Source organism: Lolium perenne, chromosome 5, assembly GCF_019359855.2.
Source record: "Lolium perenne isolate Kyuss_39 chromosome 5, Kyuss_2.0, whole genome shotgun sequence".
Classification (NCBI taxonomy): Eukaryota; Viridiplantae; Streptophyta; class Magnoliopsida; order Poales; family Poaceae; genus Lolium; species Lolium perenne.
In genome coordinates, this window is record NC_067248.2 from 205,712,713 (window position 1) to 205,784,801 (window position 72,089).

Here is a 72,089-nt window from a genome sequence, read left to right on the forward strand (position 1 = left end):
ACAGCTTCCCATACCAGATCACCAACCTGGAACTCCTTTGGCTTCACCTTCTTATTATATGCGCGAGCCACCTTAGCTTTATTCTCCTTGATTTTCTCAAGTGACCATAGTCTGAGTTCCGTTGCATCCTCAATGATGTCGCTCATTAGGGCTGCATATTCTTCAGCAGTTAAATCATTCTAAAATGTTATCCGTCTCGACCCAGCCTTGATTTCCCAGGGCAACACAGCTTCTTGTCCATAGACCAGCTGGTATGGCGAGGTTTTTATTGCTCCATGACACGACATGCGATAAGCCCACAAAGCTTCTGACAATACCTCATGCCATCGTCTAGGGTGCTCGTCGATTTTCCTCTTAATCAGCTTGATCAGGCTTTTGTTGGACGCTTCGGCCTGCCCATTTGCTTGAGCATAGTATGGAGACGATTGGATCAGCTTGATTCCCATATCCTCGCAGAATTTTCTAAACTCCTTGGAAACGAAGACCGAACCTCCATCGGCTGTGATAGTCTGGGGAATCCCGAATCTATGAATGACATGTTCCAACACGAAACTGATAACATCTTTCGATGCTACTGACTTCATAGGGACGGCCTCCACCCATTTAGTGAAATAATCTGTAATGGCCAGAACCCATTCATGGCCTTTGCTCGATGCAGGATGAATTTTGCCGATCATATCCATGCCCCAACCTCGGAATGGCCAAGGTTTGATGATAGGATTCATTGCTGATGCGGGTACCATCTGAATGCTCCCAAACTTCTGACATGCTTGACACCCTTTATAATACTGGAAACAATCTTCAAGCATGGTGGGCCAATAAAATCCCGATCGCCTGATCAGCCACTTCATCTTATGAGCCGATTGGTGAGTTCCACAGGCACCTTCATGCACCTCATGCAAGAGCCGATTGGACTCGGCTGGTCCCAAACATTTGAGAAGTAATCCTTCCAATGTCCTGTAGAACATGTCATCGCCAATCAGTACATACTTCATGGCCCTATATCTTATCCGTTTAGGTGCCCCCCGAGCCGAATCTTTCAAGTAATTGAAGATATCGGCTCTCCAATCATCTGGTTCCATGAATCGCACACGGAAATCGGCTCCATCGGCTACGTCCTTGTATCCTGACGCCGTTTGTGCGAGATCGTTCGCCTCGGTATTTTGCGACCTTGGGATCCAATGGAAGTTTATATATCTGAACCGCGTCATCAGCTCACGGCATTGTATCCATAATGGAAAGAGCGACTCGCTCTCACACTTGTACTCTTCCGTGAGTTGAGAAATCACCAATTTGGAGTCTCCAAAAATCTCAACCGCTTCCGCCCCAGCGTCCAATAGCAACTCCATTCCCTTGCACATCGCTTCATACTCAGCAACATTGTTGGTGCAAGGGGTAGCTATCCTGATGGAGAAGGAAAATGTTGCCCCCCGAGGCGACACGAGTAGCACGCCGATGCCGCAACCATCCTCACAGACCGATCCATCGAAGAACATGGCCCATGCACGCACAGATAGTGCGGCTACGTCCGTGTTTATTCGTTCAACGATAAGATCGGCCAACGCTTGTCCCTTGACTGCTTTCGCAGGTTGATACCGGATATCAAATTCCGATAACGCAAACATCCATTTGCCGAGTCGGCCTTTCAGTACAGGAGCCGACAGCATGTGCTTGATGACATCCGATTTGCATATGACGATGATTTCTGCTGACAGCAAGATGTGCTGGATCTTGGTGCAGGTGAAAAATAGACAGAGGCACAACTTCTCAATTTCAGGGTACCTTGTTTCTGCATCCAACATCCTTCTGCTGAGGTAGAAAACCACTTTTTCCAGACCATCATAAACCTGCACCACCACTGATGCGATGGAGGTGTCAGCCACTGATAAGTAAATGTAGAACGGCCTATCTTGCTGTGGCGGAACTAACACAGGTGGCTTCGTTAGGTACTCCTTAATATCGTCAAATGCATGTTGTTGCTCTGCCCCCCAGCGAAACTCCTCATCAGACTTGATTTTAACCAATCCCATGAACGGCTCGATTCGTCCTGACAAGTTGGAGATAAACCTTCTGACGAAATTAATTTTGCCGATGAGATATTGAAGTTCCTTCTTCGTGGTGGGTGGCTTCATCGTTCGCACTGCCTCTTGACTTTTTAGGCCGATCTCAATTCCACGTTCATGAACCAAGAAACCCAGGAACTGACCGGCCGTCACACCAAAGGCACACTTCTTTGGATTCATTCTTAGTCCGAACTTCCTAGTTCGGTCTAGGACGTGTCGCAAATCCTCCAAGTGTCCATCCGTCGAAACAGACTTGACCACCACGTCATCGATGTAAATTTCCACCAATTTGCCGATTAAATCATGAAAGATGTAATTCATAGCTCTTTGGTATGTTGCGCCAGCATTCTTCAGTCCAAAAGTCATGACTACATATTCAAACAAGCCCACCGAGCCTGGCACTCTGAATGCAGTCTTGTGTATATCTTCTGGAGCCATAAAAATTTGGTTGTAGCCGGCATTGCGATCCATGAAACTTAAAATTTTATGACCAGCAGCTGCATTGATTAATGTCTCTGCTACTGGCATTGGATATTCATCCTTTGGAGTGGCACTGTTGAGGTTCCGAAAATCTATGGCGACGCGCCATCGGCCATCCTTTTTCTCCACAGGTACGACTGATGACCCACAAGTATAGGGGATCGCAACAGTCTTCGAGGGAAGTAAAACCCAATTTATTGATTCGACACAAGGGGAGACAAAGAACACTTGGAAGCCTTAACAGCGGAGTTGTCAATTCAGCTGCACCTGGAAACAGACTTGCTCGCAAGGGTTTATCAGTAGTAACAGTTTTATAGCGATAGCAGAGTGAAATAACAGCGCGAGTAACGAGAGACAGCAGTAGTGATTTTAGTAAACAGCAGGATTAAAATACTGTAGGCACGGGGACGGATGACGGGCGTTGCATGGATGAGAGAAACTCATGTAACAATCATAGCAGGGCATTTGCAGATAATAATAAAACGGTGTCCTAGTACAAAGCAATCAATAGGCATGTGTTCCATATATAGTCGTGCGTGCTCGCAATGAGAAACTTGCACAACATCTTTTGTCCTACCAGCCGGTGGCAGCCGGGCCTCAAGGGAAACTACTGGATATTAAGGTACTCCTTTTAATAGAGTACCGGAGCAAAGCATTAACACTCCGTGAACACATGTGATCCTCACATCGCTACCATTCCCTCCGGTTGTCCCGATTTCTGTCACTTCGGGGCCATCGGTTCCGGACAGCGACATGTGTATACAACTTATAGGTAAGACCATAAACAATGAATATCTTGATGAAACAATAACATGTTTAGATCTGAGATCATGGCACTCGGGCCCTAGTGACAAGCATTAAGCATAACAAGTTGCAACAATATCATCAAAGTACCAATTACGGACACTACGCACTATGCCCTAACAATCTTATGCTATTACATGACCAATCTCATCCAATCCCTACCATCCCCTTCAGCCTACAGCGGGGGAATTACTCACACATGGATGGGGGAAACATGGCTGGTTGATGTAGAGGCGTTGGCGGTGATGGCGGCGATGATCTCCTCCAATTCCCCGTCCCGGCGGAGTGCCAGAACGGAGACTTCTGGCTCCTGCGACGGAGTTTCGCGATGTGGCGGCGTTCTGGAGGGTTTCTGGCGACTTCGACTTCCCCCCGTGCGTTTTTAGGTCGAGGCGAATAAGTAGTCCAAAGGAGGGCGTCGGAGGCCGGCCGAGGGGGCCACACCACAGGGCCGCGCGGGCCCCCTTGGGCCGCGCCGCCCTATGGTGTGGGGCCCTCGGGCCTCCACCTGACTTGTCCTTCTGGCTCCGTCAGTTTTCTGGGAAAATAGGGCCTTCTGCATAAATTCCGAGGATTTTCCCGAAAGTTGGATTTCTGCACAAAAACGAGACACTGTATCAGCTTCTGAAAACAGCGTTAGTCCGTGTTAGTTGCATCCAAAATACACAAATTAGAGGCAAAACAATAGCAAAAGTGTTCGGGAAAGTAGATACGTTTTGGACGTATCAACTCCCCCCAAGCTTAGCTTATTGCTTGTCCTCAAGCAATTCAGTTAACAACTGAGCGATAAAAGAACTTTCACGAACACATTTGCTCATATGATGTATATATTCTCATGCTATGGCTAATACTTAAGCAGTTCATAATGAAATACATGCAAATAAGATCATCTAACAGCTATGCCAAACATGGAGAGGTACCAACAATTAATAATAAGCATCATGAATCATGTATATAAGCAGGATTGCAATGTTCATAAGAGAGTATGATAAAGTGGTATCTCGCTTGCCTGTATTTGATTGGCAAAACATAAATGCCCGGGCACCTCTAGAGTTCATAGAAAGACTAGAAGTAGTGATTGTCAAAAGATAAATGCATCAAAGTTATACCACAATCAATCATATTTTGAGACAAGCATATTATACTAAGAATGACAGTTGTGCTCTCAAGATAGTGCTCAAAGAAATAATGGAGACACAACATAAAAGTAAAAGATTGACCCTTCGCAGAGGGAAGCAGGGATTAACATGCGCTAGAGCTTTTCATTTTTATGAAGACAGGAATAAAATTATTTTGAGAGGTGTTTGTTGTTGTCAACGAATGGTAATGGGTACACTAACTACCTCGCCAACCGGACTTTCAAGAGCGGCTCCCATGAATTATTGCATATTTATTTGGCACTCCTTCCAACCCTTCTTGCACAAACCATGGCTAACCGAATCCTCGGGTGCCTGCCAACAATCTCATACCATGAAGGAGTGCCTTTTTATTTTATTTTTATTATGATGATGACACTCCCCCCAACCTTTGCTTACACAAGCCATGGCTAACCGAATCCTTCGGGTGCCGTCCAACAATCACAAACCATGGAGGAGTGTCTATTAAGTTAATTAATTCGGGACTGGGAATCCCATTGCCAGCTCTTTTTGCAAAATTATTGGATAAGCGGATGTGCCACTAGTCCATATGAGAGTCCGTCAAAAGTAAATGACAAGGTTGAAAGCTAAACACCACATACTTCCTCATGAGCTATGAAACATAAATACAAATTGAGAAGCATTTTGAAGGTTTTAAAGGTAGCGCACGAGAATTTACTTGGAATGGTTTGAAATGCCATGCATAGGTATTTATGGTGGACACTTTTGGAACAACTTGGTTTTCAGGTGTTTGGAAGCACGAGCAGCGTTCCCGCTCAGTACAAGTGAAGGCTAGCAATAGACTAGGGAGCGACAAATCAAGAGAGCAAAGAATTGTCATAATCATGCTTGCGGCAAAATAAATTAACGGAGGCATAAAAGTGATACAAGAACTCTGAAGCAATATAGATCATCGAGGCTTAATTGACTTTTTGTTCAGTCATATGCATGCGTGAGCATGTGCCAAGTCGATATAAATGAATTATTCAGAGGAGGATACCACAATGCCATACTTACTTATGAATAAAACAATGCAAGCAAACATCCATGACATGCTACTCATATTAATAGATTGGTGCTAAACATGAGAGATCATGAACTACTAGACTTTCTCAAATAACATACACCTCACATGAACCAACTAAGCATGCTCACATGGATGAGTATATGTACAAAAATGAAAACAAATAGAGTTCATACCAGCCTCTCACCACAATCAGATTATCGTAGATCGTCATTATTGCCTTTTCACTTGTGCAGCTTGGATAATATGAAATGAAAACCACGCTCCAGCCACCGAAGATCATTGAACTCATAAAGAACTTTACAAACCAAAGAAGAACAGCAAATATTTTTGGTGTTTTCGAATTAGAAACAAGAACAAGAGGAAACAAACAAACAAAGCAAAATCTTTTTGGGTTTTCTTATAGCAAACTAGCAATAGCAAATAAAGTGAAACAAATGCAAGAAACCAAAGCAAACAAATGGTGAAGAGAAACAACAGAAATATTTTTGGTCTTTTTGTGTTTTAGGGAAGAAACAAAACAAAAACAAGAAATAGCAAACTAGAAGAAACGCAGAAAAGCGAGATGGCAGAAATCTGCCAAAACCTGACAGCAGTACAGAAATCGATTTTTACATAAATCTTACGTTGCTCAGATCGAAAAGTGTTCAACTAATGAAAGTTAGATAACAACCTGGGGAACCTGCACAAAAATTGGCAGCTCAAAATAACGCTCTGGCTGTGCGTACGAATTTTTCTAGTAACAGTCCAGAATCTGTTTTCAGGCAGCACTTCCCCAAATATCATCTTCCTCTCATTAGAAAACCACTCAAACGAACAAAACAAGTATGTACAAGTTTCCAGCAACCATAATATGCAAAGAATGAGTGATCCCGGTATACCTCCCCCCAAGCTTAGGCTTTTGGCCTAAGTGGAGTTCAATCCCATCGATCCCATGAGGTAGTGTCTCCGTAGTATGACGAAGATGGATCGTATTCCGGGTATGTGCTAGAAGAAGCACCCGGATACGTGACGGTGTGGTCGTAGGAGGCCCCGGCGTCCTCGGAGTCATGTTGCTGGTGGAAGTCTTTTATCTTCAAATGTTCATCCACTTCCTCCTTAGTGCACGACCATGATTGCCTGTCAATACTGAACAAACCTGGTTGGGGAAGAGGAATTTCCTTCTCATCCCCGTCAGAAAACAACATTCTATAGACCATATTATCTAAAGTAGAATCAGCGGTAACAAAATGATGAATCTTCATAGCAGCAATATCAAGTTTCTTAGGGGCCAATGGCATATCATTAGGATCAATAGGAAGATTTAGATATGTTAAAACACGCAGTGCAATAGTTCCTCCAAAAATAGGCCCCCTGTTAGTCAGGCGGCGAGCAATAAGAGCACCAAGGTGATAAGATGTCTGACCAGTAAGTGCAATATTCAAGAAAGCAAGATGGTAACTAGAAATGTTGCTAGTGTTCTCCCTACCAAGAATGCTAGTAGCAATGTAGTATGCAAAATATTTAATGGCGGGGAGTTGAATGTTCCTTATCTTGCCCCGCTGAATGGTGCGGCAATCATCATCGGTGATCCCTCGATAGAGCGCCAACAAGTCCCGGGGGTTGTCATCAATCCTGCTTGCTGTACCTACAGGGACAATATCCAATGCATGACAAAAATCCTCCAATTTCATAGTAACAGGATTACCATAGATCCTGAATGCAACCGTCGGCTCATATTGTTTGTTGTCGAACTTGAAACTCTCGACGAAGATTTTGGTGAGCATGTAGTATTGCTCCCTTTCATCTCCCACATAGGTGGTTAACCCTGCCCTGTTGACAAGGGTGAAGAAATCCTCCAATATCCCTGCATTCCTAAGAAAATCATAGCATGGAAAAGACGAAGCATTAGGAGCCCCGTTGTCCTCTTCGGGCGCGAAGCTAGGCGCGATGATGTCTTCATTGTATGATCGCCTAATCCGGGTGGCGGCCCTAGAAGGCCTCCCGGTGCTGGTTGTCCCTTTCTTGAACAACTCTCCAAAGTTGAACATCTTCATAGCTTCTCTCAAATTTTTAACAAATGATATAAAATTTGATTTGGTGACATATAATTGAGGGAAACTACCATAGGAACTTGCTAGAGTACTAATCATGCATCAAAACAAGTTTATATATCTTAGAACAAGCATGCAAGCTCACTAAACATGTTACCTACAGCAGCAAAATATTCAAGATATACTCAACCAAACAAAATTCTACTTGGATGGGTGGAGGAGTCACATACCGAAGAGCAAATGTGCCAAATTTCAGACAGAAATCTGAGCTGAGCAAAGAGATCGAGAAATCTGGAGCTCTGGAGCAAAAACGCGAGAGAGAGGAACTTGGTACGAGTTTTTTCGGGAGAGAGAAGGTGCTGGGAGAAAGAGATGACAAAGTGGGGCAAAGAGGGGCCCACACCACATGGTGGCGCGGCCACCTCCTTGGCCGCTCCGGCCTGTGGTTTGGCGCCCTCTGGTGCCCCACAGGTCATCCTCTGGTGCTCCCAGGTGCCTCGTCGAAAAATAGGACCAACGGTATAATTTTTGTGAATTTTTGAAAACTTTGAAAAATGCACATTTCTGGGTATTTAGTTTATTATTACTGGCCAGGAAAATTTTTGAAATCTTCAATTAGCTAAGGAACTTTGCAAATTAAAAGTGCTACAGCAACTAGAGCAAGTGGAGGAAGAAAGAGATGTTGTTTACCTCCTCTATGCATATAAAAGGTATTTGTTAACAAGGTTGATCAAGTCTTGCCACCAAATAAATTTTACATAGCATAAGAAGAAATAAACCTCAAATCAATCATGTTACCTTGAATTGTATTGATATGGATCCAATCACGAGAGTTTGATATTCTTCTTTAGGCTCATATATAGGACAATCAATAGTTCCCACTTTAATACTTCTCACATTAGTAATAGTATTGACTCCACATACTTTATCAATCTTCTTGGGGAAATAGACGGTATGCTCCTTATCATCAACATTAAAAGTAACCTTTCCTTTATTGCAATCAATAACAGCCCCTGCGGTGTTAAGAAAAGGTCTCCCAAGAATAATAGACATATTATCATCTTCAGGCATTTCCAACACAACAAAATCAGTTAATATCAAGCAGTTAGTAGTAACTTGAACAGGAACATCCTCACATATACCAATAGGAATAGCAGTAGATTTATCAGCCATTTGCAAAGATATATCAGTAGGTATCAACTTATCTAAGTAAAGTCTCTTATAAAGAGAAAAAAACATAACACTAACACCGGCTCCCAAGTCACATAGAGCAGTTTTAACATAATTATTCTTAATAGAACAAGGAATAGTAGGTATACCTGGGTCGCCCAACTTCTTTGGAATTTTGCCATTGAAAGAGTAATTAGCAAGCATAGTGGAAATTTCCTCATTGGGGATTTTCCTTTTGTTAGTAACAATATCTTTCATGTACTTTGAATAAGGAGGCAATTTAATAGCATCAGTCAAAGGGATTTGCAAGAATAAAGGTTTCATCCAATCGCAAAATTTATTATAGTGTTTTTCTTCCTTTGATTTTAGTTTCTTAGCAGGAAAAGGCATTTGCTTTTGCACCCAAGGTTCTCTTTCATTACCATGTTTCTCAGCAATAAAATCTTCTTTAGTGTACTTTTTATTTTTAGCATGCTTTTCAGGTTCTTCTTCAACCTCTTCTTTATCAGGAGTATTATTCTTATCATTATCATTATCATGTTCATTACCACTTTCAGTTTCAGCATCAGAAATAGAAATACTATTAGGATCATTAACAGGTTCAGAGGATTCTACAACATTTTTATGTTTCTTCTTCTTTTTCTTCTTAGAATGAGCACTAGGTTCAATGCGTTGAGAATCTTGTTCAATTCTTTTGGGATGCCCTTCAGGATATAGAGAATCCTGGGTAGAGACACCACCTCTAGTTGTTACTTCATAAGCATGTTTCTCTTTAGAATTATTCCCTAACAAGTCATTTTGCACTTTAGTGAGTTGATCAATTTGAGTTTGAATCATATGAAAATGTTTAACAAGCATCTTAACATCATTGGAGGTTCTCTCCACAATACCATGCAATTCACTAATAGCTCGAGAATTTTCCATTAAATGATTCTCTACTCTCATATTAAAATTTTCTTGCTTAACAATATAATTATCAAACTCATCTAAGCATTGTGCAGGAGGCTTCGAATACGGAATATCTTCCCTAGTAAAGCGCTGAAGGGAGTTTACCTCAATCATGGATGAAGGGGGAATTATCTCACATATATCTTCTATGGGAGGAAGGTTCTTCACATCTTCAGATTTAATACCTTTCTCCTTGAGAGACTTCTTGGCTTCCCTCATATCTTCATCATTTAATTTAATCATACCCCTCTTCTTCAATATTGGCGTTGGAGTTGGTTCAGGCGTAGTCCAATCATCATGATTCCGGCTTATTTTAGCCAATAATTCTTCAAATCGTCCTGGAGTTCTTTTCCTGAAAACACAACCAGCACAACTATCCAGGTATGCCCTAGACTCAATGGTTAGTCCACTATAAAATATATCAAGTAAATCATGCTTTTCCAAATCATGGTCAGGCTGAGCTCTAATAAGAGAGCAAAATCTCGCCCAAGCCTCAGGCAATTTCTCTTCATCTCCCTGGTCAAAATTATAAATTCTCTGCAAAGCAATATGTTGAGCACTAGTAGGAAAGTATTTGCGGAAGAAAACATCAAGCAATTCTTTTGGACTTCTAATAGAATTAGGTGGCAAATTATTATACCAAGTTTTAGCGTCATCCTTTAATGAGAATGGAAAGATTTTGGCAACAAAGTAAGTACGCATCTTGATATCATCAGAAAACAAGCTACTTAGAGTAGATAACTCAGTCATGTGTTCAACAGCACTTTCTTTTTCAGTACCACAAAAGGGTGTTTTCTCAACAATAGCTATATGAGATAGATCAAGAGAAAAATCATAATCTTTATCCCTAATGTTTATAGGAGATGTGGCAAATTTAGGATCGGAGACGGTTTATATCTAACAAAGCATGTTCTCGCAAGCAACTTTTAAATTTTTCTTGCATCGGTAGTAGCATTGCATTTTTTAATAAAATCATCATAAAGCTCCACATCATCTTCCTCAGGAACATCACGAAAATAATCAAGTTCGTGTGAATTAACAGGTGTAGTAGCATTAGGAGTTTCGGTATTTTCAATTTGTCTAGACCTAGCAATTGTAGCATCTAGAAAGGATCCCAATGAACCACTATCATCAAGCACAGCAGAAATATTATCAATATTATGAGAGTTTTCAGATTCATAGAAGTACCCGCATTTGAAGCATGCGGCGGTGAAACAAGTTTATCAATCACGAGATGGCGAATCAAGAGCAAAGCAGAGGTATTCAGAATTGTACCTTTTCTTGTAGTGGATGGTAATATGGCGATCTTAGTATCGCGAGGTTTACCCATGATGGAGAATTTGCAGCGAACAATATTAATCCAAGTGAACTTCCAAATAAAGCTATGCTCCCGGCAACGGCGCCTTTAAAAATAGTCTTGATGACCCACAAGTATAGGGGATCGCATAGCAGTCTTCGAGGGAAGTAAAACCCAATTTATTGATTCGACACAAGGGGAGACAAAGAACACTTGGAAGCCTTAACAGCGGAGTTGTCAATTCAGCTGCACTGGAAACAGAGACTTGCTCGCAAGGGTTTATCGATAGTAATGCTTTATAGCAAGAGTGATAGTGAAATAACAGCGAGTAGAGAGACAGCAGTAGTGATTTTAGTAAACAGCAGGATTAAAATATCGTAGGCACGGGGACGGATGACGGGCGTTGCATGGATGAGAGAAACTCATGTAACAATCATAGCAGGGCATTTGCGAGATAATAATAAAACGGTGTCCTAGTACAAAGCAATCAATAGGCATGTGTTCCATATATAGTCGTGCGTGCTCGCAATGAGAAACTTGCACAACATCTTTTGTCCTACCACCGGTGGCAGCCGGGCCTCAAGGGAAACTATCGGATATTAAGGTACTCCTTTTAATAGAGTACCGGAGCAAAGCATTAACACTCCGTGAACACATGTGATCCTCACATCGCTACCATTCCCTCCGGTTGTCCCGATTTCTGTCACTTCGGGGCCATCGGTTCCGGACAGCGACATGTGTATACAACTTATAGGTAAGACCATAAACAATGAATATCTTGATGAAACAATAACATGTTCAGATCTGAGATCATGGCACTCGGGCCCTAGTGACAAGCATTAAGCATAACAAGTTGCAACAATATCATCAAAGTACCAATTACGGACACTAGGCACTATGCCCTAACAATCTTATGCTATTACATGACCAATCTCATCCAATCCCTACCATCCCCTTCAGCCTACAGCGGGGGAATTACTCACACATGGATGGGGGAAACATGGCTGGTTGATGTAGAGGCGTTGGCGGTGATGGCGGCGATGATCTCCTCCAATTCCCCATCCCGGCGGAGTGCCAGAACGGAGACTTCTGGCTCCTGCGACGGAGTTTCGCGATGTGGCGGCGTTCTGGAGGGTTTCTGGCGACTTCGACTTCCCCCCGTGCGTTTTTAGGTCGAGGCGAATAAGTAGTCCGAAGGAGGGCGTCGGAGGCCGGCCGAGGGGGCCACACCACAGGGCCGCGCGGGCCCCCCCTGGGCCGCGCCGCCCTATGGTGTGGGGCCCTCGGGCCTCCACCTGACTTGTCCTTCTGGCTCCGTCAGTTTTCTGGGAAAATAGGGCCTTCTGCATAAATTCCGAGGATTTTCCCGAAAGTTGGATTTCTGCACAAAAACGAGACACCAGAACAGTTCTGCTGAAAACAGCGTTAGTCCGTGTTAGTTGCATCCAAAATACACAAATTAGAGGCAAAACAATAGCAAAAGTGTTCGGGAAAGTAGATACGTTTTGGACGTATCAATGACATTGGAAATCCATTCAGCGTACCTGCATGCCCTAATGAACCCGGCGTCCAACATCTTCTGGATCTCCTTCTTGACTTCCACCAAGATTTCGGCCTTCATCTGTCGTGCTCGCTGCTGGAACGGCCGAAATCCTTTTTTCAGGGGAAGCCGATGCTCAATGATGCTCCTGTCTAACCCAGGCATCTCCGTATAATCCCATGCAAAACAATCTGGGTACTCTTTTAACAAGGCTATCATCAGGCCCCTGAGATGTGGATCTAACTTTTTGCTGATAAATGTTGGTCGTGGCTTATCCCCAGGACCAATGTCAATCTCTTCCAGCTCATCAGCTGACGAAAACCCATACCCCAGCTTTCCATCGCCTGCTAGATCAATGCTGAACACAGGTAAAATGCATGTTGAGGATAATTTTGGCCGATTGCTAGAATCGGCCTCCTTTTTCATTGCAATGCTCAATGAGGGTTTACAACTTCTTGGTGCTTCACTATGGCTACGTGACGCGCTTGAGATAAGATTACTACTTTTTATTTTTTGGGGCCGATCGCATGGATCGGCCTTGCCACGTACACCTACTGATTTAGATCTTGCTACTCTGTCAGGCCGGTGGATAAGACCAGCCTCACCCCGTTTTTTGAAGCTTCGATGCGTTCACAACCGTCCAAACTGATTCCAGAGAGCGGCTCTTGGTCGTTCGCATCCCAAATATTCATGGCAGCTAGTGAGATCTCGATTGAGTCATCTGCCTGAACAACCTCCACTTCATCTCCATCCCACTGTATGATGCATTGGTGCATTGTGGATGGGATGCAACAGTTAGCGTGAATCCAATCCCTTCCTAACAGGACAGCGTAATTGCTTTTGCTGTCGACGATGAAGAACGAGGTAGGTATGGTTTTTCGGCCTACGGTCAGATCTACATTCAGAACACCTTTTGCTTCTGATGCTTGGCCGTTGAAATCGCTTAACGTGACGTTGGTCTTGATCAGATTGTCATTGGAGTGTCCCAAACGTCGTAGCATGGAATACGGCATTATGTTGACTGCCGCCCCCGTGTCAACCAACATTTTGCTGACAGACTGCCCATCGATATAACCTTTTAGGTATAGAGCTTTCAAATGCCTGTAGCTCCTCTCTCGTGGCTTCTCAAAGATCACTGGCCGTGGACCGCAGTCGAATTGAGCCACCGATACTTCCTCGTCCTTTGGAGCACAAAATTCCGACGGGAGTATGAACACCATGTTTGTATCAGCCGATGCCTCTGCATCGGCTTTTGTCCGTTTAGGGCGCCACACTTTCTTTGGCGGGCGCATTTCTGTCTCCAGCGTTTGCTGAATTTTCACGGCCAGATCGGGCCGTGCCTTCCTCAACGTGTACAGGTACTGTGCTTCGGCTTCCTCCAGGTTTCGTAGCCGCTGCACCCTACGCTTCTGCGAATGGCTGAGTCCATCAGGGCACCACCTTGGCCGGTGGTACCTATCCTCTTCTTCATCTGACTCCTAGAAGTCTTCATCTTGAGACGACTCAGCTCATTTGTCCTGAGGTGGGAGAGGCCCGAGACGCTTGAACACTGAAACTTCATTTGTTCCCTTCTTCTGCGGTCTACATTCTGGGCAGTTCTCGATTGTAGGCAATCGGCTCATTCCTGAGTCCCAGCAGTGTTTAAAGAAAGGACAGTTCCAATGCCTATCCATGTCTTCTTGCTCTCTTGACTTCCCTCTAGCGTGACGCTCGTACCCTTCATCGTCTCTATCATATCGACGATACCTCCTGTCATCTGCATCAGACCGACGATATCTTTCGTCATCCACGTCGTAGCGCCGACGTCGGTCATACTGCTGCTCATATTTGTTAAGGAGATGCGCGGAGAGTGGTCGTTGATACCGCACGCTTCTCACTTCTTTTTCACGTGTACCGTCTGTTATCATGTTGGGGCCGGTCGCGTGGATCGGCCTCCTCTTTCTCCTTGCCACGGGAGCGATCGTCGCTTTATCTTCGCCATGGCGGGTCCCAAGCCCTGCCATGTTGACATCAAAAGAGAAACCTGGCTCGCATCTCAGGGAGTGACTGAGATCCACCATGTTGACGCCAGGAAACGGATGTGTGTCTACTTTCATGGCAAACTGTCCGAAGATTAATCGGCCTGACTATCGCCATTTGAATCTGTGCGCGCAACACCTTGCAGTCGTTGGTGGCGTGGGTGAACGTGTGATGCCATTTGCAGTATGGCCTACCGTTCATCTCTTCTGACGTAGGAATTTTGTGGCCTTCGGGTAACTTCAGCTGTTTCTCCTTCAGCAGCAAATCAAAAATCTGCTCAGTTTTGCTTAAATCAAAGTCAAACCCTTTTGGAGGCCCTGGTTGTTTCACCCATTTGCAGGACACGGGAACTGCCGTCCGAGTCCATTCAGCCACGGCGACTTCCTGATCTTCCGCAAGGTCTTCCTCCTCAGCGTCGACCAGTCCTATCGTGCGCTTGAACTTGTCTTGGTACAATTCTAGGTGGCGCTGTTCATACGAAGTTAGTCTCTGGACCATGTGCGCCAACGAATTGTACTCCACTTGGAACGTCAGATCCTTGAGTGGCGCTGCGAGGCCTGCCACGGCCAGCTCGACTGCTTCTTTCTCAGATAAATGAACCAAATAACATCGGTTCTTGACAGTTCTGAAACATTGAATGTATTCAGACACCGTCTCTCCTCGCCTTTGCCGAACCTGCGACAGATCGGCAATGCCCACTTCGGTAGCTTCTGAATGATATTGTATGTGAAACTGCTCTTCCAGCTGCTTCCATGTCCGAACTGAATCTGGGGGCAGCGAGGTGTACCACCCAAAGGCTGGACCCGTGAGAGATTGGGCAAAGAACCTCACACGTAGCGGTTCTGATGCTGAAATCATGCCCAGCTGTGCCAAGTATCGGCTCACGTGCTCGATGGAGCTAGATCCTTCTGATCCACTGAATTTTGTGAAGTCAGGGAGCCGGTACTTAGGTGGCAGCGGGATCAGGTCATACTCATTGGGATACGGCTTGGAATAGCCGATTGTTTTCTTCTTCGGCAGGATACCGAACTGGTCTCTCAAGATTGCGCTGATCTGATCCACCGTAGGGGCTGTAGGGGTTGAGCTTTCATGACTCGTTGCAGTGGCATATTTAGTTAGCCACGCCTGTTTCTCAGCATCTGCTCCAAAACTCCCTGCTGTTCCAGCAATCCCTCCTGCCGTAACAATCGCTCCTGCTCCGGCAATTCTTCCTGCTGAAGTTTGGATCGCGCGTCCAGTTGTTGCAGTCCGGCACGTATGTGCACACGTATCTATGTGGGATCTCCTTGGGCGGCTCATACAAGAATTGGTGGTCGCTAGGATCACCTCCAACCTTGTAGAGAACGTATGCCGGTGAACCTTGTTGCTGTGGAGCTGCCATCGCGAATGGCAGTGGTGGCCTGGAGTGGAATGGTATCTCTCCCTGGTGAGTCCCTAAAGCAGGTCCTGACGGAGAATACTGATGTTTCATGATTTCTTGCACCACACGAAGCGCAACTCGTTCAAGCGTATTCACCAGGCTCTCAGAATGCCGATGTAGAGAATGAGCCACAGGATAGTTAATTTCTTGGCGCAGGGCTCTGGTACGTTCCTCTGAAGGGAGAGACAGATCTAATCCCTCGAACGCGCATTCGGGTGTGAATCCTTTGAACCTGATGCCGTGCGAATGGGTCTTCTCAAAAGAGCCGATGAGATCGGCTTCAAAGATGGCCTTCAGCTCATCGTATTTCTTCTTATGCTCTGCAGGTAGATCCTCATACTTGATCAGTTCGTCCGACATCTTGGCTGCCGATGTTGACGTGGTTGTTGTAGAAAGTGTCCCACCGGGCGTGCCAGAATGTGTTGCCTGCCAAAACCCACCGGCGAGCAGTGGTTAAGCAACACGAAGAGCCAGGAGACTCCCAAGACTGCTAAGTGGGCCCTGGTGCCTCGCGTCGTCCCGCAAAGTCCCAGCACACGTCCTGGCGGTTGCAAGGGCGTGGCACCTGACCTATACCTGATCAGGAAGGTGTTGGATTGCTTCAACTAGTTTCCTGCATGGTAGACACGTAAACATTAAATACGAGCCCGATCGGCTCTCAGGTTGCCCTGTGGATCGGCTCAAAGAGCCGATCGCCCCATGGTTCACGTTGGATTTACGATGACATGGGGATCCTGCTTGATCAAAACAAAGCTAAACCAATATACGACAGTTTAGGGGTTTCACCGCATAATCGGAACATCCTACGCGTAGTTGGGCCTAGCAGATACGAAAGATGATGGAAACTATCCCTAAAAGAGGCCTAAAAACCAACGTTAAGTCAATTCCCGGAACATCCCTTATAGGAACGGTAAAACAACACCTCACGCACTCCCGGATCATCCAACCCCAAAGATAAGGCCTAATCATGCAGATATTAAACTAATCCTTGAAACAAGGAGCAACTATAACAGATTGGATCTACTAAGTAACGAACAAGCAAGGTGCTGCCCTTACACCTGAATAGGTGTAAGGACAGCTAGATATCGAGGGACGGCATTGCTAAGCAAATATGCATAAGAAAAGCATCAATGCAAGCCCCAAAACATCTACGATAAATAGTGCTACTCGCCATCAACAACGCTTCAGCACGAGTAACACAAGGTAACGAATAAACGTATACTGCCTAGATCGCAAGATGCGATCTAGGCAGCATGATGCTTACCCGGAAGAAACCCTCGAAATAAGGGGTGGCGATGCGCCTGGTTTGTGTTTGTTGTGAACGTGATTGTCCTCCTTTCTCAATAACCCTAGATACATATTTATAGTCCGTAGACTTTCTAACGTGGGAGTAATCCCAACCGTGCACGAGCCAAATTCTATCTAACCGACACGTATCCTACTACATTTACAGATACACGGGCAAACTAGCCCAAACTTTGTATACAAGGCCGATTCATGTAATTCTTCCAGGTATATTCTTCAAGCCCATCTTAATCGCGGCCCACCTCTGATCCGGTCAAATTCTGGTGATAACAGAAAAATAAGGAGAAAATAATACAACATATAAAGATTATTGTCTCTTGAGAACTCATATGAGCAAAACCTTCATAAGGAAAAATCTCATTAGTGAGTTTATAGATCAATAAATATGCCTTGTATACTTCCTTTAAAAACCCCAGTGGGGAAAATAGGAGGTACGACGTATAAATATTGGAAAGAGTGCAATATGATGTGCCACCGAAAACTCCTTTAAAACCAAATAGGGAAAAAATAAGGAGAAAGCATTATGACATATCTAGACACTTGTATTTATATCGTCTCATTAAAAACCTTTTATGAGAAACCATTAGGGAAAACTCATTAAGGGAAAAAGAGTACAATATATATGATCTAATGATCATCATCGGGTTATATTTTGTGAGTTTTACTCCCCCTGAACTTTGCAAATCTAAAATTTGTCTCACACCAATCCATGAACATAAATTCATGAGTATGGAAATCTGTAAGACACTGTGAATAAATCTATTAGATTTTCACATGATATGTTTGCAAAGTGTTTATCTCCCTAGTTTGAAAAATATTTATATTAGCCCTTATGCATTTGAGCAATACAAGTGGTATTATCTGATAGATAATGGTGGTTAATTCTGTTGAATCTTAACCACATGATCTTGAATGTGCTCAATCATTATATGAAGCCGTTAGAGTCTATTTTGTATTCTTATTTTAGAAGGCTCTTTCATTGAATTCAGTCTATGATATGGCATTTTTGGGATCGGGTAATTATAGCCAACGTAGATAACATGATGGTCAAATCTTGATATTCCTAAGAGAATTAATCAAGATTATTTGTGCCTTAAATATATCGGAGGATATTTACTTACACCAACTTAGTTGGGGTTTGCACTTAAAAGAAGTTGACAACAAAATATTCGCATTCGTGATGTAGTTTGTATTGAGATATGGAACAGGAGGTCCAATATCACTTTATCACTACAACAATGTATGAATGAATTTGTATCCCTGATAGGGATATTGTGACCATATGTATCTTTGATTTTATTTATCCATATTTAATTTCTCCAAAAATTTATGGACATGTAAAGACTGACAGATATGTATTCCGAAGGAATATACTCAAGTTATAAACTTGTTTAATACTTGGTTCAATCCAAATCTCCGTCTTGATAAGATTGCAAAGACCTTTCATGTATATTATAGACTTTGATGATAAAAGCATTCGATATATACAAAGGTCATGTAGAATCCAATTAGGGATTTTGTTTATGAATGCATATAAGCAATCATTATTGTACGAGTAATCCTTTATAAGAAGGAGCTCTTATAGTCAATCGTACCACACAATTTGTGTTTGACTATTTTAAGTCATAGAGTGACTTTTGTATTATTACACATATGTTGCGATTTAATTTTGGATTTGGATTTATAAGTCTTAAGGACTTTAATATATATATCCAAATTGAGTGACCCATATGATTATGTAATCACTACATCCATCAGCTGCATGGATAGTTTATTTATAACTGCCAATAATATTAGTATCGAAACGTAATTCCACTTATACCAATAGGGTATGTTACATCATATATAATTGATGTCGGGTCTCTGCGTGAACCCTTGTGCTACAAGCCTCGCTTTTTCACCACCTCATTGTTTTTTTTTTGTTGTTAACAAAAGTTATTTGTCTTCGAGAGGGAAGATGCTTATGAGGAGTAGGTATTTCGATGGTAAATATCTATCTTGTTGAGCGAGTGCTATTCTTATTCAATCACATCCTTCTAGTTGAACCAACATATGAGTGCATTAGGCACTCTACCATGGACTTTGGTTCAGGGCCCTAAAGGTTTTAGCAATTTTAAGAATAAATATTTGTCGACAAAATGTAGTCTTTGTTGTATGATTCTGTTGAACCGATAAGATTTGTGGAAATATGATTAAAATATTTTAACTCCTCATGATTTCCCATAACAATGGAGTCAAGGTGTTTCGATGTCCCAACACTTAAGAAATTTGTGCACATTTGTGCTGGGTTTGAATGATGAGCATCCACTATGTGTTATTCAACTTGAGGTTGAACTACATTTACTTGTAGAGGATATAATTTCCTCTGTTCCGCGGAAGCATGTGAGAATTTCTATCTCATGTGGCCAATTTTCTCCCCCTTTTGCTCTCATTTCGGAGGAAAGTGGTTACATTAGGTACCTTCACTCTTTTGGCACATTGGTTGCATGCATAATATGATTTTGTGACATTTTTGTCACGAGTAAATGTATGTGGTAGATTTGCAATGTGTTGCAAATTTATGACTGAACTTATCGTTCAGATTTTCAAGTACGTGAATGTAAGGACTGAAAGTCTATGATATTTATTATTTATTTATCGGCATTCTTTGTGGTACTAATCTCCCCCTAATGCCGAAAATATTCTTATTGCAAATGCAATCAGCGTACGGGCTATCAATAACTCCCTTGTTAGGGTTTTAAGGTATTTGACGGATATTAGAAAATTATACCTTAGTTATTTATCACATAGATCCCAAATTGATGTAAGGGCCCATGATGTACGTTGGGGTGGTGATATCGGTATATAACCAAATTATCACAGATGGGAAATGCTTGTTTGATTTCCACGTACTTACTGCAAGGGGAAGCAGTATGATAAGCAACTGTTGTGATCTGGATTAGATCTACGGCGTGTAATACCGTATGTGTCCAACAAGATGTTGGCATGTTAAAAATTTGTCAAAGTGGTCATTAGTTAGTTTGATTCCTTTGATAAAGAATTTAGATACACCATTTTGGGTATGTACAAGAGGTACTTAGTAAAATCACAAATGCTCATGAAAACAATATTAGTATTGGTTTAACCAATATGTTATAATATTTTGATCTTAATTTGATAATTTGAGCAATTAATTTAGTAAAATCATGGATTTGTGGAGATTAAAGACCCACGTAAGACCATCCATCAGATGTGTCTATCAATACCATGAAATACTTATATGACCCAGATAATTGTTGAATAGTCAACAAGTATCTTCTTGAAAAAGTTCAAGAAATTTGAGTGGAGTGTGAGAGACTTAAAAAAAAAATTCTCATGGCACATTAGGTGCTCATAAAATCTGATGATTTAAGAATTTTTCAACTTGTAAATTGTGACCAACAAAATTTCACTAATTTTTCGCATTATCTCTATAATGGGTGATTAAGGCGATTATGAAAAATCTTAAATTCATGAAGATCCAAAATATTAGTTTCTACACAACAAAGTTTAGTATGAATTTAGTTCATACATTGAAATGTCATTTATGAGAAACATGATATTAATGGACAACATACCACATATGGTAGCATAAATATGGGCTTATGGGGAAAGGTATGAGACTAAACAAGGTCTCCAAAATGTCTTGGGAATTTCATTCCACAAGAAAACTATTGTTGCAAAGGAGTGTATCTCCAACCGGGCTAGGCTTATGTTTTCTTCATGATGAAGATTATAAGTACAATCCGTGACAAGATTATAGTACGGTGTTTCTTGAAGTGAGCTTCAAAATTACCCCATTTAACTCGAAGATAATCAAATTGTGAAATAAACCTACCAAAAATCTTGGGAATTGGGATTTCATATGTGTAATGATTCATACAATAACAACTTTGATAAACTTGAGAGTTATCTTATCCCTTTGGTAGATCCACTATGTTTCTGCTTGTCATTTTACCTCCACTTTACATTGATTTCTCGTAGTTCTTTTCAATACCATTGAGATTCTTAGTATTATGAGTAATACTTGAATTTCAGGTAGTGCTATATATCACCCGTAGGGTGTATCTAATGATTCTATATAAGAAGACATCATATAGCCTGAAATAAAGACGATAATGTTTTTATATTACCATCAAAGTAGGATGTAAAGTTCATTGAGGTATTTGAATCAGGCTTATATTTGAAAACTACCTAATCACAAAATATAAACTTGGAGCTGATTTTATAGACAACAGAACTTAATAACTACAATGGATTAGAAATCCTCAAAAGTGAATGAGAACCTATTGGCATTGTGTTTATACAACAAATATCTTGTTGGTGGAGATTTAAAGAGGAGTATATATTTATCCAATTCGTCTCATCTAATTGAGTTAAGTGAATTCCTTTGATGGAGATTCTAGCCCCGCATGAGATGATCATGCAACTCATTCTTTATGATAGTAAATAAGTTTATGAAAATGCTTCGATTGAGCATATTTATGGTCGAGGTAGTTCCTTAATGACCATGGAGTAGACATTCAATATTGAGATATTAAATGATACTTCTATCAATGCTTTGGAGTTCTTACCCAAAGTGATGGGAGATGTTAAATTAATTGACAAAGCATAGATATGTATTTTCACATTGGTTATTTATGGTGAATATAATTATCACCGTATAATGGGGAACCTACAGTAGTTTTGTGAGAAACTCAATTAGTGTCATGTATGATGGATTTTGTTTTGATAGAAATATGACACGATAATAGTTCTATGATGTAGGTTCCATAATTTTATGTAATACCAATGTAAAATGAAGCATATAGTGATCATGCCGGAATTCAATTTTACTTTGATAGTAAAATTTTCATTTGGTAAACAACAAGTATGCTCTAGAGGAACAATTGAATGTTAAGCTAGTGCTTCCATGCCATATATGTGTGTTGATCTCAAATAGTAAGTTAACACATTGTAGATTTTTTCCCATATTTATGGAGTACATCTCTCATTAAAACATGGTGGATAATGAAAGATTAAATTTGAGGTAGTCACATATTTTATTGGCAATTGTATTTCATATTTTCAAGGAGAATTTCACAAGAAAATTTGATTTAAATTGCAAAATAAAACTCGTTATACTCAGAAGAGCATGTTATAGAGGATGATGTAGAGAGAATATTGAGTGTGCCTCAAATTCCTCATGAACAAGATCTAGAATATAAGCAAAATATTCTTTTGCTATAGTGTTACCGCATTAGTACATGGGAATGCAAAAATGTTTAATGACCTTAGGGCCTTGCATGTAGCCAGATTGTTAAGCAAAGTAACACATAAATCTGAAGACTAGTATGCATATTACATTCAGCCTTCCGGTTTAGCATATAGTATACTTTACTCTAAAGCCAGTGGCTTATAAAGTATAAAATATAATAACCAGGATGTTGAAGTGCTGAAATAATAAGCTTGAATGCTAAAACAATGAGGATGTGGCTAAGTTGTAAAGTCCCGTAAGCCAGAGGACTTTACGTACATTTCGCAGAAATGTAATGACTAATATTTCATTGTACATTCAGCCCGACGGTCTAACAATGAAAAGTAGGAGTTCATACGTAAGTATTATGAAGATTGAGGTTAAAACTGAAAATGAACGAAGGGATAAGGTTCACTATCGTTATCCTCTTTGCTGTGTACAGGAATCAATTGATCCATCCATTTCTGGATAGCTATACACAGAGTTCATTGTGAGTGTAGTTTCGTGCAGGGCGCCGCCTTGCTTCGGAGGTCCAAAGGGCGTAGTGCGGGCGACGAGCCCATCGATTTGATGCCCCATCCGTGATGGGAGGAACCAGGCAGAGGGCCGTGTCCGCGCGCGCCGCCGTACTGTGAGGGCTGAGCCGAAGGCTTCGTGGCGCGCCGCCGTTGGAGGTCGCCTTCGTCGCGCGGCGCCCACTTTCTGGCAGGAGCAGGCCGCGCCGTGAGCCGCCGCCTCTCGTAGCGTCTTAGGCGGCTGCGTCGCTGGGAGCCGCAGGCTCGGGTGCCGGCGTACCTTGGCATCCGCGCTCAGTGGAGCGCCGCCGGGCGTGTTGGCCCTGCGTCGTGTCCGCCTTAGGCGGTATTGCCGCGGGACCGAAGCACCCCTCCTCGTCGTCTTATGGCGGAGGAGCGCCAGTTTCCGTGACGAGCCCGAGAGGAGCATTGTCGGGAAATGGCATGGAGGCCGGTCGTGGGCAGCGCCGCGCTGCGAGGATTCGTTCTGCGTTGGTCCTCGTCGGAGGATGGGCCAACGAGCACGCCGTGGCCACCGGCGATGCTGCCGATTGCGAACGGAATTTGATGCGGTATCGATTCCTTACCTTCCTTCTTCCGTTCTAGGAATTTGCTCTTGGCAGAGTTCTACGTGCGTGATAACGTGTTTAAGACTAATGATTGAGAGAATCAAGTGATCTTTCATTGATGATTGTTGGGGGTATATATACCCACCGAACAGACGCCTATAAGGCGGTTACAAAGACATCCCTTCGGGATTACAGCGTTTGGACAAAAGTAACTACCTACTTAGCTTATGATCTAAGCTAATCTTAATAACTGCCTAGTTAGCTTAGTATCAAAGCTATCCTATTTCTAACAAGTTAAATGCGGGGCAAACGAAAGAAACGGTAAGAATAGAAGAGATTAACGCATGTTTGATACAATTAAATCGTGATCGTGTACCTTGAATCTTTATCTAATAGAGGTAATTCTTCCTCATTTTCTCCAAATGCTTTTCTAGGATGGCACATGCATATTTAAGCTTAAATCTCAAGGCTTAAATGTTAATAAAAATTATGGTTCCAAACTGTGTGACTTGGCCAATTTGGAATCCGCTATCTAATCTATTCTACCTCCGTTCTAGTTTAATTGACTTAGAATTAGCTTGTATCTAGCTAAATTCAAGTTAAATAATTTGGAATGGAGGGAGTACCCGAACGGAAGGAAAGATGCTTTCCATCCGACCGCATAAAACGATTGTACATGAAGCTAGTAAAAAAAATCGTAACACAGGTAATGCATTTAAAGTTTTTTTGGTGGATCAGTGAGTTGAGACGCATGCTCAGTCTCTCGTTCCACAGGTGGTAAGAGGAAGTGAGGGGCGTCCCCATGAGCAGATTCTCAGTGATTCAGCCATACATTTGAACTTGTGGGTGTGGGGTTTGCATCGCTCAGTGACTCGTGCCTGTCAGCTATAAAAAAAACCAGAGAGTTTCAGCATAAGAAGGCACACTTGGAAAAAAGAGGAAGATAAAAGAAGTGAGGCTTTCATCCAGGTCAAAAGAAAACGGATGCTTTCATGGATTCACTCTCCCTGTATGAGATCTCCTGCTTTGGCGTTGGTTTTGCTGGTAATGATATTCACCTTTCACACCCCTAGTTCAGAGTACCAAATGGTTTCGATGAAAGAGTTGCTTCTACTGCGAAGTTGGCCATCCTTTTTCAACTATTTCAGGCAACCTCTTCCCTTAGCTCTGTTCCAATCACCTCTGTAAGCAACCATATATACGCTGTTTCCTCGTGCTATATACAAGTAAATGACAGATTGAAAAACCCATACATACAAGTAATTGATAGATTGAAAAACCGGGGCCATACATACAATCAAATGACAGATCAAAAAATAGGGGCCACACATACAAGCAAAGGACAGATTAAAAACAACGAGCCATCATTATTCAAGCAATGGATGGATTGAATTTTTGCAACGCACTTATAGCATTGAAATTGTAGCATTGACCACTCAAAGTCTGCCACATCGATCTATTGTTACTCAAAGTCCGGTGGCCGCCACTCCTGAGTATTACACCTAATTGTGTATTCAATACTCTGCCACCAACACCCCATAGGGCACCTATAAATGTGGAAGTACTGCACCAAGTAGCTTATGCATTGGCACTGCAGGCAAGATAACCATGAGTACAATAAAGAAAATCAAAACATATTCCTGAGTAACCAGAACAGGAGAAAACCAAAAGAATGCCTCCAAATGATTGTATACATGTGGCTGAATAAAGCCCAATGGTAAAAGTCGGTGTTCCCAGTAACACCTCAACTATTTGGAATGCATTAGGGTATATTTAAGCACAATTAACAGTGCAAGTAATCTGGAATAACCATCTTAGTCTCAAGATAAACACCACAAAATGCAAGTACATCAGAATCCTGATTAAAAGTAAGATGAACCTTGACCAGGATCAAGAAATAAATAGTTGTAAGAACTCACCTAGGGCCTAGGACAATGGGAGCGAGGTATCACAAGATACTGCCTCTTCTCACATTCTATGTATCAGTCTTGAAACTGAAGATATCTCGGAGAAATCCATTGTCCTGTGATGTGCACGTAAGTAACCATAAAAAATATGTTCATCAGCAGAACAAGCTAAAGATGCCAAAGCAAAAGCAAAGAAAGAACTGCACCTGCCAGGATAAATAGGTAACATTGGCCCTCGAACAGTACGTGTTTTAGCTACAGGGACTTCAATTGTGAACAAATGCAGAACTGACAGCCCCTGAGCCTTCCAAAATTCCGACCAACATATGCACTACATGTGTAAGCTGTGTTCATCATGTCCCAAAACCTCAGGAAATAATAAGAAAGTTCAATCCTACACCCACAAGGAATAAAAACAAAATTAAGTTTCTTGTAAGCTTTACCAAGAGAACACAGAAAGTAAGTTATAAAACGAATTGCTACATAAAGACATGAGATTCTCATAAGAGAAACCACCTTCCTCACAGTACAAGACAATACTCGTCGTGTGACATAATTTTCTTGCAAGTCTTACCACGAAACACTATGATAATATGCCTAACAATTAAGTGAATGAATGTCCATTTGAAAAGGGAAACACGGATAGTGATACTATGCCCAACAAATAATATCACCAAAAATGGGGTGAACAAATGAAAATAAATAAGCCTTTATATATATTTTCAACAAATAGAGTATGAGAGATAGATCCAGTAGGTAAGCACATAACAAAATGGTGCCTCCATCCTGCATATTTCCAGGAAAAAAAACCCAAATATCATAATTATGTATGTAGTCAATAAGAGCATGCAATCTCATAAATTATTTGCTATCATGCACTATGTTTTTAGCCTCCTAAAAGAGTTACCTGGTGAACTATATAGAGGAAATATGACCAAAGGGGAAAACATTAATAAAAGAGGCTTCCTGAGTTCAAATAGCAAGACAAAGGAAAGACATGTAACTTAAAACACGAAAGCCAATTAGAAATTTCTGGGAACTATATGAAACTTCATGCCAACTTCACAAGCAGATACAATTTAAGATGAACCATTGTTGTGTTTTTTAAGATCCCATGGAAAATCCTCTGAATTATTTCTAATATAGTAGGAAGTTAAATTAACGTAATCTTGATCATTTGAGGTTTCAAAGAGACATACAAATGGATCGTGACTAACCATGGATGCGTTCTTATGTGCCTCTAGCTGGACTTAAGGTAAAACGGAGGAGGCTGCATGCTAATCAACATAAATACACTAAGCCTCGATTTATTTCTTTTTCAGTAGTCTAAAGGAACAGTGGACTTACAGTTTGGTATACACTACAGATTAACATTTCCAAGTAGAGATAGCTTCAAAAGACATTGTAGTTGTATCAACTACATACCTCGATTTGATAATGACAAAGTTGATCCAGACAATGGTAGATTGACCCAATCCTGCAATGATGTGGTGGTGAACCTCTCATTCGTCTTCAGTGCTCTCCGAACCGTGCGGGAAGCTTCCTATCATACGACTCACCAACTTTCTAATTTTGTCAAATCTATGGATGTGGAACCACCCTTGGTTGCCCTCTGTTTCACGAGAAACCAAGGAACACCTTATATTCTGAATATTATGCACCGTTTCTGCCACACGGCCCAGCTGAGAGCAAGTATTAAAACCCCATAGCATTACAAAGAACAAATTGGACAACCATGAATGGATTTAGCATAGCTTTGGAAATATCATTTGATTGGCACACCCAATGACAGCTGGTAAACTTCACATTCATCTTTTAAGAAGAAACTGAACTTCGGAACTCAAGAGCAAACCGTGGTCATGATCAATTATCCTTTACAATGCACGTACTTCGGGTCAGCTCAATTCCTGCAGAAATAGATATAATCATGGCCATCTTAGTACAACAAAATTCTTATGAATGAAACATCAGGCATTTTAAACAAACAGATACACTCTAAGCGTGTTTATTTCCACAACTGAAACCTTACAAAGTATCACAAAGCTCAAAATAACTCTTGAAAATAATTAAATCAATAATACCTTCATTGCTTCCTCATATGCCATCAGAGCAAATTCATCCCATGCAACAGCTGAAACTCACAAGCAACATGTAGGAGAACATAACATGCCTCTCTCATATACAATCCTGAAATTAAAAGAAGCCCAAGCAAAATCATTGGATGCATCAAATACTTATGCAGACTTCCATAATGGTCCACAAAAAATGTTTCACTTTTTTACTTCTTCCTCAGAGATGATGTAATATAAATTCGGATTGTAAAGTTGTCATCTTTTTCGCACACAATACTAACCCATTTGGTACATATATTCGGTGTGCAAATTATTTCTAGCATTAGAATACCCAACTTCTAGGCAATTAGTTATTTCCTCAGAACAATATATTAATTAACCATGCATTCATTCAACAAAGCTACCCTTTTAACCAGAAGTGCATTCTAATTGAACTAAGCTGCACTGAAAGTTTCCCCGGGAACGAATCAAGCGACATCAAGAATGAAAAACCATCAGCTGCATATATAGATGCAAATACTCATCAAATTTGCTTGATGCACATAGAAGAAACAATTCAATATTGATTATTGAAATCACATCCCATACATGTAAATTCTCTTTCGAGTACAAAGCTTACAATTTTAATTTAAAATATGACATTCTAACTAATCTAAAAAAAAATGTTTGGCTTTAAGGGGAAGAAACCCAAAGCGCTGTTTTTTTTACTAGAAGTGATTGTGTGTACGACACCAAATTGCGAGTGCGGAGACTCGAACCTGGGCGGGCGGGGATGCATCAGCCCATCCCAACCACCGGGCTATGCCTCGGTTCACCATTCTAACTAATCTAACATATATGACTTTTAGAGTTATGCCTTCTAGTGTACAGAGGTAATATCAAAATATAGCAGTTCTTGCTGATGTTTTGGGCCAGTAAAAATATAGTTCCAAATTTAGAATAGATGTGGCAAAAAAAGTAGGAAGGGTGTACTGAATTCTGCTACTTCAATGCTCCACAAATCACCATGCGCAACTGCCAAAAGACAGGTGATATCTTCACCATGCAAATTACATGTCTACGTGTTTCTTTCCTGGGCAAATTGAATATTGATGTGAGATTATTATAATCTGGTGTGGTGAGTGTATGCAGCTAGTAGAAAGCAACCTAAATTAACTTACTACTGCTTGGGCAACAAATGTCATCTCCTTAGTTTACATGTGCAATTTTTCGGTATTTGTACTAAACTATTAGAGCAGATGTGAGAGAATGAAACAGACAAAGAGTAGACTGAATTAAGACAATGTTGTGTTCGAATAAAAAATCATATATCTAACGTATTTATAATTAAGAAGCCCATATCAGAATGTGGAAAACAGCAACTGGAGATAGTAGGTACCTTAATCTATATTTAGATGTAGAGTCTTCGAAGAGTCATCTTGTTGGGCAAGGTATGGACTTTTATCTTGTCAGCCCAGTTTCTGCATCTGCTGGCGATAAATAAAGTGACAAAACTATGAGATTTAATGTTCAACTTGTTGCACTATCAGAAAGGAAGATCCACCTAAAAAAATCAATAAACATAAGAAAACATACTTATATAACTGCAGAAAACAGGTTGCTTCTCATGATTATTATTTTGAAAGAATTATAACAATCAACACACTGATCAAAGCACATGCTTAAAGCTCGATACAAAAACAAGAGTGAATCAAAAAGTTTTCTTTCCAGTATCACCTCATTTTAATTCGTAATAAGTAATCAATCTACGTGGGAAAGAGAATATAAGGTCCTGGCCTATTAATTTGAGCAGATCTGAACCTAATTAAAATTTCATGGAGTCCAGCTTTTTATCAGAACTAAGGAGATGCATTTTCGTTGTCGAAGCTAGATGCTATAATTCCCTACATTCCTAGCTATAATCCTAAACTTCGGTTGCAGAAAATAAAGCACATCAGGTGAAATAACAACATCATCAACCAGATTTATCAATCATGAGCTAATGATGATTACCACACAGAAGTGTTCGCCTTTGCGTTCATCTGGTCTTCCTTCTACAGGATCTGCTCAGCATGGCATAGAGAGGACATGTAAGATCCAACAGAGCAAGCGATATGAAAGTTAAAAAGAAAAGAATACAGCAGCTCTGCATGACTGCCTATGGTCTCTGCCCAATCCCCGTCCGATCCTTACTCTTTTCCCTTGCTGCAGCTTTTCAAGCACCTAACCTCTGCAGCGCCTTGGGCCAGCTCGCCCACTCCATCCAATCGCCTGCACCATCCATTCACGAGCAGCATCCTCTTCAGCTCCCACTGAGTACTGCCGCGCTCATGCCGGCGGCGAGACGGCGCGACGGCGGTTCGACAGGGGCCGTAGGAGTGGCCGGCGACGAGGATGCGCTCCTTCCGGCGACGATTCGCGCGGCGGCGGTTCGAGAGGGACCATAGGAGTGGCGGCGACGAGGGCATCGCCGACCATGCGCCACGCACCTCTAGCTCCCACCGGGCTTCGGCCAAGCACCGCCCATCGCGCATCCTCCATGACCTCGCCTCTATGCCGTTTCTCCTCAGATCCGAGGCAGAGGCCTGAGATGCCGCCGGCAGGGCGGTTTTTGTGGCGGGTTCGTTGGCCTCCAGCCGTCCATCAAATACGAAGACGGGCTCCGCTCCTCCCGTCAGCCTCCATCCTCTCCTCCTGGCAACGGCACGGTGCGTGGCGGCGGGCTACGTAGACGCCAGGAAGGGAGGGCGTGGTGGGGGTGAAGGATATTAGCAGTGATGGCGGCGCTAGAATGAAGGTGATTGGGGAGGCCGCGGGTGAGAGGATTGGACAGGCGGCTACGCGAGGGATTGGATGGGTGGAGGCGCGGAGCCTAGGGTTTTCACCGTGGGTTGTCTATTTTATACCACGGAGTCAAAAAGCCACCCAAGTGCAGCCTAGGGAGTACGTCGGGTGTTACACTACCGCCCCGGTAAAAATATTGTTTGTCCCCAAGCAATGGTGTGCACCGGTTGCAACAGTTTATAGCTCCTACTTCGGCATTGAACTCGCCTAACCTTGGCATGAATTGGTAGACGATACCTAGATCCCAAGGTGCTGACAAGTCATTCATGCCTATCATCAGCATGTATCCTTGAGCACCAATTCTCTGCAGCCTCTATGATCATTCAGTATGGTTTGTCTACTGTTCAGCACTCATGATCGACAACAACCCGCCTTGATCCCATTTTTCTTGTGCATCCAAGACCTCGACACAAGTCACAAAAGGCATGAGAGCTATCCAGCACACACCTTGAGGTTCAACATCAGTCAAGAGATCGAGCACACACCTTGAGGTTCAACAGCACCAGTCAAGAGATCGAGTGGTTATAGTGATAAGACAAGTTCTGGAATCGCCACAGTACTGTTCTGGGCTCAAGGCCCAGTACTTGTGCAGCGTCCTCTCCACTATGCTTCTTGTGCTGAGCTCTTATGTTTTAGCGCCCATTAATCCCCAAATCCGGTATATAAAAAGAGAGCCTCGAACCCCCCAATTGATGAGTTAAAACTGCATCAAGGTATCTAGATTTCACAAAAAACGTTCAGCAGTCCAACAATGTACACGTGAACCTTCATACTCCTACTCATAGGGACTCCGCTAAACTTGCTTATGTCAGTGCAATTTCCTTGTGCTTCCCCCATGAATAGCTCCCCTTCTCCAAAGGGCAGTGCTGGGCGTCGGCCGACCGATTTGGGGGGGAAAATTGGTCGCCCCCGCGCCATCGGATGGGCCCCGTATGACCGTTGGATGCTTCTGGTGGTTGCCCCACCTGGTTTAGAAACGTTGCTTTCGTAGACATCACCCGTCACCCACGTTCCCTCACCTCTGATTCCTGCAACCGTCAACTATGTTGGCTCTTTCCTGCATATAAATTGGTTCACATTCCAAAACTCTCTTTACAACAATACTAGAGATTAATTTACAACAAAATTTTCCCAAGTTTCCAAGAAAATCTCTTTACAACAAAATTAAAGATTAATTCACAACAAGAATTTCCACAGTTTCCAACAAAAAATAGTAACAAAAGCCAACATTAAGCATACCTGAAAATCTCTTTACAACAATATTAGAGATTAATTTACAATAAAAATTTCCACAGTTTCCAACAAAAGGTACTAACAAAAAGACAACATTAATCACACCTGAAAATCTCTTTACAACAATATTAGAGATTAATTTACAACAAAAATTCCCACAGTTTCCAACAAAAGACAACATTAATCACACCTAAAAAAGCTCTTTGCAACAATAATAGAGATTAAATTACAACAAAAGATTTCACGATTTTCAATAAAAAAAAGTAACAGATCTAACATTAATCCAATCATAAAAAACTCTTTGCACACTAGAGGATGATTAACAACAATTAGTACCACAATTTTCAACAATAATTTCATACCTTTTTAACAAAAAACACTTATACATTACATCAATTCCAACATTATAGTTCTCTGTGCGGGATCAATTTCCAACAGTAGATATTTTCAACACAAAATCATGGAGGGTTCCAACAAAAAATTCGACTACTTCACCATTACAAATTTCCTATGAAAAATCTCTTTACAACATACTGCATAGATGTTTCCCACAAAAAACATCCACATTTCCAACAAAAAACACATTGCAAAACTTACATTGGTGTTCCTCCTCCATGTAACACTGTCGGCGGAGGCCCTCTCCTGTGACCTCCTCCTCTGGATCGGTGCGCGGAAATGGGCCTGAGCCGTAGGGGGAGGGGTCCTGCGGCTCTCATGGGCAAGCCGTGGCGGCTGCTGGAGCCCGCCCATCTTCGTCCATGGCCACCGGCGGGCGGCGACTTCTACTCCTCGGCGGTTGTCGTCGTCCCTCCCTACTCCTCCCGCCTCCACCTCCGTCCCGACGCCGCCAGTGCCCGCCGTCTGCCCACCGCTCGCGCCGCGCCTACTCCTCTCACCTCCACCTCCGTCCCCGCACAGCCAGCGCCGCCCCTACCCCCCTCCCCGAGCCGCGGTGGCGCTGCCAGAACGGGCGAGGGTGGTGGCCCTCGTGGCGGACGGCGCCGCCCCGCCCAACCCCGCCTCCGCCTCCGTTCACGGCCGCCGTCTCCAAAGAAGTGGTGGCGGCCCCGCCCAATCCCGCCTCCGCCTCCGTTCACGACTGCTGTCTCCGGAGAAGAGGCGGTGGGAGCGGCCGGACAGCGCGCATGACTAGGCGGCGGCGGGCGCGCACGAGCACGGCTAGGGCGGCGGGGGCTCACGAGCACGACTAGGCGGCGGGGGCTCACGAGCACGATGGGGAGAGACACACCAGTGGAGGAGATAAGAGCATCTCCACTCATCTCCCCGACGAGGCCCCCGAACGATGTTTTTTTCCATCCGGACGGCGTAATTTGGCCCAGTCGCGCCCCCGGTTCCTCGTTTTCGTCCGGATTTGGGCCTAAATTCATCCGGCGATCCCACGCCATCCCCGGCCCCCCGGGGAGCGCTCGGGGAGTCCGGACGAAACGAAAGCGTGGGAAACACCGAGGAAACTTCCCGCGCGTCTGGTGGCCCCAACTTGTCGGCGAGAGAAACCAATCGTCGTCCTCATCGCATCGTCTTCCGCGCGCTGTAAAAGCCTGCCGCCGGTCTGCATTCGCCGGCCACGCGGCGAGTTAATGTTGTCGTCTTCCGCGCACGCATCGTCTTCCGCGCGCACTAAAGGCTGCCGCCGGTCAGCTCACCGCGGACGCGTCGCATTCCACGCGGCATTAATCACCAGCGCCAGCCGCGCCTATATACGCCGGTCCGCTCACCGCGAGGCGTACCCCGTGCTCCACTCTCCCTCTACTCTCCTGATGGCGTTCTACGACGACGACGGCGCAGCCAACAACGGCTTCCCCTGCCGGTCGCTCCACGCGTGGGAGGGGCACCTCCTCCACCAGGCGGGGTACCCCTGCCCGCCGGACACGAGGCCTCCCGGCGGCGGGTGGCGGCTTAGTGCTGGCGGCGTACCAATCCCGCCGCCGCCTCATGGCCACGCCCTCGACGTCGCCATCGAGGAGGCGCGGATGACCTTGACGGATGAGGAGCGCGCCGAGCCACGCCACCACCCCGACAACTACACGGCGTGGAACTCGTACTTCCTGCGGCGGTGGGAGCGGGAGCTCGCCTCCTACGATGGCCCGCCGCTTCCGCCTCCGCGCAACAACGCCGCGGGCCGCCGACGTTGGTGGAGCGCACCGGGCCGGACACTCGAGGCCGTCCTCGATCACATCGAGGGCGGAAACTTCCCGGTGCTCACGATGCCCCCTCCATCGAGGGCATCGGCGAGCCGCCGCCGGGGAAACGTCTGGCAGCCACGGCGCATGGCTGCCAGCTCGTCGTCTTCCGGATCGGCGCCGAGGTCATCCTTGGCGCCGGTGAAGAGGGAGGAGGCGACGTCACCTTCGACGCCGGTGCGCGTCAAGAAGGAGCCGGCGTCTCCGCCGCCGACCGTAGGCGCAGCCGGCGGCGCCCTCGTCATCCGCGACCAACCCTCCCAGCCTGGGCGGAAGAGGAAGGCGGCGAAAAAGGAGGACGCCGCGGCCGCCGCCGCAAACAGGCTCGCCGAGGAGGAGGCGAAGCGCGCGGAGGACGCCGCCGTGGCGGAGGCGATCGCCAGGTCGCTCAACGACCTGGTGCCCGCCGACAACGCCCTCCCCGAGGACGCCGCTCGGCGTGGTCCAGCGCGAGTGGGAGCGCGAGGAGGCGGAGCAGCAGCGGCGGCCGATGGACCCGGCCGCCGCACGCCGACTCGCCGCGCGCGCCGCTCCAACCGCCGCCGACGACGCCGCGGGCTACCGCCGTCCTGCGACGCCTCTATCCGGCGTCGTTGCCCCCGTCGTCGACCTCGAGTCCTCGGACGACGAATGGTACAAGCCATCCCCGGGGTGGGGAGACGCCGGCCAGGGCAGCAGCCGCCAGGCCGCGCCGCCGGAGGTGCCGAAGGTCGAGGACGACGGCTCCGACGACGGCGGCGACGACTACACGGTGTTCTACCGCCGTTTGGGCATGTAGAGCGCCGTGTTTTAAAATTAGCATTTGAATTCCCCTAGCCGAATTCGAAATATAGTCGAATTCGGCCTCTATGTATTAACTCCGCCCGTTTTAGTCTAAATATCATTAAATTTAGTCTATATTTGCCCGAATTTAGCCGAAGTTTATCAAGTTTCCGTTTTTCAAACTCGCATCGTCGTCTTCGCCTAGGCACGCGGCTGGGAAACTACTCCTTCCCACGCCAAATCTTCCTCCAATCCGGACGAAAATTTCGCCGGATTTGGGCGTGGGGAGCGCCAACGAGTGGGTATGCTCTAAGGCATCAGTGGAGGAGATAAGGCCCGTTTCTGTATGCTGCCACGTAACAGGGACACGCGGCGCGAGAGGACCACGACCGATTTGTAGCGATGGATCGGTGGGCAGATTACAAGCATTTTCCAACAAAATTAAAGATTAATTCACAACAAGAATTTCCACAGTTTCCAACAAAAAATAGTAACAAAAGCCAACATTAAGCATACCTGAAAATCTCTTTACAACAATATTAGAGATTAATTTACAATAAAAATTTCCACAGTTTCCAACAAAAGGTACTAACAAAAAGACAACATTAATCACACCTGAAAATCTCTTTACAACAATATTAGAGATTAATTTACAACAAAAATTCCCACAGTTTCCAACAAAAGGTACTAACAAAAGACAACATTAATCACACCTAAAAAAGCTCTTTGCAACAATAATAGAGATTAAATTACAACAAAAGATTTCACGATTTTCAATAAAAAAAAGTAACAGATCTAACATTAATCCAATCATAAAAAACTCTTTGCACACTAGAGGATGATTAACAACAATTAGTACCACAATTTTCAACAATAATTTCATACCTTTTTAACAAAAAACACTTATACATTACATCAATTCCAACATTATAGTTCTCTGTGCGGGATCAATTTCCAACAGTAGATATTTTCAACACAAAATCACGGAGGGTTCCAACAAAAAATTCGACTACTTCACCATTACAAATTTCCTATGAAAAATCTCTTTACAACATACTGCATAGATGTTTCCCACAAAAAAACATCCACATTTCCAACAAAAAAAAACACATTGCAAAACTTACATTGGTGTTCCTCCTCCATGTAACACTGTCGGCGGAGGCCCTCTCCTGTGACCTCCTCCTCTGGATCGGTGCGCGGAAATGGGCCTGAGCCGTAGGGGGAGGGGGCCTGCGGCTCTCATGGGCAAGCCGTGGCGGCTGCTGGAGCCCGCCCATCTTCGTCCATGGCCACCGGCGGGCAGCGACTTCTACTCCTCGGCGGCTGTCGTCGTCCCTCCCTACTCCTCCCGCCCCCACCTCCGTCCCGACGCCGCCAGTGCCCGCCGTCTGCCCACCGCTCGCGCCGCGCCTACTCCTCTCACCTCCACCTCCGTCCCCGCACAGCCAGCGCCGCCCCTACCCCCCTCCCCGAGCCGCGGTGGTGCTGCCAGAACGGGCGAGGGTGGTGGCCCTCGTGGCGGACGGCGCCGCCCCGCCCAACCCCGCCTCCGCCTCCGTTCACAGCCGCCGTCTCCAAAGAAGCGGTGGCGGCCCCGCCCAATCCCGCATCCGCCTCCGTTCACGACTGCTGTCTCCAGAGAAGAGGCGGTGGGAGCGGCCGTACAGCGCGCATGACTAGGCGGCGGCGGGCGCGCACGAGCACGGCTAGGGCGGCGGGGGCTCACGAGCACGACTAGGCGGCGGGGGCTCACGAGCACGATGGGGAGAGACACACCAGTGGAGGAGATAAGGCATCAGTGGAGGAGATAAGGCCCGTTTCTGTATGCTGCCACGTAACAGGGACACGCGGCGCGAGAGGACCACGACCGATTTCTAGCGATGGATCGGTGGGCAGATTACAAGCATTTTCCTTCTCCAAAGCAACCACAAGTATATTATTTGGGAGCCACGGAAAGTGAGGAAAGAAAAAATGAAGACCAATACAACCAAGCTTCTGCTCTTAAATTTTGTACTTCGATGTTTTTGTTGTGAAGTGTATAAGTAGATTGCCTAGCCATTTCCATCTGTTCGGACTTTTGGTTCAAGTGGCTAGTGCATGAAGCTTAACATGGTATCAGAGCCCCAGGTCTCAAGTTCAAATCCTGACTTTCACATGGTTTCGCAATTAAGACTAAAAATTGTTGTTGCCCCCTCTTTAGCCACCGCTGTTTCGGTGTGCTCTTCTTCTTTCACGTGTTGATTTTCTCTTCTCCCGTCACACGCGAGTGGGGGTGTTGTGAAGTGTACAAGTAGATTGCCTAGCCATTTCCATCAGTTCGGACTTTTGGTTCAAGTGGCTAGTGCATGAAGCTTAACAGTTTTGATCTTCTGACCGTCTGATGTAAAACTTCACCATGATAATGGAGCAGCCACACTACAGACCGTATCATCCTTGTAAGAGAAATACCAATAAATATCTGAAGCCAAGGAGTGTAGTAAGCAAGCTCAACAATGTTCCAGTTAAAACGTTGCAATGGGAAAGTTCCAGGATGTTGATTGATGCAAACTGCACCAACTCGCTCATGATGCGAGGATAAAAGATACAGCACTGTACCTCCACTGACCTTCCGCCACTACAAACAAATTGCTCACCTCGCCCTTTAGCAGAACTCAACCTGAGAGCATCTCCAGTCGCGTCCCCCAAACCGTCCCCCAAACCGCGCCGGATTGAGCGTTTGGGGGACGTGTTTCGTTCGTGCCGCGTTTGGGGGATGTCGCTCCCCAGTCGCGTCCTCCAAATCAAATTTCGCAAATTTTAAACTTAAGCGAGATTCATCCAAACTTGCCATGTATTACATAGATTCGAACGAAATTTGACTAAATTTAAACTGAACCTAATCTAGAAGTACTTGCGGCGGCCGGAGGCGTCGTAGTACTGGTGGAAGTTGTACATGTCATCGGTGACGACCTCCTGCTTGACGCGCTCGTCGACGGGCTCGTCCTTCACCAAGCCGCTTGGTCCTGCCTCGCCATCGTCGGTGAGGTCCACCAGCGGCTTGCCGGAGTCGCGGATGGACATGGCGATCGCCGCGTCGAGGTCGCCCCTCCAGGCGTCCTTGTCGTTCATGGACGCCAAGAACGCCGCCCGCAGCCCTGGCGATCCTCGGGGTCGTCGCTGCTGGCGATGAGCCGCTGCTGCCGCTCGTACTCCGCCAGCAGCGCCGCCTGCGACGATTCCTTCGGCTCCTCCTTCACCTCCGGCTTCGGGATGACGAGGGCGCCGCCGCGCCTCCCTTGCTGCCGCCGGCTGCCGCTGCCGCTGCCGCCACGCCTCGTGTTGACGGGCGTCGCCGGCTCCTCCTTGACCTCCCGTTTGGGGACGGTGTAGGGCGCCGACCGGTACGACGAGGACGGCGTCGATCGCGCCGGTCCTGAGGAAGAAGAGTGCGAGGAGGACGAGTCGTCCTCCTCGGCTGCCATTGAGGAGACAGCGGCGGTGACGACGACATCTCCAACCTTGGAGCGCCGTTGCGGATGCCGCGGATGACGTTCTCGAGGGTGCGCCGAACGCCCTGCAACGTGGCGCGGCCGTCCTTGTTCCAGCTGTTGGGGCCGCCGACGAGGTTGTCGGTGCTGTACGTCTCGATGTCGTACTTCGCCTTGAAGTACGTCGTCCACCAGGCGTCGTTGTTGTTGACCGCCCACGTTGGATCCAACCGCTCCTCGGCGGTGAGTTGAGCCCGCCGGGCCTTGATGGCGTCCCTCCATTGCTCCGTGCCCGGCTTCGGCGGCGGCGGGACGCCAATGCTGTTCACGGCCATCTTCCAGCCTCCGATGCTTGGCAGCCGCATGTCCGGCGGGACTGGATACCGGGCGTGGTACATCGCCCACGCCTCCGGCACGGTGAGGCTGCCGCGGCCGAAGCCGTTCGCCGCGGCGATCTTGCGGGAGGACGAGCTCGACATTTTTGGAGCGGCGAGGAGAAGATCTGGGAGGGGGGAGGCGGCGGCGACGAGAAGGTTTGTGAGCGGTGAGAACTGCAGGACGTCTTAAAACAGCGGTGGCAGCGGGTGGTTGCACGCAATAACGCCGGCGCGGATGGCCACACGGCCATGCACGACGAGACGCGTCTCTGCGTCGCCTGGAAAAACAGGGACGCCATTAACGTCGCTTGACCAAAGGTAGGCGACGGGGTTTTAGCCTTCCGAGCCGCTGACGGGTCGGCCCCGCCACTCCCCGCCTCGCTTTTCGTTGTGTCCGGCGTGCCCGGAACGTCCCCTGTGGGACGGGGACGGGCTCGGAGCGCCGGACACCGTATCGGGCGCGCCGGACAAAAATGGGCTTTGGGGGATGCGGCTGGAACGCATTTTTGGTCTGGTGCGCCCCAAATCCCTTTGGGGGACGCGGCTGGAGATGCTCTGAATCCCCATTTCACCAAAAGCCCATGTACCGAGTGATTCCCACACATGCATGTGATGCAACACTTTGCCAAGAGAGGCTCATTTCTTGAACAGACCCAAAGCACAATCTCCGGAATATGTTACAAATTACTGAAATCTGCACTAACATCTCCCGTACACAACTCTCTTGCCTGAAGTTTCAACACTGAAGCGTTGACAAGACTTGAAACTAAGTTCCAGCATTGTGTTGTTCACGCCAAAATGCAGGAGCATGATAAACTACACTGATAGGTTCCACGGATTGGATATCTTGCATCCATTCCTTATCCCCAAACAGAAGATAATCATTGTTTTGCACTTTCCAGGGATACATACCATGACAAATTTCAGAGTACCAACTCAATGAGAGATGCCAACTCCAGGGTCGAATTGGTGTGCACCAGTACAGGTTGCCTTGCATACTGAGCCAAACTTGTTAAAACTCAATTGCACCATACAGTGGTTTGCCTTAGTTAAACAAGGATCCCACCACAAGCAAAAGCATCTTGGGAAAGCAAGAGGTGCACAGCCTGATTACAACATACTACCTGGATCCCAGTTCTTCTGCACAAACAATTCCGTAACATTGTAGCCCATGAACCAGTCATTCCAATACAAAGGTAGATCAGGACTGAAAAAATTCCAACAGCTTGGAAGCAGATTCAGGTTACGATCGATATACCAATGCTCCCAACGTTCTCGCCCTTCACTGGACAAAGCCTGGACAGAGTACACAGACATCTCTGATGCGTTGTCGTAAGGCCCGCTTTCCTGCAGGTCATAGTAGCATGATACCCTGTTTCATCTTCTAGGCTGCACATGGAACTGGTAGACAGGACATTTGCTGCTAAGTTGTATTACATTGGACATACACAGATGTTCAGATGGGGTTTGCCTGCCCTAGTATGTATAACTGAAATTTTGACACTATTTTATTTCAGATATAAACAGAGGTATACGATTTTGATCTTGCAGAATGCTTGGAGTAGTAAAATGGAAGTAAAAAAAAGCATGGTAATTGCATAACTTAAACTGGTACTGCAAACATTTCTGCATTTCCTGAGAGTTATGTGCAGAAGCTGTATTCCGAGAATTGCTCAAAAAACGGTAGTAATGAACCCATATTTTCTGGTTACTTAACTATTTGCCGTAGCCGGTATCTCATTCCTGAAGCTCTTGCAAACAAATTTGTAGTAACCAACTTAATCAAATGATGGAACAGCGACACCATGTAATTCTCATTGAAAATTCGAAACAACAAATAAAAGAGTTACTCCGTATTTGCAACTTTTGCAGGCCATTAGCACGGGAAAGGCGCCCAACTCGTACAAGGATTACGTATGACCAAAACAGAGCGTTATAGTAGCTCCTGCCAGCAGCCATTTTCTTCGGGATGCATATCTAGCCTCCAAGGGTACGTAGTTAGAGAAGATCAAAAGAGGGTTTGACACCAACGTATGCAAGTAAGCCACCTAAATGTATTATGCAACCATTCCCAGCAAGACACAAAAGACAGTCTGCAATTAACAATCTATTCAATCTTACCTGCAAAAAGATAGCGGTCAATACATGAAATTTAAGTGACTCGTTACAAGATATTAAGCAGGTGATAAAAATATCAGAGTAATAAAGAATTAGCAGCATGTGGTAGTTCACAAATCTACAATGCATTCAGTGAAGTATGAAACTCAAATGTCAGGTTCCGCTGCACTCAACAGGGTGTTGGATAAATACCAACTTTTTTCCCTGTAAGATACATCCACAAGACTCAGCCAATGTGCATCCCAGTGTGCCGTACTCTAAATCGATGTCAGCTGTCAATGCATAAAGCTAGATTATCACTTGATGCTCCGATGTAAAAATATGCACTTCTGTCTTGTTTTAATTTTCCTTTTGTAAAGACTGAAGGGAGGTTGTTAGCATTAGACAGCACCTAAGCTAAAGATAGATACTAGCACAAAACATATGTTCTTTTATGTGATGATAATGTAATCCAACTACAAGGTACCCTCCATTCAAATGAATAAGGCACCCTCATTTTTCATGTTTTATCTCTGACCAAAATGAATCTATTTATATAAAAACTATTTGATATAAAGTTGGTATCATTACAAAGTACTTTTCAATACGATTCTAACAATATCACTTATGTACTATATAATCGAGATAGTTGTCTAATTTGTTCGGTCAAAGTTCACACTGAAATGCATGTGTGCCTTATGCATAGGAACAGAGGTAGTAGTCGTTTGGAAAAGATAATAAAAACTCCACTTATTTTGTACAGAAACAAGCAAGTCATGATCTTCTAAAGAAAATTAGGATGGATCCAATCCACTCTCACACGTGATTTCTGTTGACATGACACACGATTCTTGTATTACCATCCATCCCTTCCTCCTAAGCATCAATACTATTCTGTCGGGTATAGATAACAGTAGTCACAATTGTAGTAACCCAAGGACTAACTTTAGTTGCAAAATGAATATTATACTCCATACTGTTCAATGGAAATACATGACATGGATAAATGACTAAAATTTAAGGGTCATTTACCATTAAAGAAGACTTGAGCATGAGGTGAACCCCTTCTGTATGTCATTAGTTCACACAGTACATCCTCGTTAGACTTTGAGCTTTCATAACCAAGTCTAAGATACATTGTGCGAAGAACTATTGCTTTCGATAAAACGAGCTTGATAAAACACATTTCACTTGGCAACCAGCCAATACCCTTTATTTTCACAACCTGAAGGTTGGCACAGAAGGCATCAGTGTATTGTGTATTATGATTCTCTGCATTTGCTTCAATTCCATCCAAGAAAGTACGCTCGATCTTGAAAAACAACAAAAATATGTTAGCATCAAAAATAGCAGTGATCACCTCCAAGCAAAAAAAAAAAAATATGACAATATGCAAAGGTGTGTTCTTAGTTCTTACCGTAATTTCAAGTTCTTCTAGATTAGGAGCATTCATTAGTAAGCATAAGGTTGCCAAAATGGCAGGCCTCTCACAGAAATGTGTCCAGAGGATTAAGCTCTTTAAGTTGTAAAAGGTACATGGAAGTGTTTCCATTAAATGACCATTTGCTAGCTGTAAAATAAAAACAAACATTGTGAATTCCAATGCAAAGGAGGGTTAGGAGAACTATTGCACAATTGGCATTACTCTTTCCGCTAAAAAAGGTTACTACCATAATACTAAAATTACCAGAACCAGAACATTTTTTTTAGAGCACGTGTAGGAACCGGGTAGTAGAACAAAGGAGCAACTACTCACCTATTTTTAGAGCACCGAAACCCACTCATAAAAAGAATCGAGCAGGTTACAACTAGAAACGTTGAGGTGCCTTGGAACTGAAGATCGATTCAAGTAATAACAAAAAAGAAGCAGAGACAGAGCATTCAGTTTATATTTCGAGCATCTTTGATTAGGAAAAAAACCCTGTAGCAACATAATAAAACTTTGACAGGAGCAAACAGAAAGCATTGAAAACTATTGCGGATGCCTACACGGACACGGAACATGGATTTACAAGCACACTCCCTGTTGCTTGAAATAGTTCAATTTCATTAGTGATGTCTCTTGATTGATCACAATTACCAAGTAGCAACATAGGAGTAAGATGTAAGGATGAAAAATGTACCGGTGGCAGTGGGTAGCACGTATGGAGAATGAGCTTCCTAACTTGTGCAAACCCGGCAATGAATCCTTGGAAATCGCCAGAGCTCACATACTTTCCCAAATCGATGGTGGCTTCATCGAGGCATGGCAGGTCCGTGATCCGCCAACCATAAGATTTATCCGAAATTATCGTAAGTTTCCGTATGTTAGGTCCACCAATCACCCACTCGTTTTGGGGGCCATCGTCGCGGATATACAGGTAGGAAAGATTCAGGGTGTTAAGCGAGGGCGACCCTCCAAGAATCTCTTCCAGCAAGCTCTCCCCGTTCTCTGGGAACTGGGCGGCGTACAGTTTTAGCTCCTCAAGCACAGGGAAGCCGGGGAACCCCAGTGGGAGAGGCGGCATAAGGCAGCCGTTGAGCTCCAGGTAGACGAGCTGGGTGCAGAGGAAGACGGAGGAGTGGAGGGTGATGGAGTAGTAGTAGTAGGAGCACTGGAGGTTGATGGACCTGACGCCGCGGCCGCAGAGGGCGACGAGCCAGTCGGCGACGCGGGCGGCGGAGTACTTGTCGCAGTGGAAGGAGAAGCTGGAGATGTGGCCCGGGTAGCGAGCGAGGACGCGGTCGACGGCCACCGAGGTGGGCGTGCCGCCGCGCTTGTCGAGGAAGGAGAGGGAGATGGAGGGGAGGGCCTCCCAGCGGCGGCGCCAGTCGCGGGAGAGCGCGGATGTGCGGACGGCGTCCCGGATGTCGAGGCGGGCGAGGATGGCGTCGAGCAGGGGCGGCGGGAGGGAGGCCAGCAGATCCGCCGCCGGCGGCGGCTCGCTCGGCCGCGCGCGCTGGCGCGCTGGCGCCATGTGTCGGTAGTGTGACCCTAGGGTTACGGTTTTCCCTTTGAAAAAAATCAATAACTCTTCGCAACAATTCATCAAAATTAGGTCTTGAGGTTTCTTTACTTGCTAACCTTCGTCACCAAAAACATGTGAAACAAATAAGGAAATATATTCAGATCTCGAATAGCTTCATGCCACAATTTGTTGAAAACAACAGTAATCTTTAGAACAGTTTGGCATCTATGCTCCTACCTCCCTGTGATATACTGAATGGGTACAATTTGTACTCAATTGACACATATATCTTCAGGAGAAAATCAACAGATAAACCACGGTAACAAAGGTAAGATCGATTTCATATGGCAGAATATGATTCACCTAGAAGAAAACATGATAAGCTAAACTCTTCACTGAAATACTTGCATAAACTTACGACGATATATTTCCAATGTCCCGATAGACGAAAAAAAATGTACAACACTAGGACATGGGTAGACTACCTTTTCCTTGTTACAAAGACTATGTTTATGTACATTTCCCTTGCACAACAAATGATACAACAGGCAGAAACCCACGAGGTACATGATCTCTAAATTTAAATTTAATTAAGCATCAAAATCGAGCTACTCTGAATGACAAACTAACTGCCAGAAGAGGCCAATTTCGAACTTTTGGTGCAACCAATTAGCAAATTGAACTACCAAGGATCGAAGACTAGACCAACTATTGATGCCTGGAACATAGGCATTCAACTCACTAAACAAATGGTGGAATGGTCACCTTCCAAGGTGGATCGTCAATTCTGTGTAAATCAAAATAAATTTTTTTTGACTGATGATCAAAATGTGCATCCATTTTGCACATCCATTTTCAAGAGCATCCCCTGAAGCTCAATGCAAGAAATTAATTTGACTGATGATCAAAATGTGCAAGCAGTTGGCGGTGGTAAACTAATTCCCATACAACCGGAGCACACGGAGATCCAGCATATCACAGTGATTTGCGGCCGTATACAACCGGAGCACACGGAGATCCAGCATATCAGTGATTTGCGGCCGTATATAAGTACCTACGTTGTCTCAATATGCTAGATTATTCTTGGTATATGTTCATTTTTTGTTGTACTTATAGCGTGCCCATTATTAATTGCTGCTGCTAAGTTGCATTTTGTCTAGAAAACAATGGATATATGCAGATGTTCACATGGGGTTGCTTTGTGCCCTTATGTGTACAACTGAAAATTTTGACACATGTATTTTTACCTAGATATATACCGAAGTATACCACATAGATCTTGCAAGAGGCTCGTGGCAGAAAAATGGAAGTAACAAAACATGGGAATTGCATAATCTAGTGTGCTGCCAGTTTCTGTTGTTCCTGATTAATGTGAGAGGTTGTGTACCGAGGATTACCCAAAAAGGTTGCGTCAGTATTTGTCAGCGTTGGTATCCCATTCGCGAAGCTCTTGCCTATGTAATTTAGTAACAAATTTAAACTAGTGATCCAATAGCAACCTTTAAATTCTTAGAAATTTTTTTTTTTTTGAAACGGAGGCAAAAGCTTTGCCTCATCCATTAATTAAGAAGAAAGTGCCCAATTTTTAGGAGAAAAATGGGCGAAAACCAACAACACACACTGGACACCCCGGCCAACCTGGCTACCCACACGGAGCACACACGCCATTGAGAAGAAAAGCCATCGAAGAGGATGTCATCGAGCGTCATCGTCGTCACTCCTCCACGAGCCAGCGATTCCGACTTCACCTTAGACGACCGTCACCGAGACCCTCGCCGCGAACGATAATGGAGCCAATGTGAGCCTATGCCAAACAGTCGACCCCCAAACACGTCGAGGAGGAGGCAGCTCCGACTTCAACCGTGACCTTCATAGGAGAGAGTGCCATCATGGGTGTACCATCGACAGTGCCTAGATCCGGCAAGCCCGGGTGGCCCACAGACGGTGATGAGGCATGTGGCCCATCGGGCGGCCCAGTTGCTGTTGATCATGAAGGAAGAAGTCCAGCCCAGGATCAGCAGGCCGGATCCGTACCGACCTTAGGAGTAACCCGGATCCATGGAGGCCCATGAGGAACCCGGATCCAGTACGACGTGTATGGAAGGCGGATCCATGACGTGCACGGCAAGATATTGTACCGTAGCTAGGCTATCTGTAATCCGGCTGGGACTCTCCATGTAAACCCTAGATCCGTGCGCCTTTATAAGCCGGATCCCGGGACCCCTAGAGGGACAACCACAACTCATTGTAACAACGCGAAAGCGCCCAGATAATTCCAGACAAGCAGCAGTAGGCCCTGTCATCGTGCAGGTGTTCCGAAGCTGGGTAACTCGCGTACCACCGTCCCGAGAGCACTCCGCCCTATGGCCCCTACTTCTTCTCCCCCTCGTGGGATCCCTCCCTCAGGGTACCGTCGATTTAGGCAACGACAGTTGGCGCCCACCGTGGGGCCTGTGGCGTCTGGAGGCCGGAACCGGGAGGGTTCCGCCATGGGAAGCTACGACGACACCATCGCTGTGGGACGCGTCCTTTACGCCGGGAATCTGCCGATCGTCCCTCCGGATGACTGCTGGATTCCGGCTAGGACAAACCCCGTCAAGCTCTCCATCGTCCCAATTGGCGGCATACACATCTTCATCGGGGAAACCGTCGATTCCGACGGAAACCCGCTGGTAAGTAACGCAGACGCGACCGCCGCAGAGCTGGACGCTGTCGCGAAGATCCGATCTAAGACGCAGGAGCTTCCCAAGGAAGATTCCGCCTTGGATCTGGAAATTTCAAAGCCCACCCAATCCGCCACGAGCAGAAACAAAGGTGGAAGACCAATGCGATCCGCTTGGGTCTCCTGTGTGTTAGAAAAGCAGAGGTGCCACTTCGTACACTTCTTGGCCCATACCGCCGGAACCGCCCCTCAAGAAGACGGAGCTGGTCCCGAGCAGGAAGAGGCACCGGAACACAACGCGGATCCGGATCAGCCGAGCTTGTCGGAGAGAGCGAGACTCCGGTTGAAGAGTCGATTTTTGGGAACCTGAGCCCAATTTACGGTGATACCCCCTCCATTGAATCTGATGACTTAGTTCGCAAGTTAAGGGAATAAGGATACGGTGATCGGCACGAAGTCGACTCCGCCCGGCCTAAGCGAGTTCTCGCAACGGTAGCAGTATTGGGACAACCGGATCTGGAGACCAAGTCAGCCAATCCGACCCTCAACCATCCCAACAAGGATCTCCAATGTCTCGGGTGCGACCCCAAAGGGATTCTTCCCAGGAGGAAATCCTGTCGGCGAGAGGAGGTGGCCGCGCGAGCGATTCTTAACACACCTATAACCCCGGCGACGCCGCAGATCCGGAGGCTCTAGAGACCGCCGTAAAGGAAATGCGGCCACGGCCAAGAGGCTCGCCGATGCCGAAGCTGCGTTAAAGGTAGGAAGGGCAGATCATGCGGCACTGGGCCGGAAAACTTCGACAGACGGGACCGCGAGATTACCGCCACACTCGAGCAGGTCAAGAGCATGAGGGCTGAGTGGGAAGTAAAGATGATCTATGCACAAAGTGAGGCCGATCGAATTGTTAGAGAAGCAATTCCGCCTCGCAGGATACCCTTCAACACGCCCGCAGATCACCAGCCGCTGGAAACTCCAAAGGACAACATGCTAAAAGCTGCGGAACTACTGCAGAAGAAGGATGTAATGTCCCAGGTTTAGAGACGATCGAGGGGTAGAATTTAGAAAGGGATGTGCATTGCATAGTAAATTCTGGGGAAATTTCGCGCTTTTAAACAAAAACTGCATCGAAGGGGGACAAGTTTCTCTCTCGACACCTTACAGGGTTAGGGTTTCGAGAGTGCGACAAACTTGCATCTCACTTCACTAGTTTAGGGTTTTGAGAAGAGAGGGGAGAGTTTACTTGATTGAATTCTAAATGATATGACATGGTTGAATTCAAACCAAGGTTGAATTTGAATTTCAAATTCAAACATTAAATAATTACCTTAAATAATTCAATTAAGGAAATTCATTAAGTAAATGAACAATAATAAATAAGATGAACAATTATAATAAAGTAAAGCTCATTAGGGAAAACTTTGAGCTTTATTGACCATCACACATATTACAATGTCATTACAATATTCATAAGTGAAATAAAAGAATAATACAACACATTACATAAATGGGCAGAATTAAAAATAAAGAAAAATTACAAGTTAATAGTCCTAGTCTAAATTCTACAAGATCATCTTCACTTTATCTTGTATATGATGAACTCCAAGTCCATTTTTATCCATTCTTGATCCCTGCACAAAATCACATAGAAGAAGAACAAATTATGCCAAGTGGCAAAGCCACTTGGCAAGGTTAGAAAAGAAGTTAAAATGGTGGATTATATCACAGCTCGCCGAGCTGATCCTTTCCAAGCCGGATGCACATGATCTGGTTCACACAGACACACAAGCAAAGACACACATCAGGTGTGTATGCTCAACACCCAGGCACTGAGTGTGCATGCGGCACCACACACTCACACATCATCAGTGAGTCACCAAAGTGACAAGCAGGAGCTGTCAACCAGGGATGCAAGAGAGCACCATATATAACCTTTTCAGAGCCAAACCCTAGTCATTGTTCATCCATCGACAAAAGCAGGTGGTAAGTTCATCAAGAACACTAAGAACACTTAGAACAGGGAAAAACCACAAGCCACCAGAAACCATCCAGGGACAGTTTCACCAAAAAACTGTCAGCTGTGAGCAAGTACCAAATGGAGTAAAGCACCACAAGCTTGTAAGGAGGAGAAGGGCAAGCAAACCAAGCATCACAGAAGCAATCCTCTACAACAACACTTAATTCTAGGAGCTGGAGTGAGGTATACCACACAAGAGCCTGAGCAAGATCATATCTTGCTCATACTTAAGCATGATTGCATCACGGGAGCACGAAGGGTAGAAAACCCTAGGTGTATCATCATTTGGTTACTAAACCAATTGGTGCCGCAAGTACAACTAAGGCTAACAGGAAAATAAACCAGGGAACACCGGTTATGACAACACAAGTGTCAAAACCAGAGAAATCCAACATGGATTTATTCCTTGCACCAATCGTAATCACAAAGCACCTATTGACCTAGCTAAACCATCAGATTGACAGGCAACATGTGCCTATCCTAATTATCAACATCAAAGCTACTGGAAATTCACTAAGTGACTAGCCGGTGAGCATTTATCCATCACGAAAGCCACCAAATAGGGGAGCCATCCTGTGGCAAAGCACATGAATACCGCCAGATCACCTCAACCACTTAACCAATTCCAACAAAGAAACCATGCACATATATCATCACCCAAGTAGGGTTCAAAAGGAGGGTTAGGGTACACAACCAGGTGTTGGCATCCATCTAACCCTACCAAACTAAATGAAATGATCATAATCGCAGAAAGCAGCTTCACATCAATTATCCATGTGATTAAGCCAAACTAGACAGATAATCGAAATACACAAGCAACCATAATACATACACTTGCTCATGATCTAGAAGATCATCGCAAACCACAGCAGTCTTGGGGTAAGCAAGAGCATGCATCAGCACATGCTTGAGTACTACACAGTCAAGTAAAAGCATCGATGAAACACAAGCCATAGGACAGCAGTTGAATTATCCAAGATCGATGATTATATGATCATCGTGGCTTGCCTTAACATACAAAAGCTTGACAAGGGCAAGTCCGCAGCAATCCATGAATCATTTAAATGAAATAGCCACGCTTAAGCAACGGTTATATCACAGACAATTACATAAATCATTTATAATTGTATCCGAAGCACTCCATCCAGGGATGGAGTTGATAATGCAACAAGAATGATCAATTGAGCATAATCATGAATCTGAACTCAATGAACTAGCCCGGAGGCACCGGCACTTGCAAATATGCAAGGATTAACCACCACAATCAAGCCAGGGACAGGATTAAGCACACACGTATGCCCAAGTGACAAGAAAAAGAATAGGAGCATGCCAACAGGCCATGAGCATCACCGGATGCTCATGAGCAATCACGGAGGGCCACGGCCGAAATTACAATGAATGTAAATAGCTAGGTAGCACGAAGCATGGTAATAACAAAGACAAGAAGCAAAGATACGCATAGCTGTAGAGCGACAAAGCAACATAGGCATCCAGCAAAGCAGAGCAACATAAGCACATACAACGAACCAAGCCGGTAGATTTACAACGGCGCAAGATGGCGAGCACGGCCAGCACCTCCACAAGGAGGGAAGCCATGGCCAGGGATACCGGAGGAGGAAGAAGAGAGGCACAGGAGAAAGAGGGAGGCGGCGCGTGTACCGGAGCGAGCAGACGGCAGCGTGGCCGTGGCGGCCACGGCGGCGCGCGCCGAAGACACGGCGGCACTGGCCGTGCCATGCCAGTGCCCGACGAGGGCCGCAGCGCTCCACATCTTGGCGGCGACGGCCGGCGGCGTCATCACGCCTGAGGTGCCGGTGAGCACCGCACCACCGTGCGGTCAAACGAGAAGGGGATCGGCATAGGGGCGGCTTAGAACCAGATCTATGCCGTGGATCTGGTGCGCCATCGCGTGGCGGTACAGATGCACCCCATGGCGAGGGCCATGGCGGCCGGTGATCGCCGGAATCGGCCGGCGACGATGCGGGCGACGCGGGTCGCCAGAGCGTGATTGGGGAATTAGGGTTAGGACGAGCGGCGCGTGGTGAGGGAGTGAGCGACCGACCGCTCAGGTCGGTTGGACCCGAGCTGGTCTAGCCAAACCACCGGGCTCCACCGACAGTGGGCCTGTGGGGCAAATTGGTCTTTGCTAAATTCCATTAAAAATCAGAAACTTGGAAATTTCATAGAAATTAATTAATAACTCCAAAAAAAATAAATAATGAAAAATATGAAAACCACTCAGAATAAAATTCTCTATCATAATAAAATATGAAATGGAATTTTTGGAGATAAACTAAAATAAGTTCAAATTTGATGAATTAACTAATCATTTAAATCACACATGTTATTTTCAATAATGAAAATAAGTCCATAAATTCATTTGGACTCTAAAAAAACACCTTGACAACATTTCAAGGTTGTATTTTACTCTAATTCAAGTATTCTCAAATTATTCTTAGTATTAACCTCTTACATGAAATAATAACGACATCGGAAGGGGGGAACAAACCCTAAAAATAGAATCATGCATAATTGCTTCTTTAACCATTGCCCTTATCGGACAATGATGCTATTTTTCAGAACAAGAGGACAAGGGTCAGTCCATACCTTCCAAGCTGCAGAACTTTGTGTTGTCTGTGCAAGTTCATCACTTGCTCATGTCATTTGAGTATTTTTATCAAATTACTTGCAAAGTATTATGGTTATCACTATTGCACAAAAATCAAAACCACTACTTTCATAACTATGAATATGACTATGTGGTGGGCAATGGAACCATGGATTGTGTTGATATGGTGGAGGTTCCATTGCACGGGCTTATATCCATCTACGATTAAACAACAAATGTCGCCAGTGATTCTTGTGCCGTAATACCCGTGTTAACCATAAGATCCGGAGTGGGACGGAGTAGTCAAAAGTGTTTCCACCTCTCGTTCATCAACGGATGCACTTTACCGTAGACACTTGTATCTGTCGGCGGCAAGTGGTAGGTCGGGGAAGCCTTAAGTCCCCACGGCACGGTCGTAGACACTTGTCGTGCGAAGTGCAAGCGGTAGGTCGGGGAAGCCTTAAGTCCCCACGGTATTGCGGTCTATGAGGGATTGTAAGGTGTCCGGAACGGTCTATCCATGTTGATAGGGGAAGGCATATGAATGCCCTAACGGTCTCATCATGGATATAGGGGAGGACAATCTTACAAAAGGGTGGGTGTTCGAGGTAGCGGAGGAACATGATTGGCTAGACCTTATACCGGGCCTCACACCGAAGGAAGTGTGGACGGGAAAGCTGCCCGGTTGGCACCAAGGTTAAGATCTCTTATGGGTAAAGCAACACACCTCTGCAGAGTGTAAAGAATCGTGACTGTCACTCCCTCGTTCCGGATTGAGGAATCGCGAACGCGGCCGGAAAGGAGCTCCATGAAGTTCTAGTAAACCGGTGAAGGCCGACGGACATAGCTCTTTGAAATAAAAGCAATCTCTTGAAGAAACGTTTATCAAAACTTGCATTGGTGTTAGACTTTCCGGTCTAATATCGTAGCTAGTGCATTAAACACCTCTTATCTATAATGAACTTGTTGAGTACGCTCGTACTCATACCACTCTTAAACCCCATGCTTAGATTGTCTGAACCATCTGGAGGAGGAGGACTACGACAGCAATGATGGAGCCGAGATCATCGGCTACGAGGAACCAGACCTCTCAGGAGGTGTTGAAGGCGTAGACTACATCATAGTCTACGGATCCGGGAGGCTTCCTGAGGAGAACAAGCCTAAGGATATCGGGAGGAGTAGTAGTAGCCGAGCAGCGCGAACTCTTACTATTTATCTCGCTCGTTTAAATAAATGTTTAGTTTAATGAGACAAGGTTATTGTAAGTTAAGTTGGGTTCGCCTCGAACCCAGGAGTTATCCTCTCAGAACCCAAGAGGAGCTCCGAGACGACTTGTGTATGATGATTGTATTAATATGTGAATGAGTTATGGACCCTGCTATGTTCTGCTGTACTACTCTGAGGGATGTAATATTTGCGGAATGGTACTTCGCGAATGTTATATCAACGACTGGCATACTACAACATGCGGTGGTATGCGTGGTCACCACAACTTGGTATCAGAGCAAAAGCTTTGACCTTAGGTTGGAACCTAGTAAATGGGACTAAACGTTAGGAGTCAAATAGGATTAGTAAAGAATTCTCTAAAAATATGGTGTATATTCAATTGAGAATACAACAATCATATCTTTTAGTGCGATAATTCTTTATTATCTCTATTATGATGCATTATTACTAATCTTATAATCTTTCTATTTCTACAGCCAACATGGCAAGTTCACGACCGGGAAGAAACGTGAAAGTTATGGATTCCACACCGAACGAGTACAAAGGAGGACTTGTCGATATCCTACGAGCCATGTTGCCGGAATTTGGGTGTGATCCCGCATTCCAAGAAAAGAAGTACATGTTCTATGATGGACCGGTGTTAGCCAAGTGCGTAGTAGGACTGCGACTTCCGAATCTTTGGGAATGAGCGTAGTCATGCCACCGGAGAAGCTAGGACAACCAACACAGCCTATCATATAGCTGTTATGAGAGCCATAACCGACATACGGGAACATAAGACAAAAGAGCTTATGGATTCCGAGTTTTCCCATATTCCCCATAATCAGGAAGAAGAAGATCCCATGCTCAACCACTACAAATACGCCAAACGCAAACCCATAGCAGCGGCAAAATATATGGATAATAGCCGTAACTTCATATCATTACTCTTTCACCTGAATCATCATCTCGATAGGAGCTATTGATACGATGCTAGAGGAATTTACCGAACCCAAGGAGGAAAGTAGGGGAAAAGAACCTATGGAGAATGTAGTGCACACACCGGTTTATTCAGTGGTGACTACATCAGCTTTGATCCACTTGCACGTGAACCTACACTGTTACACTGGGAACTTTACGGGTAGTTCCTATGGGGGATACGAAGGCGGAGCGGAATCCGGGAACAACCGGCGTTCCGAGACTCCGATCGAGAATTCTAGGGGTTGGCGTTGGGGTAGTGATACTGGAACCCATAGTACTACCGAGTATTATGATGGAGAGATGAACGATGATGCAACAACCCGTAACCAGAGCTATCCTAGTAATGAAGGAGTGGATGGAGGATATCCGACACAAGGTTGAGTCGGGTATGGGTTTTGGTAACCCTTATGGTGGGGCTAGGAGAGTACACCCGATGGGTGGACTATGATGCACTCAACGATCGGTTTGTGAATACGATTTCTCCTTAGGGTCATCATCGGATTCGGACTACAAGCCAACGGGGAGACCTTATGTTCCAGGGTCTATCAGAGGACGACACGTTCGACCAGGATGGAAGCCTCGGAATGTATCGAGAGTGAAGACCGATTAGAAGTCCACCAAGGGAGGCGTGGCTATAATACACAAGTACCACGTGTATTATAGTTTGTAATATTTGTATAAATTTGTATATATACTTTAATAAGTGAGTTTGCATACTCACATCGACTTGAGTATTGTAATAAGACCACTTATGTATGTATATACAGGGTATATGTTTTGTATGATTTGGTTTTGCTTCTTGATTTCCATTGCGTGACTAGTTCTGTGCACAAAGTTGAGCTCAGAAAACTTGCGCATGGAGTAACTATGAGTATCATCTTGTGTTGCAGAACTAGGGGGATTATGTCGGGAACGTTAGGAAATGAGACGGAAGCGCAGCGCATGGAGCGCGAAGCAAAGGAAAAGGAAGAGGCTGAGGGTGCAGCCAGAGATCAGTTTCCACCACCACCACCACCCATGACGCAGCAAAACTTTATCCAGTACATGCAACTGGCGGAAGAAAGGCAACGTGTAACACTGGAGCTGCAGAACAAATTCCTTCAGGATCTGATGCAGCAGAATAGGGTGGAGAGACCTGAGAACCAGGGAGTCACATTAGCAGACTTCCAAAACACCAAGCCGATATCTTTCGCATACGCGCCCGAGCCGATGGACGCGGAAGATTGGTTGATGGATACTGAGCGCAAGCTCAACACTGTTGGATGCAATGACCAAGAGAAGGTCCGATATGCTACCCATCTGCTATGTGGACCTGCCGCATCATGGTGGGACAACATTGTAGCCGTGTATCCGGCAGGAAAGGTATTCACCTGGGAGGAGTTTGCAAGGAAGTTCAGGGAATCCAATGTCCCTGAAAGTATTGTGGAACTGAAGCGTCGAGAGTTTGAGAGTCTCGAGCGTAAGGATAAGGCAATCCGACTTATGTCGTGGAGTTTTCAAAGTTGTCTGTCCGATGCTGTTGAGGAAGTCAACACCGAGGACAAGAAGAAGAAGAGATTTACGAGGGGGTTAAGTCCCCGGTTCAAAGTACAATATGGATGATGAGAGCAACAGAATTCCAAGAGTTGGTGGATGCAGCCATCACTCTTGAAGATGACTTCAAACAACTGCAAGAAGAGAAGAGGAAGAAGGCCAAGTATGAGCCTAAGAGGTTTGTTAGTAACAAGCCTAACACCAGCTTGAGTTTCAAGCCTAGATACAACAACAACAACAACAACAACAACAACAACAACAACTACTACGGTAGTAGGAAGAATCAGGCATTCCAGACTGCAAATCAAAGTGTTTGCAGGAGTTGTGGACTTCCAGGGCATTTTGCCAGGGATTGCAAGAAACCAAGGATTATATGCTTTGGTTGTCGCCAGAGGGACACATCTTTGAAGGACTGCCCCAAGAAGAATAGTGGAGGAGGTCAATCTGGAGGAGGAGGAAATCGAGGAAACACCGGAGGGAACTGGAAGAATAAGAAGCCCTTCGGCAAGCTGAACTGTACCAGTCTGGAGGAGGTGGTCAACTCTGACCAGGCGGTGATAGGTACGCTCCAGATACTCACTCATCCTGGCAAAGTACTTTTTGATACTGGTGCAACTACATCATTCATTTCTCAACAATTCATCATCAAACATGGGATTAGTTGCACTAAGTTAGATACACCCATAACTATACTTTCTGCGGGGGGAACGATATTAGTAACTCATGCCAAACAAAAACAAGTCATTATGATCAATAAGTGCGCGTTTGACGCGGACCTGTTCATTTTACCGATGAAGGACATTGATGTCATTCTTGGTATGAACTGGTTAGAAGCTAATGGAGCATTGATCGACTGTGTAAACAAGACGGTGTCATTAAAAAGTCCCGATGGAAGTAGAATGATCTACCAAGGCGACAAACATACTCAGATTGAAGTGGAGCTACCTGAATAGCATGAAGGAGGTGAAGTTAGAAGATATACCCGTAGTAAATAAATTCCAGGATGTGTTTCTGCGGAATTACTCCGGTATGCCACAGATAGGGAGATAGAATTCACTATCGACCTAATCCCGTGAAACGACTCCGATTGCTAAAGCACCATATAAAATGGGGCCTAAGGAACTGAAGGAACCGAAGGAGCAATTGGATGACTTGGAACAAAAGGGATTCATTCAAGAGAGTGTTTCACCATGGGGATCACCTCGTGATCTTCGTGGATAAAAGGGATGGAGGAAGAAGGATGTGCGGAGACTACGTAAATCTGAACAACGTCACAATCAAGAACAAGTATCCACTTCCAAGAATTCAAGATCTATTTGATCAGGTTAGAGGAGCGGGAGTCTTTTCCAAGATTGATCTAAGATCGGGTTATCACCAGATAAAAATCAAGAAGGAGGACGTTCCGAAATCGCCTTTGTCTCAAGGTATGGACACCATGAATACCTTGTAGTACCTTTTGGACTAACCAATGCCCCAAAGAATATTCATGAATCTCATGAATAAGATTTTCATGCCATATCTTGACAAGTTTGTCATCGTATTCATCGATGATATCTTGATATATTCCAAGAACAAGGCAGAACATGCCGAACATTTGAGGTTAGTGTTGCAGACACTAAGGGAACACCAACTTTATGCCAAACTCAGCAAGTGTGAATTTTGGCTAGATCAAGTGGAATTTCTTGGTCATGTCATTAGCAAAGATGGAATCGCTGTCAACCCGAGCAAGGTAGCGGCAGTTTTAGAATGGGAAGCACCCAAGACTGTCAAGGAAATCCGAGGATTACTTGGAATGGCAGGATATTATCGGAGATTCATTGAAGGATTCTCTAAGTTCGAAGGACCAATGAGAAAGTCGCTAAGGAAGTATACACCATTCGTGTGGTCGGAGGAGTGTGAGAAGAGTTTTCAAACTCGAAGGAGAAACTCACCACAAAGCACCGGTGTTAGCAGCTCCTAAGTTGGCAAGGATTACACCGTGTACTGTGACGCATCCAAACATGGATTGGGTTGCGTACTCATGCAAGATCGGAAAGTGATATCCTATGGATCAAGGCAACTCAGACCTCATGAAGTAAATTATCCAACACATGACTTGGAGTTAGCAGCGGTCGTATTTGCACTTAAAACATGGAGACATTTTCTCTATGGAGCTAAGTGTGAGCTCTATACTGAGACCACAAAAGCCTCAAATATTTCTTCACTCGAAGGAACTCAACATGAGGCGTAAAAGATGGCTAGAATTGATCAAGGATTATGATCTCGACAATCAATTACACACCAGGGAAGGCTAATGTAGTAGCAAGACGCCCCGAGTAGGAAGAGTACCTGGGAGGAGTGGAACAAGAAATATCACCGGAGTTGAGGAAGGAAATAAGCCAAGCCCGAATACAACTTTGGGAGAAGGAAGCCCATGAAGGATTATCGGCGTTGCAAGTAGCCGAGGAACTTAATGTTAACTTGAAGAATGAGATAATGATGGGTCAGTTGGACGATCCATTCATTGTAGAAGAGATGAGGAGAATAGATGAGGGAAGACCATCGAGAATTTCACCGTGGAGAATCTGGATCTTTGTGGTTCCGAGAAGAGGATTTGTGTTCCGGATATTGCTGAAATCAAGGAAGTAATACTCCGGGAAGCTCATCAAACACCATATTCAATACATCCAGTGGAAGTACAAAGATGTACATGGACTTAAAGGAACTATTACGGTGGAATAATATGAAGAGGGAGATAGCACAATATGTGGCAGAATGCCATACCCGCCAGCCGAGTGAAGGCTGAACATCGTAGTCCCGCAGGAAGTTACAACCTCTACCTATTCCAAGAGTGGAAATGGGAGGAAATAGGGATGGATTTCATCACCGGACTACCCATGACCAATAAAAAGAAGGACATGATATGGGTAATCGTGGACCGGTTGACGAAAAGTGCACACTTTTTAGCGGTAAACCAGCAGGATAAAGGAGAGAAACTTATCGATCTTTACATCAAAGAGATCGTAAGTAAGCATGGAGTGCCAAAGAAAATCGTATCGGATCGAGGATCTGTGTTCACATCAAGATTCGGGAAGCAGCCTTCACGAAGCTTTAGGATCCAAGTTGGATTATAGTACCGCTTATCATCCACAAACCGGTGGACAAACCGAGAGAACCAATCAGATCTTAGAAGATATGCTTAGGGCTTGTGCCCTAGACTTCGGAGGATCATGGGAGGAGCATCTACCTTTAGCAGAGTTTTCATACAACAATAGTTATCAAAGCGGCATCAAGATGGCACCATTTGAAGCTACGTATGGAAGGAAGTGTAGATCGCCAATATGTTGGTATGAAGCCGGAGCAAGCAAAGAGTTCAACCCTGATTATGTCAAGGAAAAACAACAAATCATTGACATTATCGTGAGACAGGCTCAAGATAGCTCGTAGTCGGCAAAAGAGTTACGCCGATCGAAGAGAAGGACGTGGGAGCCACAAGTTGGAGACATGGTTTATCTTAAGGTAAGCCCGATGAAAGGACTCCGAGGTTTGGAGTAAAAGGGAAACTCGGTCCTAGATATATAGGACCTTTCAAGATACCGAGTCGAATCGAGGTTTGGCCTTTGAATTGGATCTACCGGGAAGGCTAGCTCAAGTTCACAATGTATTCCATGTTTCACAACTTCGGAAATGTTTGAAGACCCCAGATGAACCAATCTCACATGAGGAGCTTGAGTTACAACCAGACCTGACGTACATTGAGAAGCCAGCCAAGATTCTCGAAGAGAGCTGGAAACAACTCAGAAATAAGGCGATCAAGTATTGCAAGATACAATGGAAGCATCATCCCGAGAGGGAGGCCACCTGGGAAAAAGAGGAAGACCTAAGGAAAACATACCCCGAGCATTCGGGTATTACAACCACAACTTCGGGACGAAGTTTTCTTTAAGGGGAAAGGCTGTAATGTCCCAGGTTTAGAGACGATCGAGGGGTAGAATTTAGAAAGGGATGTGCATTGCATAGTAAATTCAGGGAAATTTCGCGCTTTTAAACAAAAGCGCATCGAAGGGGAACAAGTTTCTCTCTCGACACCTTACAGGGTTAGGGTTTCGAGAGTGCGACAAACTTGCATCTCACTTCACTAGTTTAGGGTTTTGAGAAGAGAGGGGAGAGTTTACTTGATTGAATTCTAAATGATATGACATGGTTGAATTCAAACCAAGGTTGAATTTGAATTTCAAATTCAAACATTAAATAATTACCTTAAATAATTCAATTAAGGAAATTCATTAAGTAAATGAACAATAATAAATAAGATGAACAATTATAATAAAGTAAAGCTCATTAGGGAAAACTTTGAGCTTTATTGACCATCACACATATTACAATGCCATTACAATATTCATAAGTGAAATAAAAGAATAATACAACACATTACATAAATGGGCAGAATTAAAAATAAAGAAAAATTACAAGTTAATAGTCCTAGTCTAAATTCTACAAGATCATCTTCACTTTATCTTGTATATGATGAACTCCAAGTCCATTTTTATCCATTCTTGATCCCTGCACAAAATCACATAGAAGAAGAACAAATTATGCCAAGTGGCAAAGCCACTTGGCAGGTTAGAAAAGAAGTTAAAATGGTGGATTATATCACAGCTCTGCCGAGCTGATCCTTTCCAAGCGGATGCACAGGATCCGGTTCACACAGACACACAAGCAAAGACACACACATCGGTGTGTATGCTCAACACCCAGGCACTGAGTGTGCATGCGGCACCACACACTCACACATCATCAGTGAGTCACCAAAGTGACAAGCAGGAGCTGTCAACCAGGGATGCAAGAGAGCACCATATATAACCTTTTCAGAGCCAAACCCTAGTCATTGTTCATCCATCGACAGGCAGCAGTGGTAAGTTCATCAAGAACACTAAGAACACTTAGAACAGGGAAAAACCACAAGCCACCGTGAACCATCCAGGGACGCTTTCACCAAAAACCTGTCAGCTGTGAGCAAGTACCAAATGGAGTAAAGCACCACAAGCTTGTAAGGAGGAGAAGGGCAAGCAAACCAAGCATCACAGAAGCAATCCTCTACAACAACACTTAATTCTAGGAGCTGGAGTGAGGTATACCACACAAGAGCCTGAGCAAGATCATATCTTGCTCATACTTAAGCATGATTGCATCACAGAGCACGTAAGGGTAGAAAACCCTAGGTGTATCATCATTTGGTTACTAAACCAATTGGTGCCAGCAAGTACAACTAAGGCTAACAGGAAAATAAACCAGGGAACACCGGTTATGACAACACAGTGTCAAAACCAGAGAAATCCAGCATGGATTTATTCCTTATGACCAATCGAATCACAAAGCACCTATTGACCTAGCTAAACCATCAGATTGACAGCAACATGTGCCTATCCTAATTATCAACATCAAAGCTACCGGAAATTCACTAAGTGACTAGCCGGTGAGCATTTATCCATCACGTAAAGCCACCAAATAGGGGAGCCATCCCAGGGCAGCACATGAATACTGCCAGGATCACCTCAACCACTTAACCAATTCCAACAAAGAAACCATGCACATATATCATCACCCAGTAGGGTTCAAAAGGAGGGTTAGGGTACACAACCAGGTGTTGGCATCCATCTAACCCTACCAAACTAAATGAAATGATCATAACTGCAGAGCAGTTCACATCAATTATCCATGTGATTAAGCCAAACTAGACAGATAACTGAAATACACAAGCAACCAGTAATACATACACTTGCTCATGATCTAGAAGATCACTGCAAACCACAGCAGGTGCTGGGGTAAGCAAGAGCATGCATCAGCACATGCTTGAGTACTACACAGGTCAAGTAAAAGCATCAGTGAAACACAAGCCATAGGACAGCAGTGAATTATCCAGTACTGATGATTATATGATCATCAGGGCTTGCCTTAACATACAAAAGCTTGACAAGGGCAAGTCTGGCAGCAATCCATGAATCATTTAAATGAAATAGCCACAGTTAAGCAACAGTTATATCACAGACAATTACATAAATCATTTATAATTGTATCCAGAAGCACTCCATCCAGGGATGGAGTTGATAATGCAACAAAGAATGATCAATTGAGCATAATCATGAATCTGAACTCAATGAACTAGCCCGGAGGCAATCGGCACTTGCAAATATGCAAGGATTAACCACCACAATCAAGCCAGGACAGGATTAAGCACACACGTATGCCCAAGTGACAAGAAAAAGAATAGGAGCATGCCAACAAAGCCATGAGCATCACTGGATGCTCATGAGCAATCACTGTGAGGGCCACAGCCAGAAATTACAATGAACGAGAAATAGCTAGGTAGCACGAAGCATGGTAATAACAAAGACAAGAAGCAGCATACGCATAGCTGTAGAGCAAGACAAAGCAACATAGGCATCCAGGCAAAGCAGAGCAACATAAGCACATACAACGAACCAAGCCGGTAGATTTACAGACAATAGCAAGATGGCCGAGCACGGCCAGCACCTCCACAAGGAGGGAAGCCATGGCCAGGGATACTGGAGGAGGAAGAAGAGAGGCACAGGAGAAAGAGGGAGGCGGCGCGTGTACCTGGAGCGAGCAGACGGCAGGCGTGGCCGTGGCGGCCACGGCGGCGCGCGCCGAAGACACGGCGGCACCTGGCCAGGCCATGCCAGGCCCGACGAGCCGCAGCGCTCCACATCTTGGCGGCGACGGCCGGCGGCGTCATCACGCCCGAGGTGCCGGTGAGCACCGCACCACCGTGCGGTCAAACGAGAAGGGGATCGGCATAGGGCGGCTTAGAACCAGATCTATGCCGTGGATGCGGGTGCGCCATCGCGTGGCGGTACGGATGCACCCCATGGCGAGGGCCATGGCGGCCGGTGATCGCCGGAATCGGCCGGCGACGATGCGGGCGACGCGGGTCGCCGAGAGCGTGATTGGGGAATTAGGGTTAGGACGAGCGGCGCGTGGTGAGGGAGTGAGCGACCGACCGCTTCAGTCGGTTGGACCCGAGCTGGTCTAGCCAAACCACCGGGCTCCACCGATGTGGGCCTGGGGCAAATTGGTCTTTGCTAAATTCCATTAAAAATCAGAAACTTGGAAATTTCATAGAAATTAATTAATAACTCCAAAAAAAAAAATTAATGAAAAATATGAAAACCACTCAGAATAAAATTCTCTATCATAATAAAATATGAAATGGAATTTTTGGAGATAAACTAAAATAAGTTCAAATTTGATGAATTAACTAATCATTTAAATCACACATGTTATTTTCAATAATGAAAATAAGTCCATAAATTCATTTGGACTCTAAAAAAACACCTTGACAACATTTCAAGGTTGTATTTTACTCTAATTCAAGTATTCTCAAATTATTCTTAGTATTAACCTCTTACATGAAATAATAACGACATCGGAAGGGGGGAACAAACCCTAAAAATAGAATCATGCATAATTGCTTCTTTAACCATTGCCCTTATCGGACAATGATGCTATTTTTCAGAACAAGAGGACAAGGGTCAGTCCATACCTTCCAAGCTGCAGAACTTTGCAGGTGTTCGTGCAAGTTCATCACTTGCTCATGTCATTTGAGTATTTTTATCAAATTACTTGCAAAGTATTATGGTTATCACTATTGCACAAAAATCAAAACCACTACTTTCATAACTATGAATATGACTATGTGGTGGGCAATGGAACCATGGATTGTGTTGATATGGTGGAGGTTCCATTGCACGGGCTTATATCCATCTAGGATTAAACAACAAATGTCGCCAGTGATTCTTGTGCCGTAATACCCGTGTTAACCATAAGATCCGGAGTGGGACGGAGTAGTCAAAAGTGTTTCCACCTCTCGTTCATCAACGGATGCACTTTACCGTAGACACTTGTATCTGTCGGCGGCAAGTGGTAGGCTGGGGAAGCCTTAAGTCCCCACGGCACAGTCCGTAGACACTTGTCGTGCGAAGTGCAAGCGGTAGGCTGGGAAGCCTTAAGTCCCCACGGTATTGCGGTCTATGAGGGATTGTAAGGTGTCGGAACGGTCTATCCATGTTGATAGGGGAAGGCATATGAATGCAGGAACGGTCTCATCATGGATATAGGGGAGGACAATCTTACAAAAGGGTGGGTGTTCGAGGTAGCGGAGGAACATGATTGGCTAGACCTTATACCGGGCCTCACACCGAAGGAAGTGTGGACGGGAAAGCTGCCCGGTTGGCACCAAGGTTAAGATCTCTTATGGGTAAAGCAACACACCTCTGCAGAGTGTAAAGAACTGTGACCTGTCACTCCCTGTTCCGGGATTGAGGAACTGCGAACGCGGCCGGAAAGGAGCTCCATGAAGTTCTAGTAAACCGGTGAAGGCTGACGGACATAGCTCTTTGAAATAAAAGCAATCTCTTGAAGAAACGTTTATCAAAACTTGCATTGGTGTTAGACTTTCTGGTCTAATATCGTAGCTAGTGCATTAAACACCTCTTATCTATAATGAACTTGTTGAGTACGCTCGTACTCATACCACTCTTAAACCCCATGCTTAGATTGTCTGAACCATCTGGAGGAGGAGGACTACGACAGCAATGATGGAGCCGAGATCATCGGCTACGAGGAACCAGACCTCTCAGGAGGTGTTGAAGGCGTAGACTACATCATAGTCTACGGATCCGGGGAGGCTTCCGGAGGAGAACAAGCCTAAGGATATCAGGAGGAGTAGTAGTAGCCGAGCAGCGCGAACTCTTACTATTTATCTGCTCGTTTAAATAAATGTTTAGTTTAATGAGACAATGTTATTGTAAGTTAAGTTGGGTTCGCCTCGAACCCAGGAGTTATCCTCTCAGAACCCAAGAGGAGCTCCGAGACGACTTGTGTATGATGATTGTATTAATATGTGAATGAGTTATGGACCCTGCTATGTTCTGCTGTACTACTCTGAGGGATGTAATATTTGCGGAATGGTACTTCGCGAATGTTATATCAACGACTGGCATACTACAACATGCAGTGGTATGCAGGGTCACCACAAAGGACGAAGAGGTCGATATCAACTATCTTCGCACACTCGTCGCTTCAGCAATGCAGCAGCAAAGCAAGGCGGATACTTCGCGCAGGTTGGAATCCAATCCGGATATCTGTATATCTACCGCGCAGAAGGACGCCCGCGCTGATCGGCGAACCGATGACGAATCACATACCGGATCCTCGGAGCGCAGAAGAAAAGCCAGGGAACACCCAAATCCAATCCCCGTACCATCAAAGACGCCACCGTCAGATCCAAGAAAGGGAAAGGATGCGATGTACTCCGGACGAGACAAATACCGCAACCCCTCTCCTCCGCCCAACGGTTACCCGCGACCCCCTCGTCGCCGTAGTCCAGCCGGAAACACCAGGCCCCCAGGGCATGGTGGGATTGTTATCCGTGACAACGTGCTGCCAAGAAACAGAAACAGGGAGCGCTCGCCGGAACCTCGCCGGAGCCAGAACATTGTTCATGAGCCCGAGCCCAGGAGGAGTCGGAATGAGGACCGCGGTCCAGAACCTCGCCGGAGCCGGGACCCAGAGCCTCGCCGGAGCCGTGATCCGGAGCCTCGCCGGAACGACCAGGGCAGCCAGCGCCAAGGCGAAGGCAGCCACAGGAGCCGGAGCCAGCACCAGGAAGGCCGAGGAGATTCAGATGGCGGAAGCAAGAGGTCAGACCGCCCACCTCGCAGGTCTCCCTCACCACCACCTAGCGGTGGCGGCGGAGGTGGAGGCGGAGGCAATGGCCGGAGATCTCGCTCTCGCTCAAAATCTCCTCGCCACGGCTCGCGCGACGCGCGGGACCGCCTTAACGAGTACAGAACCGACTACATTGGTCCGAAGTGCTTTGGCAGGATGATTCGAGAGGAACCAAAGCCAAGGATGAACCTCAAGCTACCCGGAAATCTGAAGCATTATGATGGCACCGAAAGGCCGGATACCTGGATTGAGGATTACTATAATGCTGTAACCTTCGCCGGAGGAACCCCTAACATCGCCTGCCGCATGCTTCGCTTGTACCTTGTAGGTCCAGCCCGGATCCGGCTCGGCGACCTTGAGAAGAATTCCATCTTTTGCTGGTTCGACCGAAGAACGCTTTTGAGAAACACTTCGGGGCACCTACAAGAGACCTGCCACAACAAGCGACCCGCAGCATGCAACCATAAGAAGGGCGAAACATCGAGGAACTTCCTCACCCGATGGTTGGCATGCAGAAACGAGTGCGAGAACGTCGACAACCGCACAGCAATGCACGCTTTCATTGGGGGCTTGCAGCGAGGAGGATTGCTGCGACACAAGCTAACTTGCATGGTCAATGCAAATCAACTGACGTTGGACGACATGATCACCATTGCCAGCGACCACACTGCCGCCGATGACGACGCAGGCGGTGACCTCGCAGCCACAGCAATCCCCCTGCATCAACAAAAGAAGAACCGTGACAATGGCGGTAGCAGCAGCCATAAGCGCAAGAACCCTGATGACCAGAAGAGTGGCGGATCCGAGATGGTCGCCATGGCGTTTCAACGCGGAGGTCCAGGAGGCGGAAGAGGACGCGGACGCGGAGGCGGAGCCGGCAGGGTCGGCGACATACCTCCGAGGTCACCGCAGCCGGATCCCGCGCCCCGCAAACCTATGAGGAGTACAGAGACATGCCCTGCCCGGCCCATCCGGATCCGGTTGCTGTGGAAGTCCACTCATACCAACCGCAGCGCAAGTGGGTCAATGATCTAAAGAACGACCGGAGGCCGGATACAAGCGCGCCCGGAAGCACCGCCCTCGCGGAAAAGGTGGCAAGGGCAAGAACAAAGACAAGGAGGACGATAGTTCCGAGGCGATGGATGAGGATGATAACTCGCCGGATCCCAAGGCAGGAGCCGCAGGTAAATCCAATCCATTCGACAAAAAGAGCGTGGGGGCTTACCACACTTTCCTCGGAACCCCAACAGTACGCGCCTCCAAGTCAGCTACCCGGATCCTAAACGCCATAGTTCCAGCTGTGCCGCAGTACGTCAGGTGGTCGGAAATTCCGTGCACATTTGATCGGAAGGATCATCCCGCAATTGTGCCAAAGGAATGCTACGCCTTGGTTGTAAGTCCCCGCATAGACGGGTATGACTTCTCCAAGTGCCTCATGGATGGCGGAGCCAGCTTGAACATCATGTACCTGGAGACTCTAGAGCGGATGAACCTCACCAAGGAACAGCTCAAACACGGCACCACCGAGTTTCATGGTGTGGTTCCGGTAAGAAGGCAAACTCCTCGGCGACATCACACTTCCCGTGGCTTTTGGCGATGTTCATAATTTCCGCGAAGAGAAGATCACGTTTGAAGTTGTGCCCTTCAAGAGCTCCTACCACGTCATCTTCGGCAGGCCCACCTACCACAAGTTCCACGCAAGAGCGTGCTACATTTACAACAAGCTCAAGATTCCGGGTCCTAAAGGTATGATTACCGTATCCGGAGACTACAAAAAGGCTCATGAGTGCGAGTTAGGCGAAGCCGCCTTCGCAGAGTCTGTGATATCCGGAGAAGAGCTGAAAGGCTACAGAGCCGCGGTGGATCCGATCGAGATGCAAACCAACAAGAAGCAGATCTCCGAGCATATAACCTCCTTCAAGCCCGCGATAGAAACCAAGAAGCATGACCTCATTCCAGGTGACTCTTCCAAGCAGGTTTCAGTCGGAGCCAACATGGACCCCAAATAGGAAAGCGCGCTCGTCGAGTTCCTCCGCGCTAACATGGATATCTTCGCATGGCAACCTTCTGACATGTCCGGAGTACCTAGGGAACTCGCCGAGCACTACCTCAACATAAATCCGGGGGCCAAACCAGTGAAGCAAGCTATGCGACGCTTTGGAGATAAGAAGCGCCGCGCCATAGGAATGGAACTAGCAAAGTTACTAGAAGCAGGTTTTGTAATGGAAGTTATCCATACCGATTGGGTCGCGAATCCCGTCCTTGTACCCAAAAAGAACACTAAAATACTAAGAATGTGCATCGATTACTCTGGCTTGAACAAACATTGCCCGAAGGATCCGTTCCCCTTGCCGCGCATTGACCAAGTCAATGATTCGACGGCGGGGGCGGAACTTCTGTGTTTTCTTGATGCGTATTCCGGGTATCATCAGATCCGGATGAAGGAATCCGACCAAAAGGCGACTTCATTCATTACCCCGTTCGGTACTTACTGCTATGTTACTATGCCCTTTGGTTTGAAAAATGCAGGTGCTACCTACCAACGTACGATGCAGCGGTGCCTGAAGGACCAAATTGGCCGGAACGTGCACGCATACGTCGACGACATCGCGGTCATGACCCGGAAAGGATCCGACTTGATCAGCGACCTCACAGAAACCTTTGACAACCTTCGTAGGTACAAGATGATGTTGAATCCGCTGAAGTGCGTCTTTGGCGTGCCAATGGAAAACTCCTTGGCTTCATAGTCTCTCACAGAGGCATTGAGGTTAACCGGAAAAGATCAAGGCAATCCCGTGCATCAAAAGGCCAACTTGTCTCAAAGATGTGCAACAACTAACTGGTTGTGTTGCAGCAATCGCAGGTTTGTTAGCCGTCTTGGCGAGAAGGCGCTACCTCTCGTACAAGTTGCTGAAGAAAGCAGACAAATTTGTCCTGGGACGATGCACCGACGCAGCTCTTCGAGGGTTGAAGGAAATTCTCACCTCCCCACCTATCTTGGCAGCTCCAGCAGAGTCAGAGCCAATGCTCCTTTATCTAGCAGCTACCAACAAAGTCATCAGCCTCGTCATCGTGGTGGAGCGAAAGGAAGAAGGTCATGAATATGACGTCCAGAGACCTGTCTACTACATTAGCGAGGTGCTGACGGAGTCAAAACAAAGGTACCCTCACTTTCGAAGCTAGCCTATGGAGTGTTCTGGGTAGCCGGAAGTTGAGGCACTATTTCCAAGAGCATCCAAGAATGCCGTGAGCAAGGCTCCGCTGTCTACAATTCTCAACAACGCCGACGCAACAGACGTACGGCTAAATGGGGCATCGAATTACCCGCCTTCGACATCGCTTACAAGCCCAGGACTGCGGTTAAATCCCAAGTCTTGGCAGATTTCGTCGCAGATTGGACGAAGCTCCGGATGCAAGTCCGGAGCCGGAACCGTAAACATGGGTCATGCACTTCGACGGATCCAAGCAGCATCAAGGCTCGGGAGCCGGAGTCACCACTGAAGTCCCCTACTGGAGAAGAACCGCAGGTATGTTCCGAGATCCACTTCGAAGCTACTAACAACATGGCGGAATATGAGGCTCTACTACACGGTCTGCGCATCGCTAAGGAAATTGGGATCAAGCACATCATATGCTGTGGAGATTCCGACCTGGTGGCACAACAAGTAGCCGGAACCTGGAACGCCAGAAATTCCGTCATGGCGGCCTACAGAGACGAAGTTGATGAGCTCGCCAAGTGCTTCCTCGGATACGAAGTCAAGTACGTCGAAGAGACGACAACACGGCGCAGACATGCTATCCAAGCTCGGATCCGCAGGAAACAAATTCCGCGGCATTTTCTGGAGCATCTCCGGATACCCTCGCTAAGGGCGCTAACCCGGAAAACCCAGAGGTGGCAGTGTCTCCGGCTAGGGAAGTGATGGCTATCATTCCGGCTTGGACACAGCCTTTCTGGACTACCTCATCGATCAAAAGTTGCCGAGGACGAGGTCCTCGCACGACGTATCGTCAGACGAGCAAGAACCTACACAATAGTTGATGGACAGCTCTACAAACGAAGTGCAGCAGGGGTATTTCTTAAATGCGTCTCCAATCAAGATGGCATTGAAATCCTCAGAGAGATCCACGCAGGGGATTGCGGGCATCATGCCGCTCCCAGATCACTCGTTGCAAAAGCTTTTCGGTTAGGTTTCTATTGGCTTACGACTAAAGAAGACGCTGATAAAATAGTCAAGACCTGCCGAGGTTGTCGATTACTACGCTACTCAACCAAACGCTCCAGCCCAAGAGCTGAAGACCATACCTATCACCTGGCCGTTTGCGGTCTGGGGGCTCGATATGGTTGGTAAGTTAAAAAGATCATCTCCTGGCGGTTTTGAGTACCTCCTGGTCGCTGTTGACAAGTTCAGCAAATGGATCGAGGCTAAGCCAGTGAGAAAAGCCGACGGTGCTACGGCACTAAAATTCGTCTGCAGCCTCGTAATGAGATTCGGCATCCCACACGGCATAATCACGAGATAATGGCACAAACTTCGCTCAGGGAGAGTTAAGGGATTATTGTGACACAATGGGGATCCGATGGACCTTGCATCGGTGGCTCATCCACAATCTAACGGTCAGGTTGAACGGGCTAACGGTCTAATATTATCGGGAATTAAGCCGCGCCTTGAAGAACCGCTGCGACGAGCAGCCGGAGCTTGGGCGACGAGTTGGAAGCTGTTTTGTGGAGTTTACGAACTACCCCTAACAGATCAACGTGGTTTACCCCATTTTTCCTGGTATACGGATCCGAAGCCGTGCTTCCCTCCGACATCATCCACGACTCACCGCGAGTTTCCGCCTACAATGAAGAAACAATGACGAGGCCAGACAGCTATCTGTGGACCTGATCGAGGAAGCTCGGAACTTAGCTGACCAGCGTTCCGTCATCTACCAGCAGAAGCTCCGACGCTATCACAGTCGTCGAGTTCGGAAACGCTCCTTTATGGCAGGAGACCTGGTCCTCCGCCTTCGACAGGTGAAAGACCATAAGCTGCAATCTCCATGGGAAGGACCCTTCGTCGTTAGCAAAGTGCTTCATAACGGGTCGTACTACCTTGTTGATTTCCGCGAGCTAAGGGATAGACCTGCTAACTGGCACCGGAAACGCAAGCGTGAGGATCCGGATGACATCTACGATGAAACAGATCGCCCTTGGAATATCGCACAGCTACGTCCTTTCTACACTTAGCATATTTTTTCCGAGCTATAAACTCTGTAATAGTTATACATGATCAATGAAATAAAGCTTATGGTTCACTCTTTGAGTCTTTTACCTCCTTTACTTGTTCATTTTAGATCGTGTATGTTTTTCCGACTAAAACCGCAGAGCTGGATATTTCCGCCTAGGCGTGTATGAAAGTTGTGATTTTCAAAATCGTCCTTTAGGACGTAAGCTTATGTTTTCTGATTAAGTTGTTATCTGTTGCGAACTCGTGGATTCCTAGTAGCGATTTCCGGCACCTATGCCTGGGGGCTTGTTTCCGCGGTTATGGACGGACTGCCATTGGGCTTCGTCGCCGCTGGCGAGCGTTTCCGGCTAAGGTTTTCCGGCTCGTGGAAGGTCAAGCGGGCAAGCCGGAAAATAACAAAGTCAGCACTTGCTTTCCGACATAAAACGAAACATGCACATAATATTTAACGGATAGCAGGATAAGTGTTTCCGCCCCATGCATAATCGTTTCGTTCCTAGCTACTTAAGAATTTAAAGTCTTATTACAAACCCTCGCTGGGGCCAAAATGATGCATTGTTTTTCCCGCAGGAATAAAAGTTTCACTCCCCCTTAGCCGGAGAAGTCTTGCCCTCTGGATCCTGTTCCTTGGCGCCTTCGGCCGGAGAAGACACGTCTTCTTCACTTTCTTTTTCTTCCGAAGCAGCGGTGCTGGTCTTGGGTTCCTCTTGGGGAGCATCCTTGGAGCTGGTCCAGGTAAACTGGGTTCCGGATTCCGCAGGTCGCGCCTTGGCCTCGAGTTCCTCTTGAAGTTCCGCTTCTAAGGACTCGTTCAGGAGGACGACCTTGTCGTAGAATTCCTCGTGCCGGATCCTGCGCGCGATACGGGTGTCGTAGCCGCTCACTGCATCAAGCAGCGCGCCGACATCCGCATCCGGAGGAACGCCCGTGGTCACTTCATCAAGTTCAAGACCCGGAGTATGTGCTAGGCACATGGTCAAGGCCATTGCAGCTGCGCCTCGGGCTGAAGATGCTTGCAGATCTGTCACCAGCTCCGGCAGAATATCCATCTTACCAATGAGCTTGCGCACGTCGCAAGTGCGGCTCCTCTTGATGTTCAAGTTATAGCATATCTTGCGGGAGGCGGAGATGAGATCTTTGCAGTCATCGCCCGCGAGTTGCAGAAGGTCGTCCCGTGGGAACAAATTCCGGCGCTGTTCCGGGTACCCAAGCGGCTCTGCATAAAAGATAATCAGGATATAAGCACGCAATTTGAGCGCAAAGTAAAGAAAATCGGAGCAAACATCTTGACAAGGTTCCGATATCATACCCAAGATGTTCTCATTGAGCAAGTCCCAGTGTTTCTCCGCCGTCTCCATATATTTCCGGAGTCCATTGAGCTCTTTTTGCTGCCTCCTGATGGTCTCGCTATCAGCATTCTTTTTCAGTTCCAGCTCGCCCTTTTCCCTGATATGCTCGGAGTTTTTCTCCGCCAGCTGCTTTTCGGCCTGCTCCCTTTTAAGATCCGCCTCCTTTAGTTTCGTCTCCAACTCTTGGTACGAGGAGCGCAGGTTCTCAAGTTCAGACGAAGCTGTTGCAAGGGAGGAGGATGCGCCTATAATAACATAAGTTAACAGCAAATCTAAAGTCGGAATTTGGTTAATGACGAAGAAGGCGGAAACCAACCTTGGGCGTCCGCGATTGTTTAGCGATTCTGCATTTTCATCCTTCGTGGTCCTGGATATTTTCCGCCCGACTCGTAGTAACGCGGCGCTGCAGGCAATGTTCTTGTGCAGCTCGTAGTGCGGCGCCTTCTTCATTCTGTAAAATTTAAACAGTGCTGGAGTAAAAATTCCGCCTGTAGCAGTGGTTTCTTTTAAAGCATCATTGCCGGAACTTTTCCGCCATAATGCTTGGGGGCTACTGGTTCATTCTAAAAAACTTTCCCGGAAGTAATCTTTCTCTAAGCATCTAAGCGCTAACTACTTTTTGAGTTTCCGCCTACATGCTTGGGGGCTACTGGGGAGTACCTTTTGCTTGCAGATAAGTTGATCGCAGAACTGGCCAACGTTTTTCTTGAAGTCCTGGATTTCCGATGTCCTGGAATCAGGCTTTCCCCAGGCGTTGTTCAGCATGGCGTTGAGCAGGTCTTGTTCAAGCTCCCACTTCTCCGCTTCTGTCAGCTTGTTGAAAAACTTGGTGGCATACGCTTTGGGGGTGGAAGTGGTGTCAGCCGGATCTCCAAAGTTCTTCAGAAAAACGACCATGTCGCCAGCGCCCTCTCCAGCTTTCTCGGAAGAAGTTACTTCAACCTCTCCTTGGCCTTGTTTTTCCGCCTCTTCTTGAGCAGGGCCTTTGGCCTTAGGATCTTCTTCGCCCGCGTGCCCGCTGCTAACCGGAATTATTTCCGGTGGAGTGTTTGCGGCAGGTGGGGGAGATGGATCAGCCTGAGGGGGCGACGGTTGGGGAGTTGGGTGGGAGACGCTTGGTGGAACTGGAGTAGAGGGACCAACAGCCGGAGATTTCTTCATGTATTTTGTGATGGGCTCCTGGCTGGTGGTCCGCGTGGCAGCGGTTTTTGGATTCCTGCAAACAAGTGAAAGGGTTTAGACAAGAGATAATTTCGCTAAGTTAAAATTGCATCATGCTCGGAAACTTACGGGGCGCCGGGGATGATGG

At 45.9% G+C, this 72,089-nt stretch overlaps 1 protein-coding gene and 1 long non-coding RNA gene across 6 annotated transcripts; both read right to left on the reverse strand.

Annotated features, from left to right (window-relative positions):
- Positions 1 to 24,922: 24,922 nt before the first annotated feature.
- LOC127301388 (uncharacterized) lies at positions 24,923 to 30,413 on the reverse strand. 5 transcript variants are annotated; one of them, XR_007852040.2, is made up of 7 exons: positions 29,549 to 30,413; positions 28,935 to 29,099; positions 27,566 to 27,671; positions 26,910 to 27,391; positions 25,691 to 25,878; positions 25,243 to 25,600; positions 24,923 to 25,168 (listed from the first exon to the last, which is right to left on the reverse strand). It is a non-coding gene; the product is annotated as an uncharacterized lncRNA (long non-coding RNA). The 5 variants fall into 5 exon arrangements; XR_007852038.2 differs by having other exon boundaries at positions 24,923 to 25,600; positions 29,549 to 29,598; positions 29,729 to 30,411; XR_007852041.2 differs by having other exon boundaries at positions 24,923 to 25,377; positions 25,497 to 25,600; positions 29,549 to 30,411.
- Positions 30,414 to 39,029: 8,616 nt separating this feature from the next.
- LOC127301385 (F-box/FBD/LRR-repeat protein At1g13570-like) lies at positions 39,030 to 43,506 on the reverse strand. The gene is made up of 4 exons (XM_051331618.2): positions 42,640 to 43,506; positions 41,934 to 42,086; positions 41,549 to 41,828; positions 39,030 to 40,540 (listed from the first exon to the last, which is right to left on the reverse strand). Exons 1-4 carry the CDS (start codon positions 43,471 to 43,473, stop codon positions 40,527 to 40,529), a joined length of 1,281 nt encoding a protein of 426 aa, XP_051187578.1. The 5' UTR covers positions 43,474 to 43,506; the 3' UTR covers positions 39,030 to 40,526.
- Between the last annotated feature and the right edge of the window lie 28,583 nt (positions 43,507 to 72,089).

What these genes read in the sequence shown, in the direction of transcription:
- LOC127301385 (XM_051331618.2), bottom strand. Translation starts at nt 43,473, where the DNA reads ATGGCGCCAGCGCGCCAGCGCGCGCGGCCGAGCGAGCCGCCGCCGGCG. An exon ending in CGTGCTACCCACTGCCACCG is followed by an intron (nt 42,087 to 42,639) that starts GTACATTTTTCA and finishes TTTATTTTACAG; the next exon opens with CTAGCAAATGGTCATTTAAT. An exon ending in TAGAAGAACTTGAAATTACG is followed by an intron (nt 41,829 to 41,933) that starts GTAAGAACTAAG and finishes TTGTTTTTCAAG; the next exon opens with ATCGAGCGTACTTTCTTGGA.